The 72,089-nt window shown below is 27.5% G+C and overlaps 3 protein-coding genes across 5 annotated transcripts in view; all 3 read left to right on the forward strand.

Annotated features, from left to right (window-relative positions):
* The first annotated feature begins 13,530 nt into the window (after positions 1-13,530).
* LOC100198447 (uncharacterized) lies at positions 13,531-19,760 on the forward strand. Its single transcript, XM_065810325.1, has 3 exons — positions 13,531-14,277; positions 18,943-19,195; positions 19,516-19,760. Exons 1-3 carry the CDS (start codon positions 13,608-13,610, stop codon positions 19,682-19,684), a joined length of 1,092 nt encoding a protein of 363 aa, XP_065666397.1. The 5' UTR covers positions 13,531-13,607; the 3' UTR covers positions 19,685-19,760.
* An 18,158-nt stretch (positions 19,761-37,918) lies between these two features.
* On the forward strand, positions 37,919-49,233 carry LOC100209175 (uncharacterized). Its single transcript, XM_065810326.1, has 4 exons — positions 37,919-38,350; positions 38,430-38,489; positions 46,805-47,137; positions 48,882-49,233. The coding sequence occupies exons 1-4, from the start codon at positions 38,132-38,134 to the stop codon at positions 48,972-48,974; spliced, it is 705 nt and encodes a 234-aa protein (XP_065666398.1). The 5' UTR covers positions 37,919-38,131; the 3' UTR covers positions 48,975-49,233.
* Positions 49,234-61,417: 12,184 nt separating this feature from the next.
* LOC100206535 (serine/threonine-protein kinase dst1) overlaps positions 61,418-72,089 on the forward strand; it is a 34,004-nt gene continuing 23,332 nt past the window's right edge. The window contains exon 1 of one of the 3 annotated variants that reach the window (XM_065810332.1): positions 61,418-61,513. The gene's annotated coding sequence lies outside the window, so the exon portion shown is untranslated. Of the gene's footprint in view, positions 61,544-71,058; positions 71,183-72,089 lie in introns of those variants that run through there. The other 2 variants (XM_065810333.1, XM_065810331.1) reach the window with 2 other exon arrangements.

Below are 72,089 nucleotides of genomic sequence, written 5' to 3' on the forward strand. Positions count from 1 at the left end.
TTAAAATAGGAAAAAAGTTTATTCGAAAATCATATTGTCTCTGATTCTGATACAGAACCGATATATTTTGAGTCAAATTCATCTAATAAATCTTATTTTGATGAATTTAGTGAAGAAGATAAAAAATTGTGCCCTGTGCTATTAACAAGAAAAAATCTTCTGAGCTGCACCAGTCAATATCAGAGAACGGATTAAAAGTTGCCACAAGATTTCATCTTTGTGTAAGGTGTCATACAGTAATTATTTCTTCAATTCTAAACCATGCAGGACTTAATTTAACAGGTATTGTTTTGCCAAAACCAGAAACCCACAGAAAAAAATTTCATTTCATCAAAAACAAAGAGGGAGAAATTAGAAATAGCTATTAAAATGTTTTAATCGGTAAGGAAATTTTGCTTCCCTTTGATGGTAAACTGTGTTATGAATGGAATCTTAAAAATATTATTACTGTTAAAATGGAAAGGATTGCAGTAAGCGCCACGGCTCCTGATGATGGTAATAGTAGTGATATTCTGCTTGGAGTGTTCCATGCAAATTTATCTAAAGACAATGACCAAGCAAAACAAATAAAAAAGGTACAAGAAGATTTTAAAACTGAAAACAATGTTTTTCCTGTTAGTACTGACACAACTGCTCCAAACATTGGTGCACATAATTGAGAAATTGAACTTATAAATAGGTATGTTGTCGGGAAGCACATGATGCGGCTTTTATGTCGTCGACGCAAATATGAGAAACACATTAGTAATTTAGTGCAAGCGCTAACTGGACTAAGATAAAGACACCAAAAAAACAACTGTTTTAAGATTTTAAAAAACATTGGCTTGAAAATTTTTAGATATGCAATGAAGATGTTTACTCATTAGACAGATTTAGTTTCTACATTTTAAAAAAACAGTTCTTTACATGCAACAGATTGCACAAGAAGCTAAAGAATACTTAGCAAATGTCATTACCCTGAAAAAATTTTCCAAGAAAAGAACAGACTATATAAGATTATGTTAACTAGGTTCTTTTTATTTAGATAACAAATTACCAAACTTCTACATTCATCCCTGCTCCCTGCTTGTCATGAAGCTAGATTTATGGCAAATGGGAAGCTAGAGTTATGGCAAATGGGAAGCTAGATTTATGGCAAATGGGAAGCTAGATTTATGGCATATGGGAAGCTAAAGTTATGGCAAATGGGAAGCTAGATTTATTGCAAATGGGAAGCTAGATTTATGACAAATGGGATACATTTATTGGTGCTTCAACTGACTCATAAAAAACTGAAATTTATGTCAATAGAGGAAATAGAAGATGTCAAACAAAATTGCACCTTTTCTAGCAATATTTCACATTCCTTAGTTTCTGAAGTCATCTATCATAATCCAGGCACCATCTAATGACCTCAAAGCTAATAAAGCAGCCAAAAGCCTAGAGAAAGAATTCTTTCTCTAGAATTTCGTACTTCTAGTATTTCGTCTTGTAGAAGACGAAATACTAGGCAAAAGTCTGAAAAACTTGCTTCTTAGGCATTCATGGTACCTGTCTGAAGATATTGTTATTGTATCACCAGGAGATCTATGCGTAACTAATGAAGTGAAATTCCTAATGATGCAGAAAATTATCAATTATCTCTGTCTCTTAACAATATCTCTTATTGAAATAAAGAAACTAAAAATTAAAGATAATATAAATATCAACAAGAGACTCGTTTGCTGGAGTTAGTAGGGAAAAACTGCTGGTATACTCTTTTCATATTCAATCTTAATATACAAGATATATTGTTTTGGATTTCTGATAGAAAGTATATAGATCTTTATCCAAACCCTAATTTTTTGTAAATATGCAACAACAACGACAACAACAACAACAACAACAACAACAACAACAACAACAACAACAACAACAACAACAACAACAACAACAACAACAACAACATCAACAAGATATTTATTTTCCACAAAATTTACAGTATAATTACAATAATATATTTACAATAATAATAATAACAACAATAACAATAATAATAAAAATTTTTTACTTCATTTACGATTCCATTCACTGATGCACTGATGTGTAACTGAATACTTACCAAACCTCAAAGTTTTATAGGGAGGTACATTTAGTTTTCCATTATTGATGTTTCTAGTTAAATGTGAATGTATAAATCGAGTTTCAGTAAAGAAGGTTGCAATAGTATTATATAATATATATAATTCAGTGCACAAATGACTATTCTGAAAGAAATATTTGTCTAGTGCAAGATTTCCTGGCAGGCAGTCATAAAGAAAGTCAGAGACAAAACATCATGGTGATTTCGCTAGATTCATGATACTAGCATCTTCAGCTTTAATTACAAACTATTAAGTATATTTAATTACATACAAACGGTAACTTCACTTTTTAATGGCTTCTTTAAAGTTCACATTTTTACATATTGACCATCGTCTAAATTCGTACCTCCATTTTTAGGTCAGCATTTGTTTTACTGAATTTCAATTGATTCTTGAACTTTTCAAATTTTTTAGGTTCTATTTCCAATCTTTTTACTTGCTCATATTTTATATGATGTCAAATTGTAAGTCCCATTTTTTTTCTAATACATTTTTTTGGTGTTGTCTTGTACATAAGATTGTTATACTGTTTACTGAGAAACTTTTCTTGCTTTTACATTTGCAAAATCAATTACAACATCTTGAAAATTTATATTTTTTAACAGCGTTCTTTCAATTGTCATTTAACTTTTCTTTCAACGATCATTTAAAATTGAAGAAGGAGATTATTTTTAACTATTGCGATTTTTTTAAATGCTCTTTCTGCACTACAACTGGTTATGAGAAGTGTAAGAAAAATCCGATATGCGATGTCAACATAGGGACAAACTGGTTCTAACTTATTCCTACGAATTGCTTGTAAAGATTCAAGTGCTGATATATTTTTCTCATTTGCCATGAACTTGGAAAACTGGATAATTTAATCAGGGAATTGTGTATCTAAGTCTGAAGGGTAAATACTACATAAGAATTTGGCAGCAGCAACAATTACAGGAACGGTCATGGTCTAAAAACTAGTTAGAAATCTAAACATTCTCTCTGCAGACTCGTAAGCAAAAAGCCTTTCTTTCAAGCACATTTTCAACTTGTCTATGGTTGAGGAAATTAAAATTTATTTTAAATTCGTCACTGCCACTAAAAACCACTTCATTTTCGCTATTTTTACGAAACCCTAGTTTGCGCGTCTTCTTTCTTGAATTTTCATGTTTGTACTGATTAGGAATAATGTTTGAGAACCTTCTAGCACTTTCTTGAATGTCGAGAAAATTTTCACGAACTGGTGTCACATATTTCAAAAGAAATGTAAGCAATCGAACACCAAGAGCCAAATCTGCAATTTTATTATGAAGTTTCATACTAGTAGCATCAAATCGTAACATTCTGTGCTAAAGCTCCGTCATAAAAGCAGCATCCAAAGTTTTCATTTTTTTTTAAAGTGCAGTGGCTTCGTTTTGTGTCTGACGTTTTTCATCTTTATCCAGAATAATTGATTCTAATGTCTCAAGAATTTGGTTGTAATTTGAATGCACAACTTTAGTAGAAATGGTCTTGCTGACCACCTCAGTCTTTTAATAGTAACTTTCCTGTCCTTTCCAGAACCATTTACAAGACCAGAACAAACTATCTGCCATCTGTGAGTTAAAAAAGCACAGAAATTTTACTGGCATTGAAGAAACCCAAAGAAGATGCAGCCTCACAGCTGTCAACAGCATTTACGCCAACTAAATTTAGAGAATGTTCTGCACAAGGAATAAATTCAATGTTTGGGTACTCATTTTTCAGTAGTGCTTGCAAGCCTTTGTATTTTCCTGACATGCTAGAAGCATTGTCGTATGACAAACAACGAGCATCGTTAATGATTCGGCCAAGCTCATCTAATTTCTTCTTGACAGCATCTGCCATAGCTTTTCCGCTATGTCCACATGAAGATTCAAACCCAATAAATCTTTCTTCCACAACAGCTTTCTCGCTCACACATCAAATGATTATTGCAAGTTGGTCACAGTGTGCAGTGTCTGTTAATGAGTCAACAATAAGTGAAAAGTATTTAGCACAGTCAATTTTGCGACCTATGGAAGTCAGAACTTTTTTTGCCATTAAGAAGACGATTTCCTCATAACTTTTAGATGAAATGTATGAAACATTTCCTCTGCACTGTTTCTTCGGTTTTCTAAGTGTTTAACAAGGAATGGGTCAAATTTTTCTTACTCCAAGACCCCGAGAAAATTTCCATTACTGAAGTCACCTATTTCTTCTGAATTGCCTATAAGAGCTAGACCTTGGCTGCACAAAAACTTCAAGCATTCAACAGCTTCTTCTTAGAACTTCCCTATAGTAACGCTTTTCATCCTCCAACTGCTGTTTTAAATGAATATCAATTTTTCCTTTCATTATGACTTTTCAAAATTAGCACCGGACAGCATCAGAATGCTGCTTGCTTGCTACGTGTCTATGTATAGAACGCAGTCAATGTACCCAGTCGTTGAACCAAGTTCTGAAATTTTAGTCTGAATCTTGAAAAAGCAAGCAGAATAAACAAAATATTTTTCCTGTGGATGGTGAATAAATTAGCCAGTTTTGAACTTCACCATTTTTCAACTTAAAAGAAAAATAGGTAAGAGCACCTTATTTTGGTGTTTGTAAATTTTTGGGATTTTTCAAAATTTTTGTCTTCAACATTTTGATCAGGAATTTCTTTCATAGAAATCCAGTAGCGCAGTGCTTCTTTCAAATCCGTCAAATTGACATATTGACAAACTGGACTAAAACAAAAAAGAACGGTGCAGCTTAAGTATACAATTAAAAATAATAATACGTTTAACAATATTACTCATAACAGTAATAATAATAATAACAGGAAAAGTAATAATGATAGTAACAATAATAACAATAAATTGAATTATTTATTCCTTCCTCTAAATTCCACAGTATTCTTACATTGCCATACGACACATTTTCTTGCTGCGCTGTTGAATTGGATAACACCGATACATTGTTCATTGAAGAATTTTCTGTTACTTTCTGCAACTATGGACTTTCTGCAGTTGGGTTTGCTTCAATTGACACACATTGATTCTCCTCCCATGTTTTATTAGGAGATCGGAAAAAAGTAGTCAATTTTGGGATTTTTTTTAATGTTGCTTGCTGCAGGGGAGGATCTAGCATTTTTTGGACTTCGAGATATCTAAAGAGTTTAGAAGGGACTCTAGTATTAAATCACGTAGATAAGATTACTTTATCATATACTTCTTGAAGATACAACTCGTTATTTACAATAAAATCTTGGATCGAGCAAGAAAAAAGAGCGCTTTCTCTTTTATATATAATATCAAGAAACCTACTGGCTGCTGCGTTAGCTAACTAAAGCAACAATATCTAACTCCAGACATGGAGCTAACTCCAAGCATTTATATTTTTATACTTATGTCAAATAAAGATGTTTTGCAAAAAATTGCAGTTATTGGAGCCGGGGAACAAAAAAGCCCCAAAATCCTTCCCCCCCTCCCTTCTCCTGCCCCAAACGTTAGAGCAACAACTTGATGAAATATTTTTTGTACTATTTTTAACTAGACTTATATTTATAGAGAAATTTTCAAATTCATAGTAAAGTATTTTCAGCGTTCAAAAAAAAAGAACATATAAAGTTTAAAACTCCTTCAATTTAAGGGGGTTGCAAATTTTTTTTGCAGTTTGCGTTTTAAATTTTCGCTTAGATATTTTCCGTCCATTAATTCCAATTATTGCAAAAATATTATTGTAATTTTAATTTAAAGTTCATTAGTGGCAAAAAAAAAAAAGAAGTGGTAAAAAAAACAATATTTCAAAAAATATATAAAATATTTCAATACATATTTACCAATGAATGTAAGTAAATAAAAAAACAAACAACTATTAATTTAAGTGATATTTTTTGTTCTCAAATAAAAAAAAATTCGAATCAAAATGTAGCCAATTCGCATTTCTTAATAAATAATTAAACAGTTTTGTATTTAACTTGTTTATTCCACTTTCACAAGTAAGATAAAAGTTGTTCGAACTTTTTTCCGATGTTCGAAAGTGTTCAAGTTTGAACTTTTTTTATAAAAGTTTTGAGTTTTTATTTTTAATTACAGGGGAAATTCATTAAATTAATTTGATTAGAATTTATCGAAATTATTTTAACTAAAAATTAATGGAAATAATTTAGAATGTCAAGTCATATATAAAATAGAAAATAATACATACGTTAAAAATCGGGGGCCCCGTTGGTACCCTATTTTTTGGGGACCGAGCACCTAGGCTCCCAGGAGTGGTTGAGGGGAGTGGTTGTTTCCAAGCTTTAATCATTTAGAAAATCTAATTGGTTGCTGAAATCTAATTGGTTTGTTAAGTTTTGAAACTTAACAAACAAATTAGATTAACTTTTTATAAACGATTGGTAATTTACAATAGTAGCTTTATACAATGACTGAGATGTAGGAAGAATGGGGAGAAGTGGGACGACAAAAAGTGTTTCTGGAATAATTTAATATTATTTTTATATATGTATGTACTGCACCAAACAAGTCTTTACAAATAAAGCATTATTTCGGGCACTGATTCCATCCGCTAAGGTCGACAGCAAATTATAATAATTTTAAACTTTACAATATGATACTTTTAATTTTAGAGAAACTGTGTTACTGGGGTAAAGTGGGACAGCCATGAGGTGATATGAGACAAGCGAGTAATTAACAACATATTAACAAAAATTATTAACTAATTTGTTTAATAACTATTATGCTGTAAATAACTATTAAATTTGTAAACCACGTAATTCTCATCAAAATATTTTCCGCAAAGGTTTCCGCAAAATATTTACACAAAAGTGGTATGGGAGAAATAGAAGATTTATTAATTTTCTCTGTCGCACTTCACCTCTCAAAAAATCTTATAAAAAAAGGTGGGGTCAAAAAGGTGGTCTTGAACAAATTACGTTAAAAATAACCTTTACCTCTCATAATTGGAATTTTGGAAATGTACCACTTCTCCCGCGTCCCATTTCTCCCCACTCTTTCCAATACAGTTGACTCGTATAGTAAAATAGAAACTTTCAAGGTATTGTATCACATTATATTTATCATTAAATGTTTCAAATAGTATCGCAACATTATTTAATTAACTGTGTGGTATTGCTTCCGATTTTAAGTTCTCATCTGGTATTGTGACTTTAATTAAATCTCGCGCGGTATCGTAGTTCTTCTCTAGTCTTTCATTCTTTGTTCAACATATAACAACTAAACTAATCATCATTGATTATGCCTCTTTTAACATCATTAACAAAACATTATTAACTAAACCTCTAAAAGCAATCTTACCAGTATTTTTTTAATAATAAATTCAAAAAGTCACTTTTTTTTTTCTTTTCAATTGTGACTATGCAACCACTCGATACTATATCATTCTTTTTATTATCGGTATCGTGTGATATCGAACCGATACTGATGATACCGACATTAATATATAAGCGCTACAACACGAAACGAGACTAGCCTTCTCGGTATCGTGAGGTACCAAACCAATACTGATGGTATCGACATAATTATGCGGCCGTGGCGCAGTGGTTAGAGCGCTTTCTTTATAAGCAGGAGATCCAGGTTCGAAACGAGCTCTGGATGAATTTTCGCGTCACGGTAAGGAAGGAGGCGTGAACTTCCTGATTAAATGCACTTCCGCGGTGCTCTGTGACAAGACCGTTAGGACTTCTTGGGGAACCTAAAATAAAAATTGAAAAAAAAAAAAAAAAAAAAATATAAAAGCAATACCACACGATACAAAACCATCTTTCTCGGTATCGACTTACACGATACCGATTATCTAGTATGTAATAAGAAAAGTGCTAGAAAGTAGTTAGTTATCAAACCGACTTTAAAACAACATTAGATATAAAAAAGACACTAACTATTATAAAAAAGCAAAATGAAAAGATTAACATTTGATAATTCCAAAATATTAACGTAATGATGACTAAAACATGACAAAAAAAAAACATAAATGAAGTTATTTTGTTAGCTTTTAAAAACATTTATAAACGTTTCTAAAAGCTAACAAAATAACTTCATGCCATCTCTTCGTTAGACTCTTCGTTAAAGTTGTCAAGATTAAAAAAAACTCTTCGTTAAAGTTGTCAAGACTAAAAAAAACTCTTCGTTAAAGTTGTCGAAGAAGTTTTAATTATATTTAATAAAAGTTACATTTATAACAAAGTTACAAAACTAATTACCTTCTTTTGTTTATCTTTAATCACTCATTGAAAGTCTTTCACTAAAAGTTTTTACAAACCATTCAAAATTAGCGTAGTTTTAATATTTAAAAACTTACTTAAAAATCGGCCAAGTTTTACTAGTTCAGCTTCAACTTGAAAACATGAGCAGCACAATAAGTTTAGCCAACGTCAGAAAAACTTTGAATTCCATGGATCAACCTTTCCTCAACCTTGGTTAAACGCGTTGTGCTGCTAGGAAGACTTCTTTAAAAAGCAAAAACCATCTCCAAATGCAAGAAGCAAACTTGTAATTTTAAGTTATACTTCTAACATTAGACTAAAGTTTGTGTTTGCATTAGACTAAAGTTTGTGTTTGCTTCTAACATTAGACTAAAGTCTAATGTTAGAAGCAAACACAAACTAGATTCCCACTTTAAAAACGTTTTTTCTAGTCCTTTTTTTTAAAGATATTTTAATAAGCCTTTGATTTGGCTACCCAATAAAGACTGTCTTTTGTTTTGTTTTGTAAAAAAAGTTTAACAACTTAATTTACTTAACTACAACAAAAGTTCAAGTTATAGAATCTCTAACCCTTCAGGAGGAGGAACATTTAAAACATAATTTTTTTGTGAATATTATACGATTCAAATTTATTGACAGAATTCACATTTCATCAAAATATTTTTGATGAAATATATTGACGAATATATATGTATATATATATATATATATATATATATATATATATATATATATATATATATATATATATATATATATATATATATATATATATATATATATATATATATATATATATATATATATATATATATATTAAATGACAATCTTGTTTGAGAGTTAAATTAATTTTAATATAGAGGCAAACGCTCTACCATCACACCACTACCGCATTGAGTGTTTAAGTATATTATACTTATAATATACTATTTATTCCTTAATTAGTTTCAATATTAAAATTCTTTTATCATAATATTAGTTCTGATTTAAACAATTTGAAAACAGGTAGACACGGCTTGACCTTTTATAACGTCTTTGTCAACCTTTTATAACGTCTTTGTCGACTTTCTTGGCGCAAGTCTATTTTCTTTTCAGGTACTAATTTAAAACTCGTTTTTAAAACTGATAGCAATAAATTAAAAAATCTCAAAAACTGTACAGTGGTCTCTTTAGGGAAATTATTGGGCCAAAGCTCAAATTTTTGATTCTTTAATTGTATTATAATAGTTATTCATAATGAAAGTACACATACTGTTAAACTAATAAAGTCAAGTAGGTAGTTAAAAATACCAGCAATATAATAAATATATTTTAAAGTCTAAAGTCCAAAATTGATCATTATTTTGAATGGTGTGTTTTTGATGCTTTATACTTTATATGCAAACTTTTAACGAGACAAAAAAATGATGATGTTAGCTACTTTTGCATAATGTTATTAGTTTTTGCATAATATTATTAGTTTTTAACAAATTATTAACATTGGCTGCATCTTCTTGAGTTTTAAAAAGATATCTTTTATTTATTTGGACATACATCGCTTTGTGAGACAAACAAACATTTATAATTAAACTTTAGCAAAATTTAATCATATTGCGATTATATTAAAAGGAATAAAATATTAAAAAGAGGAAACATTAAAAGAAAAGATTTGCGTTATTTTTTGTAAAAATAAAGTAGTAAAATGTACGTAGAACCTTTAATAACTTTAAATCAAAGCATTCTAATTGGTTACAGATAAAACTGTTTTAATTGGTTACAGGTAAAACTGTTTTTGATCATTTGGACGCTGACGCAGATATTGTTTTATAACGAGAATCATAATATCAGGTCATCCATGTTTTTCTTGTAAAAAAAATTTTTAGACCACACGCTCTCACACATTGTCCACAAGGCAGTATTGGTTGAAAAGTACTGTATAAGTGCTGTACGTGGTATATATGTGGTATATAGTAGGAATATATGTGGTATATATCAGTAATATGTGTGACAGAAAGGCGCACATTTACCAATAGCGGCGGAACTTATAGTTAAAAAAAAAAAACTTTGCACATCTCCAATATAATAAAAAAGTTAAATTTTGCATAAATATTTATATTTAATCAAAAAAGTAAATAATATCAATATAGCTTTAGCAACAGTCATTTAAAAATGGCATTTAAAACTGGCAACTCTGTTAAATATCAAAATAAGAGCAAAATAAACAAGTAAAAAACTAAGAATAAAGGAACTCGATTTTTATTTCATGAAAATCTAGAAAATTATTTATCTAATTTTAAAATTTCATTTTTTATTACAAACTTAAAGGAATTTAACGATTTTACCGTATTTAAATTTTTCGTTTTTTGAAAAGTATTCCATAGTTTTGGTCCGCGGTATGATATTCCATATTTAGAATACTTACAACTAATTCTTGTAAATATTGATTTCACATATATTCATCATTCGCATGTCTTCCACGACATGTTACTATTTTTTCTGGTATATAAGTCTGCATTCATGTTTTTGTAGAGAAAATATTTTTTAAGTTTTGTTGGTCGCCCATGCAATATTCGAATAGTATATGAGACAATCCATTAGGCCAAAATATACAAGTTTCAGACTTTCTGATGTTTCATATGGACAAATTTGGTACATCAAACCAATTGTTTTACTAATTTTTTATTGAATTTAATTTATATGGGGAAGCCATGATAAACTTTCATCAATAAGAATTCCTAAGAAATTTTTTGAATCATTTTTACTAATTAATGTATCATTTAAAATCAAATCAGCTAATTTTAAAGGAAGTTTTTTATCTTGTGATTTTATATGAAATAAAGTATATTTTGTTTTGTCTACATTGAGTGAAACATTATTTGCCTTAAACTATTCATCAACATTCTTTAATTCAAATTTTATGTTAGAATAGAGTTGATTAATGTCACAGAGATTTGTGTCGTCAGTGAACATTATTGAGTTAAGCTTTGCTGATGTATTATTTAAATCATTTACAAAAATCAAGAAAAGCAATAAACCAAGAATTGACCCTTGTGGAACTCCACATAAAATTTTAAGTTGTTCTGATTCCTTACTAATAATATGTTTTCTTTCAGTGAGATAGCTTTTTAACCAATCATAGGTTTTATTTATTACTCCGTAGTGTTTTATTTTTTCTAAAAAAATGAGGTGATCAACCATATCAAATGCTTTTGGCAGGTCGATAAATAGTCCTAGAGTGAAGTTATTATTCTCAAATCCTTTAGTAATTTGGTCCACAATTAAAATTATTGCATGTTCTGTTGAATGGTTTTTCCGAAATCCAAACTTTTGTGTAAAATAAGTTATTAATTAATGAATTAAAATGGTTATACATTCTATTATAAATTGCACGTTTAAATACTTTTGCAAATCCAGAAAGTACTGATACAGGTCTACAATTAAGTACTGATATCATAGTTCTATCAGAAAGTACTGATACAGGTCCATATTTAGAGATTATTTTTGTAAATTGGATATACTTTTGCCAACTTTAATGCTTTAGGGAAAATCCCTTCTTTTATTGAAAGAACAACTTTAGTGCTTCAGGGAAAATCACTTTTTTTTATTGAAAGTTTTATAATATGGAACAAAGGTCTGTAAATGTAGTTTTTATTTGAAATAACTATATTATTAGAAACGTCATCGAAGCCAGGTGATTTATTCCTTTTTAAAAAAGAAAAAGCAATTTCATACTCTTTATGAGAAAAGTCGCAATCTTGCTGTATCGCGCTATTTAAAGATTTAAAATATTTTTGAAATGAGTTTGGTGTAGTTATGATTTTTTTTATGGGCTTTTTACGGCCAATATTTGTAAAGTATTTATTTAACTCATCCAAGATTTGTAATGGGCAGTAAATATCTGTTTTATTGATATTTATTTTTTGAGGTAGTATAGCCGTATTTATTTTCTTTCTTCCCATAATATCGTTAATTACATCCCATACTTTTTTCACATTGAATTTGTATTTTGTAATTTCTTTACTATAACAGTTTTTTTAGTTTTTCTGAGAAGATTTTCGTAAACTTAAGACTTTCGTAAAATTATGACCTCGTAATTATTGTAATCATCCTCGTAATCAGTAGTCTTATTTATCATCCTCTATGACCATTTATCATCATATATGATTTCATTTATCATCCTCCTAATCGTAGTCTATGACCTCGTAATCATCGTAATTAACCTTATGACTTTCGTAAACTTATGATCTTATAACTTTTATAAACTTATGACCTCTTATGCATCTTTGTTTTTATTGCTAACTATGTTTTTAAATACATAAAAGTTAGGAAAAATTGTGAGTGTGCGCTTTGCCTTCCATTAATCAATAACGTTGTTGAATCCAGAAAAAATTGTAAAGTACTCTAATTATTCAATATTTTTAAGTACAATTTTACAGTTTTCATTAACTTGTGTAACTTGTAACTTATTTAATAGACATTGAAAAATGTCCCTCCTATTTTAGCGGTGGGGCGTAAATTATGCTCAGCTTCGAGCGAAAATTAAAAAATTAACTTAATGTCTTTAATCGCTCTCTACGTAATAGTTTTTATATACAATTGTTTAAACGATTTTTACTTAATATATATTAATCCTATAGACCTAACATTTATAATAAAAAAATAGACATTATATTTAATTTAATCCTATAGGAATGAAATAAATACTACGCAGATATTGCTGACGAAATCTTTAAATAGATATGTTACTTTGTGCAACAAAAATAACTCAACTATAATTTTTATCTCAAACGCATAAAAATGCAAATATCTCGATAAGAAGAAGTGCTTATATATTGGTTACATGTATTTGGAACGAGACTAACACTTTGAATCCGAGAAAATCGAAAATATGTTTTTAAACTTATTTTTTCTCTCAGAAATATACGTATTTTGTAAATAAAAAATGTTCTTGTACAAAACGTCAGATGAAACAAATGTTAAAGATTGATGAGGTATTTCTAGATAAGATTTGCTTTTTGGGCTGGATTAGATAACACCTAAATAATAACAAAAAAATAAGTTTTAATTTCTTCTTGCGCCGCCAAAGTATATGTTTAAAATTGAGAAAATTTTATAAAAGTAGGAGAGAAAATAATAAATGCGAAAAACGCAAGTAATCTTAACTTTTAAAAATGATTTTGTTGACAAACAAGACTGTTTGTTTAAAGTATGAGTTATTTAATCTTTGGTAAATAAAACTTAAGAAAGTTTTATTTACCAAAGATTAAATTACGAAGTAAAAAAAAATGCATCAAGTTATAAAAAAATAAAATTTTTTGAAAGTTTTAAACTTAATTTTAGAAATGCCGAATAACCGTAAAAAAAAATCTAAAAAAATTAAAGATGAAGAGCAGGTACCTACTTGTATACAACTCAAATGGTTTTATTATTGTTTAATTGGATTAGTTGCTTTCGCCATGTCGCGTTTTTTTATTTCGAATAATTCAGGATTGGTGCATAATCAAGCAAGTAGCGTGACAAATAATAGTACACCAAGAAGTTCAAGTTTACTTGAACAAATCCAAATGCGATCCTTAGAGGTTGATGGAAGAAATTTGACTCCCAGAGAGGTCCAAAGTAATAGCAAAAAAGTCAAAGTGTTTATTGTTGACAATTTTTTGTCTAACTTGGAGTGCGATGGCATTTCAAGTATTCATCTTAAAGTAATTAAAAGCGCTGAAGCATTTTCGCCTATCTTTTGTTTTTCCGGAATAAGTTCTTTTAGAAAATATTTGCATGATTCTGGATATATAGCACATGTTTCAGAGAATGATTTTACTGAAGGCACCACATGCATCAATGAAACATTTTCAGAGAATATTCGAAGAAAATTTAAATACAGTTATAGTACTTCTTTCTATAATGGTGAAAGTGAATTTTCACACACGCTTCAGAAAAGATTAGAAAGTGTTTCAAATTTGCTGCAAACCCACGGTGGAAAATATCAGGTGACGTCGTATCCAGAAGGAGTTGGTAGTTAATTAGTTTTTTTATTATTATTATAATTATAATAATTATTATTACTATTATTATTGATCCGTAGTTGTAACCGTTATGAAGCAAATCGCACTTTAAAATTCTTCGCTGTTGTCTATAAAAAGGCACCAATCATTAGGTCGGTAGTTTTCAAAACCCATCTGTTGCAAAATACCACCAACATTGTTATAATAGACTAAATCCTTTTTTTGAGAAAAATACTGTAACAGATTCTTTTTTGGGGTACAATTAAAAGTGATGTTGGTTTCCAGAATTAGCAAAATTTCTCTTTTAAACAAGATACTAAAGTTTAAAAGTCATTTTTTGGTAAGTTAAGGTCTCTTACTATGTCATTTAGTTCTTTCGGATTAAATGGTTGAGGTTTTGAAAAGCTACATTTGTAGTCTGGATTAGAGTCTTCACTTGGCGTATTATTTTCAGGTTCACAAAGATTTGGGTTATCAGAGGATTTAGTTGTGATGGATTGTACCTTACTTGATTTTGATTTAGCAAAAGATAAGTTAGTATATTCTGTTGAGCAGAAGATAAGTTAGTATACGACCACTTAAATTCAATTACCAGGGTTAATTCCGTTTATTTTAACAACGCAGAAATAACGATTGTCATGGTAATTTCTCGCCAAATCATGGGTTTTACGAACTGTATTGTATCCCTTTTTCCACTAGAACATAAATTAAGTATTAACAGTACGCAATTTTTACAAAGTCTTATATTGGTTTTCGATATTTTTCAAATATATACTCGCCACGTATATAGCAAAAACAACCTGGACTAAGCATACAGCATCTTCTTGACAAACTCATATTTAAAACAACAAGAAAATATATGTTAATGTCCTAAAAAAAATAGAAGTTGAAGGTAAAAAAATAGTAGTTAAAATAACCAGGCAAAAAAGTTACTGACCGAAATGTCTATTTAAGGCAGTAGCTCTTGTTTTCGAGTTTATATTTGTTATTTTTTGTATACAAAGTAAAAGATTTTAGGGTTGCATCGAGATACGAAGCTATGAACTTTTATAGATTTATGCTAATAAAACTAACTTTCACAAACAAATGTACACTAATTTGCCTTTGGATATTTTTTAAATAAATTTCTGAAAATTTATGCACATAATCATAGTTTTTTCAAAAAATCAAAACAATTAATAAATCTCAAAGGGTGAGGGTGAACAAGTTTTTGTTTTTTTTTATTTAAGTTTAGGCTAAAAAAAGTGACAAAGTACTGAATTAACAAGGCATTTAGGTACTGAAAAACTAGTTATTTCAAGAACATTTTTTATTTCAACACAATCAAATATACAATTTGTACAATTATTTATGCTCATTTTGTTGAAAAAATGTGATTTCGAAACTATATTTTGCTATGGCGCTATTTTAAAGTTATAAAAAAATATATTTTGCAATAGCTATCCTATATTTAAACTGTATTTTTTATTTTGCTGGAATGTAGAACTTTATTCATTGAAATGTATGTAAATTACCTAGTGTTACGCAATTGTAAAAGTGAAATGTCTTTTAGTATATAAAAAGTTTCAAATTGTAAAACTTATGATTCAAACTCATAAGTAAACAGCTTTAAAATGGTATTCAATTGATTTCATTAGCATCAGAGAAAAAAGAGCTTTAATCAATTTATAAAATTCATATTGTTGTATTTTCATTAAAATTAATTTTGGTACATTTTTTTTTGAAAGAAGTGTATAATTAATAACAACTCGGAAACTGTTATGCAACTTAATTATAATAATGATTTATAATATTGATAATATTTTAGCTTTTTTACATAGTTTATCACCTTCTGATGATACTCTCCAACCCCCATACCTTTTATGAGAAAAGACCCCCCTCATATTTGTAGAATAGCTTCTGGATGTGGTCCATAAATTACATCACGCTCTAGGGGTTTTTTAACAGAGTAATTAAAGTATTTTTAAAATGTCTAAATTATATAAATCTAGTTCACTAAAAACAAAATAGAAAAAAACATAAATATTTACTGCCGGATGGTCACAAGCAGATGAAATTGCTATTCGTAGAAGCACCTATGGTGTCACATGATAATAGTATTGCAGACAGTCACAGTCAATGTGAAAGTAAAACAGTTACATCAATATCATGTTATCATAGTGTTACAAAAATAAAGGATTAGTGATTACAAAAACTTTTGATTACAAAACAAAAAAAAGGGTTGGTGTAGTTGTACACTAATCCTAGGATATTCACTGAGATTCAGTCTGATTCATTTGCAAAAATTATTATTATAATTTATTATTGTTTCAATATTATTTTGAGTATTTTTTGCCAGTTTTAACTGTTAATTATGGGACCTTTTAGCTCAGTAGACTTTAGACATGTTTATATATAGTTTCATTTTTATTTTTATTATTTCATTTTATTTTTATTTTTATTATTCTAAGTTTTGATTTTAGAATTCAGATTCTGTATAACAGACTTATCAAAACATGAAACGTCATTGAACAATACCAATTTAGTTTAAGTGTTTTTCCGTTGTTCCGTTCGTAGTGGCCTGGAAACATTACTTGATGATTAGCGGCAGAAACAAATTATAAGAAGTTGATAAATATTGAAACTATTGATTTTATTACGTGGTCGGTAAACAAAATTTGGTATTATGGGGACATTAAAACGAGGCTACATAAAACTGGTCTAAACGAGGCTAATCTGTTCCAGAGTAACTTTTTGGAAATGGTTAAGCTTGTTGCTAAACATGCCTCAACACTTTTTAACCATTTACAGTATTGTAAACAGGCAAGTTTTAAAAAAAAATTGCAATGAGGAAACAAAAGCAGCAGAACTATGACACGACTGGAGTGGTTATGGTCGAGGCATTATGGTGACAATGGGTTCGAAAATAACAATAAACAAAACAATGAAAATAGTTGGTGTATTAATATAAACCAAAAAAGCAGGTATTATTAAAAGAGCTAGAGTGGTTTTATTAGAATTGGATTCTTTTTTAGATCAATTGTGTAACTGTGCACAATATATTCTCGATGGAGGCATTTTACAGTTAACTTCACAGTATCAGGCAATGATAAACTCCGTCGTCTTAAAAAATAGATTCAACAAGATAAAGTAAAAAAATTACAGTACTGAAAGTAGTGGTGTGACAAAATAGATTTACTCCGTTACAATACTTCGTTACTTTTTGCAGTACTTCTACGTGTAACGAGTTACATTTACAACGTAGTACTTTTACTTTTACTTTCGTTACTTTTCAGACTTGCTTACCTTATAACAAGTTAATTTTAGAAAAATAGTACAAAAGCACTTTTACAAAAATACTTTGAACTTTATTTGTTCGAATGAATTGAACAATAGGCACAATACCACAAAACCAGTACCTGTACCGATTGACGTTAGAGTCCACCCATGCGTCAAGACGTAACGCTACATTTTGAATACATTAGAAACGCAACCTAAATACACTACGCAAAAAGCAAACTTATTGTGTGTTTGGAAAATTATTCAAAAACGTTTACAACAAAACATAGCGATGCTCTTTCTGTTATGAAGATTCCTGCTCAATCTTTAAATATCGTGCAGTGTCAAACAAAGGTCTACATGGAGTATCTGCTGCTAGTTATAATAACTTTGAAAGAGAAAATACAGTTCCTTCTTTGCAACAGATCAATTAGTTGTTGCAAGCGAATAGTGATAAAAAATGGTTGCTCCTATAGCAGATTTAATCAGTAAAATATGAATGCAGAATTAATAGCAACAATTTACCATCAAAAAATTATGACAGTTTGGATGAAAGACCACAAACAAAAAAGAATTGATCTAGAATTTCCGAAGAATAAAGTTTTAACAGCAATTGCAGCTCGCTAAAAACAGTGGTAATGCAAGTACAAACTCAGCATATGAAGCAGCCATGTCAAAATTGAAGATTTTTTTTTTTCAATTTAAATTGCCACATGACATTTGTACTGATGCTGATAGCTTACAAATTAAGACATATATGTAATATACATATATATTTTACGTATATGTACATTACATATACATATAATGTATATGTAATATTCAATATCACAAATAGTGTAATAATATAAAAACTAATAAATAAAACATAATAAAATAATTTTTTTTTTAAAAGCCAGATTTAGATTGTAATACATATATGTATATGTATACATATATGTAATATAAATACAAACAGTGTCAGGTTCCAAATACATTAGCACAATCATAAGTCATGTTAACAGTTTCCAAAATTATAAAATTAAAACTGCTAAGGTGTCAATAACGATTTTATAGTTAGGAAGCATGTCTGTTTCAGTACTTACCAGAAGTAATGAATTGAGCAGGTATTGGCTCATGATATTTAAATTGATATTTAACTTTGAAAATGCTTGTTCACCATTAACTATGAATTTATATATGATTGCTAGATGTAATTTGTAAGTTAAATTTGTGCAGCAAACTAAATATAGATTACAAATTTTTCCAACATTTATATCATCTTCTGCTAACTTTATTACTGGATTTTGACAAAGTTCTTTATTTTTTCATATTTATTTTTTAATGACATATTAGCAAAAAAAGGCGATTATTTAATTTATTTTTAAGAAAAATGAACTCCTGAATATTCAGAATGTTCTATTAAATTTTTTTTTAGGTTATAAAAGTCATACTGATTGCAGCCTAGATTCTAAAATTTTAAATGATCGGTATGCAACCATTTTAATATACTTGCAAGATGTTAAAGAAGGGGGTGAAACAGTTTTTTCAAAACTAGGAATAAGGATAAAACCAAAAAAAGGAAGTTTAGTTATTTGGAACAATATGGATGCCTCAGGATATTGCTTGCTGTTATCTACCCATGAAGCTGCCAAAGTTATAAAAGGAAAAAAGTATATCCTTCAAAGATGGTATGTATACTAACAAATAATTTTCGCCATATTTAATGCAAGAATATCCTTAAATATACTCTCTAGTTTTCTTAAAAGAGTTAAATCCCTTTAAATTCAATATATTACTTTTGAAATAGTTCAGAAATATATCTAAGGTTTTTTATAAAAAATTTTGAAAATGTTTTTATTATGCAGTTTATCATTCTTTAGAAAATAAACTGACTATTTGACATTCTAAACGATATTTAGCGATGAAGCCATTTATGTCTTCTTGTTGTTTCGGCTCTAAATGTAGAAAGGTTTTCTGTTTATATAAGTATACTTAATTTTTGATGTAGGTATTACTACAAAAGATTTGAATCTCTTGGATTAAGATTACCTGAACCAAAGCTACCTAATCGCAAAATTGGCCAGCCTCGCATAACATGTGACCATTATGAAGAAGGATCGTGTAGATGGTACGACGAATGGGACTACCAGCATTTAATTCAGCACACCAAAACTTAGCTTCCTATAAGCAGTTGTTTGATAAGCTAAAATCTTTTGTAATAATATAGTGAACCATAAAACTTCCTATAAGTTAGTTAAGTTTTTTCTATAGCACTCATGCATACATGTAGGTGTTTACAAAATCTACCAAATCGGTAAAATAAAATTATACTATAAAAAACTTTTCTGAATTTAAATTTTTTTAGCTTTCTCATTGTGAACGAAATCAGGGTGTATGAAATTTTTGATAAATAAATGGACTGAACTATTAACTTTGGTAATGCTACTATGTTAGTTTTTTTCTTTTTATTCATATATTTTTACAACTACATAGTTTTAACAATAGGGTAGATTATGGTAATATGAGCACATTGGTAATATGAGTATACTTAAAAATTTCTTAGATGCAAGCAGTGAAGCTAAAGTTGCTTTGTATTTTTTGAATTGACTTTACGTGGTGATAACAGGAATCAGTACAATTAGCGTAAATTTATTTGCAGTAATTTGCGGCTATCATCTATTTAAAATGCTGTTAAGTTTTTTGCGTTGTTAAAATAATATCATCACCATGAATAAACCTGTGGCGCGAAATTTTGATGCTAAAGTTATAAAATTAATATTTTTTTATAAAGAAAAATATGTTAGCTAAAAATCTAATCCATTTTTATTTAAAAAAAAATGCATAGAAACATTTAGTTTCGACTTTATTTAAAGATGCCATATTTGTGTAATATGAGCATGCTCAAATTACTCAGCAGTAATTAATTTATTAGCAGTGATTTTAATTGCTTTTTGAAGAAAAAAAAAAACATAGTAAAAAATTTTGATATTTTAAAAATAGTAAATACTTTTCTGCAATTTAAATTCAAAAAAGTTGAAATATTGTTGTTTAAAGGTTTGAGCTTATAAAATTAAATTAATAACAAACTAATTTTTTGTTGTTGTTGTTGTTGGGGAAAACATAGCAGTTTTGTTTCAACAGAAAGTGGCTTAAAGTCTTTTAATGATAAGTTTTGTTAATAACGAATCATTATATTCCAAAAATTAGTTCTAATTATCAGGTTGGTATTTTTTTACTTAACTAATGTTGTTTTTTTACTTGGCTAATGTTATTTTTTGAGTTGATTTAAAGTGCTCATATTACCCATTGGCCTGGGTAATATGAGTACTTTTGCTACTTTTTAAAACCTTTGTGCTTTTAATAAAAAATTTTGTGTGCCCAAATATCTAATTGAATCATAGGTTGGGACCCCTAAAAATTGTTTTTTCGCAAAAATTTTGGATCTAGCATAATTATTTTTTAAAATATTCCAATTTTATATGCTTTTATTACAAATACAATCAAAAAGCTTCAAAAATAACGAAAATAATATTAAAATATATTTGGTGTACAAAGTAACATAAAGTAATATAGTATTAGAGTTTATATTTTGAAAAGAGAAGATAAGTAAAAAAAAATGGAAAAATTAACCCTTAGTTATGTAGTCAAGGGAAAGTCGTAAAAAACTGTGTGAAGTCTTGTCATTGAGAACTTTCATGAGTGCTGTTTCATGAAATTCTTTTTTCAAAGAATTTCATGAAACACTCACAGCTATTTAATTCATTACTTATTATATTTTTCAATATAATTAGTTGTGTTATTAGGCATGAAGCATAACACAAACATAACATATATATATATGTATGTATTATATACATCCTTGCTTATATGTATATACATCCTTGCTTATATGTATATACATCCTTGCTTATATATTTAAGTTTTGGATTTTTTCGGGACATATTTTTGATATTTTAATTACTCATAAGAAATTAGAAAATTTCCATATATTTAAGATGAGGTTTTTAAGATTGCTTTTTATGAAATATAAAATTTTCAGGAGAAATATTGAGGAAGTTTTGGTACCTATTTGTGATACAAATAGGTAAGGACCACGATATGCTATATAGAATTGGGATAATTGCCTTTTTTTCAAGGGTACTATATAGTTTCTAGTTGCTCTAGTAGGGTAAAGGAAGGTATGTTCGTGATAAATTAACTAGATGTGTAATTACAAAGTCAATTTCAGTAATTTTACTTAATTACTTTAATTGTTTGATGTACATAGAGTAAAGTTACTAGAATCTATGCAGTTTTGGGATTTTAAGTCCTTTGATAAGTTTTTATAAAAGCTCAAAAGTCATTGAGAAAAGTTAGGTAATTTTGTAATATGATATTTAATTTCGTGATAGTGGTTTGGTAATTTCGTGAATACACAATAATATTTAAATTTTTCTTTATTAATTAAGTATAACATCTGGTATAATATAACAAAAAATATCAACACTTGTTTTGAATTCATAACTATTCAATCAGACTTTAAGTTCATAAAATATAAATATAGTCAGGCTTATAAGTTAACAAAATTATAATAATACTTTCATTACTTTATATTTATATATAAAAAAAATATACTTTTAATATAGGTAGCTTAGAAAATAAAATAACAGACCTACAAAAAACTCTTAATATAATAACTATAATATTAACCATACTTATATCTGATTAACTTATTTTTCTAAATCACATTCTTGTTGACAACATGTATCACACATAAATACTTCACCAATGTCCTCATATGTTTGACAACTCTCATGATAAGGTACTAAACAATAGGAACACTGCACCCATTTTTTTCCATTTTTTTTTTTTACATCACTGTTGTAACTTTTTTTACAAACACCGCACTCCCAATCATCATCTTTTGAAGCATTTTTATTTTTTTTACTTTTTTTAGAACATACAGGAATAGAATCCTTTGAAGTTAATGGAATAGGTTGATCAGGAGGAGTCAATTTCGTGATAGTAATTTCGTGATAGTAGGTTATTTCGTGATAGGCTTTACTGCAAAAATATTTGCAGATTCGTATAGAGAAAGATATTATTATCATTTAACTATATAGTTATATCGTGCTTAAAACAATTTTTAATGTCATTATATTTAATAAAAGAAACATGATTAAAAATGTAAATTCATTTGAGGTGAAAACGTTAAGAAAATGTGTAACTGCGATAAGGAATCATAAGTTATAGGAAGTTAATAAAAAAACAAAAGTTTTACCATTAAATCAAGCATCTTTTCTAGTTTAATATTTAATAAAAATAATTTACTTACCTTAAAACACAAGTCTGGAAATAAAAATGTTGGACAAGTACTCCAAACAAATGTGCTGAACGCACGTTAAATAATGCTAAAGAATGTACAAACTGATAGTAAACAATTGACGTATCACACGCACCCAACGACTATTTGTGAATCGACAGTAGTACCCCGGGGTACCATTTGACGCAATTTCGATGTTTTTGACTAATAGGTATGTTCGCTACAAATGCCGAGCGAAATATCACGAAATTACATATATCACGAACATACCTTCCTTTACCCTACTAAATTTATTTACAATAGCTTTAAAAAAGTTATTTTATAAATCGACTTAAAACAGTTCCCATTTTAAGTTTGATCATAATAAAAATATGTTGATATGTATTGACTTGGTAAATGTTTAAAGCATTCATGTGGCTTAGTAACGGGTTTGTATGAGTAAGCTTGTCTTTATAAAGTATAATTCTTGAAAATAGTTTCCGCCGTCTACTTAATTTAGTTTTATGGGTACTTGCCCATGCTATATTGGCGTATGATAGATATCTGTGTATAAAGAAAAAAAATGTTTTAAGTTTTTAAACGATAAATAAGGTCTAGCTTTTGTATAGATGGCATTATTTGAGAGTTCCTTAATAAATTTTCGTCAAGAAATTTAGATAACGAGTTCGTTCAATAATTGTGTTGTATTAAGAGTTGGTAAAATTGATGGAATAGCTCTTTCCTATTCTTTCAAAATAGTTTAGAAAATACTGGGAGAATTGAGATTGATCTATAATTGTTTATTGCAAATGTATCTCCACCTTTATATATAGGTACAATTTTTGCTATTTTTAATTTGTCTGGGACAGATCCTTTTTCAATTGAAGAGTTGAAGATGTTAAAAATAAGCCTTTATATTGCAGAAAAAACATAAATTACAAGAATGTCGTTAATACCCTTCAAGGGTCGTATACCTTTTGATTGATTTGATTGCTGTTTCATCAAAGTATAGATCACTATCTGGCAATGAACTCTAAAAGTTACTAAAATAATTTTGAAAGATTTTTCTGAGCCTTTTGTTTTTGATGCCAGGTTTAGACCAGTGTTTACAAAGATTGAATATTTCTGATATATATATTTTTGTTTTTGTACTCAATATCGTTATCCGTTATTCTAGATGGTAAAATTTCAGAAACTATTTTATTTTTACAAATGATTTCTTTCGTAACTTCCCTCGTTTTCTTTATGTTTCCATTTTAATGTTTTAATTGTTCAGAAAAATATTTTTTTGATTAATTTTTTTATTTTTTCAAACAGATTTTTAAATTCTATATAAATATTATAATTAGCTTGGTTTCTGTTTTTTAAATACTTAATGTACAATTTTTTTTTTGAAGATTTAGTTATTCCGCATGTAATCCAAGGGCATTTTAAATAATTTGTCTTAATTTCTATTTCTCCTATTGGGAAATGTTTGTTCAAGAAATATTCAAGAAATATTCAAAAAAGATGTTGAAAAAACAAAAAAGTAACTAACATTACATGCCAATACAAATAAAAATAAAAAAAACAAGAACAATTAAACGATGAGGTAATTAGTAATAACTAAGATAATGTAAATTCGAATTTAAAGCAAAAATTATCACTGATCTGGAAAATTTTGAAAATGAACTATTCCATTTAATTAAAACAGTTAAGATTCGGTATTTAAGTTACAAAAAGAATTAAAGTTAGGTATTAAAAAGTAAATCAAACCTTAAAGTTTATATAAATTTGTAGTCATTTATATTTACAATTTTTAAAGAAAACGTTTCATGGGCAGCTCACATTAACGCTATCAACACTAAAATTTAGTTCCGTGCAAAAGCAAAAGAAACGTCAACTTTTTTTCTGTTTTTTAACGTATAGATTTTCATAAGCTTTCTAAAATCAGTGGCGTTACTTCAAATTCTGGGCTTCTCTGCAAGATTTTCAAAATGGCTAAGTCCTTGCAACGACAATTTATCTCTGCAAATTGGTCAATGAGCTGATCAACATCCATGACCTTGATATTAATGCTCAACAAGGCTAAACCATTAAGAGGTTCTTGACCAGTCAAATTACAAACCGAATTACGAAGACAATTTTTTGTGAACTTAGAAAAATAAAAATAATTTTCAGGCTTGAAAATGAGCTTATATTTTTACTGAAACTTACAAATTTTTACTATAAAATAGTTTTAATAATATTGAAACTAATTTATGGAAAATTTTTTGATGCTGTTTTAAAGCAAAATAGATATGCTACCAAATACTGTCTTAAAGACAGTATTTGGTAGCATATCCATTTGGCTTTAAAACAGCATCACATAGACGCAGTGGCAAATTGTGATGCTGTTTTAAAACATCACAATTCACAAATACAGTGAGGGGCTAGGGCTATTTGAAAACAGAAGGCCTTTTTCCATGTCATTAATCAAAGAATTTTTTTTTCCTTTAAAAGTACTTTTTTATTAAACCTTGACCCCAAAATTGCGGGGCCTGAGTTATAGCCCCCCTCCTTTTTAGCTTCACCTTAATCCAGCGCTGCAGAAACGAGGCATCGAATCAACTAAATTTATAAAGTTATCCTTAGTAATATTATGCTAACATTTTTTACTCAAAACAAATTGTCTTAAATGATTGATTTTTTGCCAACAAATTGCTGGTAGATGTACTTTTAAACGTGCTCAGTAAGATTAAGATCTGGGCTCAATAAAGGTCATTAAAAACTTTGTGATTTTTTGTGATTTAAAATATTTTTTAACAGATTAATGGTTTGGATTATTATCTTTTTGTAAGATTCATTTGCAAGTCATTTTTGAGATTATTCTTTTTTTGTGACATTCTTTGCTTACATGTCTTATCGCTAAATCGGTTTTTTATTTAAGGTCGATGTTTTTAGCAACTGGGTTTTTAAACTGTTTTCCAAATCTTTAGGGCTTTCACACAGTAATTAACAATATCATTGATTATACAAATTGTTTGTTCGTGTGGTAATGATAGTATTTAAATTAACTATTAATAAGTTTTATATTAACATTTAAAATAATAACTGTCATAATATTAACATTTTTTATGTTAATATTTTTTATGTGCAACTATCTATATTAAGAACAAGACTTTTGAATTTTATCTTTAAAAAAATTATATGGTCTCGAAGAGTAACTAAAGTGTGTTTTGCAATTAATTTGTTTTATATATAAAAACGGCGATAAGAAATAGAGAATTAAGTTCATTGGTAAGTGTAATGTTTTCTGTAAACCGTGTAAAAACGAAACTTTTGTGTTTTAGCATAAATAACATGTTAGCATAGATATTTTAACTTGGTAAATATTTAGTATTTATTTTTTCAAAAATGGGTTTAGTATGGATGAGTTTGTTTTAATGATGTATTACACTAGAGGCATGTTTTTGTCGTCAATAACGCCTACAAAAGACAAAAAATTATAAATTATTTTAGTCTTTTGTGTGCTTCTCCCTACAATGTTAACGTATGTAAAATAGCAATGTAAAAAAGAAAAATTAGGTTCAAAATTTTTTGTAATAATATTGGTTTAGCTGTAAAAGTATACCGAAGTTTATAGATAAAAAGTATACCGAGGTTTATATATACAGTAGCGTACAAAAGTTTAGAAACGTCAACTTTTTTTTCAGTTTTTAACGCATAACTTTTCACAAACTTTCCTAAATAAGTTGATATTTTTTTCGAAATGTGGTTTATATTAGATTATATTAAATTTTTCAGAACAGTGATACATGTTCTAAAGGTCATGCAGGTCCATAAAATATGAAGGACTCTGAATTAATTTTAAAGCTCTTGATATTTTTGGCATTAACGACGTCAGACGGCAAGTTATTTCGAATATTAACCACCCTGAGTGAGAAAGAATATTTACGGACATCGTGCGTATATTTTAGTTTGCGTAATTTGAATTTGTAACCTCGAGTGTAAATATAGTTGTTTATTAAAAAGAAACTTTATATATATAGGCAAACTAAATTATTCAGAATTTTGTAACATGTAACCATGTCTTGCTTAAGGCAAAGAACTTCTAGCAGTTCCAAACCAAAAATTTTAAATCTGTTAAAATATAAAAGAAGTTAATAGGTTAGCCATTCTCATGGTAAAACGTCTTTGCACTCTCTCCACTGCTTTGTTCATTTCAGTGCGGTTTGGCAACCGAACCGAAAAGCATTATTCTAAAATCGGTCTTATTTAGTGTAGGCTTTTACAATAACACGTTGATCACAACTTTTATTGTTTTAATTCAAAAAACAAATCACTAAAAATGATTATATAACAATTAGTTAAAGTTTAATTATTTTTCTAAAAAGATTTCCGTGCAAATGTTTAAAAATAGGTTTTTGCATTTAATCTGGTGGTTTTTTGCATGAATCTCATTCGTCAAAGTCTGGTTTGTTTGCCGCGTATATCTAAATGTGGTTTGTTTGCCGCGTTTGATCTGTACAATGTCAACGATTGGTTACCGACAACTTTTTTTACCCATATATAAAGTCACGTCATTTGATTAAACGTTTATGATTAGTAAATTGTTTTAAACACGCGAGTTTAAAACACTTCGTGTCATAAAACGCAGGAAGGGTCACCAACAGCACTACTATTAACACTATTAAGTAGCGTATTATTATATAGAGATCGGTATAGCAATTTATAATATAAGTTAGATCAAATTTCGCAGGTCATGTCTGTTCATTACAGGTAAGACCCGCAGACACCCCTATGATATATATATATATATATATATATATATATATATATATATATATATATATATATATATATATATATATATATATATATATATATATATATATATATATATATGATATTATATATTATATAAATATATATATATAACTAATGGATCTTAAAATTTTATATGTATAATTCAATTTTTTTAACCATCGCCAATGTAGAGACATTGAAATCAATTCCCAACTCTACCTTTATCTCCTGTAGATTATAGTTTCTGTTATCACCAATTAACTCATTAAGCTTATTCTTATTTCCTCAATACAACCTGACTGTCGAAAACCACCTCTAATACCAGGATTGATATTACCTGTTGATATATATCGATTGACCAGGCGTTGTATTGAAGTCTCACTTCTATGCACGAGATACTTCTTTTACACTTTCCGCTTCGTTAATTACAGGATTAATGATCAATTTTTTACTTCAACATTAATTTCTGAGCATTGTCTTTGTGCGTTATTCATTTTAGAGTTTTAAAAAATTAAAGAGAAAACTTAAATTGTATAAAAGGAAGTAATATTAAATAAAGCAATGAAAAGCAAAACTATTTATCATGATAACGAAAAACCGCCAGATTGAATGAAAAAAACCACCAGATTAAATGCAAAAAACCGCTAGATTAAATGAAAAAAGCCACCAGGTTTGTGCATAAAACCACCAGATTAAATGCAAATACTAGTATGAATCTCCTCAAATAAATCAAGGTTTTGTAAAACAAAGAAAAAATAAGTGCCAGATAATTTCTAAAATTTAACAACTCACTTTTTTTAAGATGTTAAAAATATTTGTAAAATTTTATAATTCAGTTACTAAATCATATTTTAAAAGCAAGGGAAAAGCTGAGGAAATTTCAAATGAAATAAAGAATTAGTTATAAAAGCTAAATGAAAATTAAATGGGAAACTAAATGACTTACAGAAAGATTTTTAAACGTTGCAATATTTTTTAAGCAGGAATAAATTACATTATGAAAAGATTTGTCAGCATAAAACTGTTAAAAACAAGCGTCGCTCTGGAAGACTTTAAGTTACAACTGAAACGGTTAATGGTTTGTTAGTAATATACCCCAAGAATAATCTTTGCAAAACTGCTGTCGAACATAATTCAAATATACATTAGTTTCATGGTACAAACTGTAGCCCCAATACAACTAAACATCGATTACGGGAAAAAAATCTGTCGATAGAAGTCCAATAGAAGATAATAAACTCCAATATATCAGTTAACTTTTGATATAAATGAAATCTCATGGCTTAAGTGTGTTTTAGTCGTGACAATGTGAGTCCTATTCATTGCATAGAAGGTATTATAGGCTAGAAAATTTATTTAGACTTTTTTGAAGAATTTATGGAGAATGTAATGGTAATTACATTCTTCTTAATGTCTTGAAGAGATGTCTTGAAGAATTTTATTGCGAGTCATTTTAATAAGATAGTAAATGTAAGCAAAATATTGCGAGTCATTTTAATGAGATAGTAAATGTAAGCAAAATATTGCGAGTCATTTTAATGAGATAGTAAATGTAAGCAAAATATTGCGAGCCAATTTAATGAGATGGTAAATGTAAGCAAAATATTGCGAGTCATTTTAATGAGATAGTAAATGTAAGCAAAATATTGCGAGCCATTTTAATGAGATGGTAAATGTAAGCAAAATATTGCGAGTCATTTTAATGAGATAGTAAATGTAAGCAAAATATTGCGAGTCATTTTAATGAGATAGTAAATGTAAGCAAAGTATTGCGAGTCATTTTAATGAGATAGTAAATGTAAGCAAAATATTGCGCGTCATTTTAATGAGATAGTAAATGTAAGCAAAATAAAACCTGAAATAATTAGTAGCATTGTTAAAATTTACACCAGTGGAAATAATGCTGATGTTTTAAAATGGTTCTTGATAATTGAAAATACAAAAGATTAATTATTTTGATTTGATATTAATGATTTTTACCCCTCAATGATGGCAGATACTTTATTTAAAGCAACTGAGTTTGCCAAAATCCATAATACAAAAAATGTATTATGGATATGTATTATATGTATTATGTATTTCAAAAAATTGCAAAAAAGACCTTAGTTTATTTTATTAAGAAAACGTGGATAAAGAAAAATATACATGACTGCTTTGATGTAACAGTTGGCAGTTATGACGGAGCAAAGCATAAGAGATTTGTTGGACTGTATATTTTAGATTTTTAAGTAAAACAACCAATATTAACGAATTTGGTCTTTACACCGATAATGGTTTAATATTATTGTCTAAAAAATATTGTCCGCAGCTTCATGAAATTAAAAAAGATTTGAAATTTATTAAAATGAGTGGCTTCCAAAAGGAAATAAGCATAAATTTAAAAATTGTAAAATTTCTTGATGTCACTCAAGAAATATTATTTTAGAAAGCTTATATGAATGAAAGTCTTTCAAAAAAAACCGTATTACAAACTATCGTATATTAACTCAAACTACTCAACCCAAATCTCAAAACAAATTTTTTTTAATATTGAATTGGTGAAACAGATTAAACGTATAATAATAATATTTCCTAAAGATATATATTAAACCTACAAGAAAAACTATTTTATGCAAAACATGCAAATACATCTCAATAACTTTTTCGGAAAATTTCTTTAAAAACTAACAATGCAACTGAAAATACAAAAGGTTATGTAAGAATTTGTTGACAAAACTTTAGTTGAAACCTATACAAAAGGAAAGTAAAAGCATTGAACAATTATATTGAACAATGTACAAGCATGTAAAAATTTTTAAAGTTTCGCTAAAATTAATTATGATACATGAACTCGAATCAAGATTGGTTCCACCAATTTGGAAAATAAAAAACTTGCTTTTTTTCCAATCCAATAATCAAGGAGATAAAATAACAATTTAAAACTGAATGGATGAAATTTAGCGATAAAAAAAAGAGTTACAAGTTGCAACCTGTTCACATAATACTCGGTGCTACTGATTATCAACAAGTAAAGATTACGTAATCTGCGGTTTACGGAAATGATCCGAATAAAAATCCTGGAGCTGAATTAACTAAATTAGGATCGGCTCTTTCTGGAAAAGAAAAATAACAAACAGGTATAATGCGTTGAACATATATTAAGTTAATAAATTGTTATATTGGCATTGAAATACTCTTATATTGGAGTTATAATTAGCGTTGTTTTTAAGCTAGATTTGCTAAAAGAAATATACTGCCGTTATATAAAAAAATAAACTTTGCTAACCTTATATTTAAAAGTATAATATTAAAAAAAACAAAAAATATTTACAATTAGTTAAATAATTACAAGTCTAAAAGTTTTGTACTTAAACTGTTAATAAAAGTAAATGCATCTAATATGGCAGAAGAAAACATATACCTAAACTTTTTATTCCTGTAATAGGTATAAGCGTTCTCAAACCCCTGTGTTTCTTAAATATATAATCTTTTGATCTTTCAAACAATATTGAACAGGCTTGGATAAGAGGTGACTCCGCAAAACTTTTGCCTTTGGAGAATAAACCAAAATACTAATAAAGTTAACCCGAATGATGTTCTGAATCAAGTATGATACTTGTATAACTAGTTGTAGACATTAAATTGCAAATCAAGGCTATTAATGTCAAATATTTTCATCAATTGGGTGTGACACATCAGGTATAATAATTATTTAAAGTAATACTCTTTAGAATTGATGAAATCCTGCATCTTTAAGTTTTTATTCCTTCCTTAGGCTTGAAATAAAAAGCCTGAAAGTCAAAGATTAAAACATAATCCATTTGTTTATCATTACACAAAGTTTTTAAATTTAGCTCATACATACTTGTGTAATACTTATGTAAAATTACATACATTTTTAACTTTGTATAAAAAACTGCTATTCCATTAGGGTGTATTGAGTTTCCCTTAATTTTTGAAATTGTAAAAAGAGTAGTTTTTTATTTGTGGGAAACAGTATTTAAACTTGGAAAAATTTTTGAAACAAAAAACATTTTAGATCGGTAATTTTGTCTTTGAAAAATTAATTACCCCCTAATATTAGCATAAAAAATCATTTCCAATTAAGTCAACCTGGGTATCAAAAAAAGCGTAATTAAAAGGATTTTAAAATTATTATTTGTTTTTTTAAAAAAATGAAGATTTTAGATTTTATTATAAAAAAATTACCAGGAGCATTTTCTAAGATAAGTTTTCTGAAAAAAAATCCTAATTTTTACAAAAACAAATATTATTTTAAAAATACTTATTTAATGACGCTTCTTTTGATAACCAGGTTATACTCTTTTTTTTCCCGGAAATGAGAAAAAGAAGCAGCATTATGACGATGTGATAAAGAAAAGTCCAACTATGTTTACGATGCGTTTTTGCACATTGTTTAAAAGAAAAAAGACATCATTGGAAGATCCGCCCCAGATATGGCAACAGTATTCTATACAAGGATGGACTTGAGATTTATAAAAATACAGAATAAAATCCTGAGAAAAAAACCTTAGGAGATGCTAATTTTGCAATTGATTTGATATATGGTTTCTAAGAAAGATCGGAAGTAAAATTTAATCCTAGAAGATGAAGGTTAATTCTAGAGTAGGATTAATTCTAGAATAAAAAGAGTTAATCCTAGAAGATAACTCATCGAGTACATTACTGCTCATAAATATGGAAAGATCTAGATTATTGCGATAACAATTAGCTAAAAAAAAATTGAGTTAAAGTTAAACCAGCAATCAACTTTAACACACAATCAAACAATGCAACTTATGCCTATATGAACAGTATGTAATAATATCTTACACCATTGATAACTTATTAAATTAGTAAGAATAAGTTTGTATTCTAGACATGCGTTCTCATTGCAGACATAAAAACAAATTTCCTCTTTCAAAATACGGATGATTAGGCAGCTATTTTCAGATTTTTATTTTCTAATTTTTTTTGCATTGAGGGTCGTTTTTTAGATTTTACCATAAAATGTCAGTTGTAGGTTGTTTATTTTTTTAATTATGAGTTAAAGTTAACCAGCCACTGAGAGCCCCATGCTGTAGTAGAAGTGAGATTCTTTTCAAGCTTAAATGCCTCCTCCAAGCAATCATAGAGTGTTAGCTTCTTATCAAGGTAAGAATAAGTGGTAGTGTCATCAGCGAACATGAATGCCACCTTGGATGTGAGAATTTCTGGAAGAAATTCTCACATCCAAGGTGGCATTAATATAAATTAAAAAAAGGTGGCGTTAATGTAAATTAAAAAAAGTAGAAGGCCAAGGATAGAACCTTGAGGAACCCCTAAAGTTACAGGGTATGAAGAAGAGTGCTGTTTATCAAGGACGACTTTTATACTATGATTGGTAATGAAGGATTATACTATGATTACTATGCGGTAGTGGTGTAGTGGTAAGAGCGCTCGCTTTGTAAGCGAGAGGTTCGGAGTTCGACTCCCACCACGTCCCTGGAAGTACCGCGCTCAACTTAGTTTCTCCGCGCAGCGGCCTTGCTCGGCAAGGTTCGTGTTTCGGAGTTAAAGAGTTGAGAGAGGGTTGCACCACGAATAATGACTAAAAAAAAAAAAAAAAAAAATTAGTATCCTCCTCGACTGTAGTGGCCCCCCTCGGGCCTTGGGGAGGTGAATAATCTAAAAAAAAAAAAAAAAAAAAAAAAGATTGGTAATGAACTTTTATACTATGATTGGTAATGATCTTACAGATGTTATCTGATACACAGTAAGAAAAGGTTTATGGAGGAGACCAGCATGCCAAACTTTATCAAAGGCTTTAGAAATGTCGAGAGCAATAGTCTTAACCACAATTTTTTTTATGCAGACATGTTTTTTTTTGTTATGTATTCGACATATTTTTTCAAACAAATAAGTTTTTAATACTTTATGTATTAATTTTTAATTGTTAGGAGATCAAATTAACTTATGTTAATTTGATCTCCAGACTTTGTGCTGTTTTAATCTAAATATCTGAAATGGAGTATCAGAAATATTTTTTCAGGTACCCAGCCCCCTAAAATGATGGAGTTGGAGAAAAACGCTTTAAAACTTTTTGTAGTTTGATTACTACTATACTTTTACTATGCTTTTAATATTAATACCTTTATTAAGTTCTTTAAACATTGATAGTAATCTATTATAAAACACTTTCTGGCACAATAGTAACTCAAATAAAAATCTAAACATTTTGTTAATATTTTAAAATTTTCTTACCAAAAAGCAATATAACATACACATAAATTATTATTTAAATATAGAAAACGCTCATATAACGTAGGTGTTGTATGGTGGTGTAATAAAAACAAAATCGTGTTAGTTTTAATAACAAGCCGTATAGAATTATTAATTGTAAAAAGCATATTTTTTGGATTTGATTCTAAATTGAATGTAGTAACCAGACTAGTCTATGGATAGACTTACAACACAGACATAGACAATTCTGTATGTTGTAATGGACACAACAAATGTTTAATTTTTTGTCCTTGTTGTGTCTATCAAATTTTTGATGGTGTCCTAAGATTGCTCAGTTAAAAAATAATTTTCACTTCATAAGTCTACAAAGCATAATTTTTTGTCTATTTGGTGTCTATGATTTTGTCTAAATTTACTTGATTTCATAAAACCAGAAATCTTTCATTACCGAATTATTTGAAGATTGTTATGTAGTAAATTTATAATATTAAAAAAATATTGAAATGACATCAAAACTCCAAATGACGATCATTGCCCATGATTAATTATTGTTTAAAACTTGCGTACATATTCATCAATAAAATGAAAGTAAAAAACATTTTTCTTTTTCACTATTGTTTTATTCACAAACCTAAATAAATTTTAACACCTATTGGAACTTTTTTGAAGTAATCCCAAACTGGAGAGGGCATTTTAAAAATAAATTTTCACGCACATTCACTGAGAATTGAAAAACAACTGAACTGAGTAATTAATGAACTTCAATTGAGCACAAAATAGTCCATTTTGAGGCTTTTAAATAGACATTAACTTTTTAATCAACAGCACACGCTGGACAAAAAATTAAAAAATGAACTTCTGTTAGAAAAATTGTATTTTTAATTTTGTGCTCGTTTTCAGTTTTTGAAACGATGCTGCAGTGAAAATTCAATTACTCGTTATAAGTCCAAATTATATATTAAATAGATCTTCTATACCTCATTAAAAAATCGAGATTGTTCATTTAGTGTCCGTTTTTAAAATGATTGTCTAGAAAGACAAACATTTTTTATAGACAATTCATTTTTGATAGTTGTAATTAAAATTGTTGCAATTAGTGCTTTGTCGAAGTCTATTTTTGTCCTTTTATAATAAGGCCATTAGAGATTGTCTGGTTGCTAATTGAATGACGCGCTGACCTACAAATGTGACAATTGATAGTTAAATATTTTTATCGTCCACCTGTGCTTATATATATAGTAGAGTTACAGAAAATTAAAGCATACAAATACAATATTTTATTGGATTAGAAAAATATGTATAATAATTTATTGCATCATAAAAACATACCTTATCTACACAGTATCACACGTTCTTCAAAACTAATGATACAACTTATATTTCTATTTAAATTTATTATTACTTTGAAATAAATATAAATATAAGTTCTATTGTAATTATATGGCAATTAATTAACCATTTAACTAATTAACTATTTATTAAAAAATATATAAAAGTAAATAAGTCTTCTTCTTGCTCCGCCAATATTTATTTTTATTTATTCGCCTCGAAACTGTATATATTATTAAACGGCATTAAAAAAAAAAAATGTAATGTAAATGTAACTAACTGATTTACTAATGAGATTCTTGAGAAAAATACTACAAATATTTAATATCTGATGCTATTTTTGTAAGAAGTATGCAAAGGTATCCTCTTACAGAAACATTTTGGCGGTTTACAGTTGATTAACAGCACTTAAACCTGATTTTTTATCATTTTGTTGACAGATGTTCTCGCAATCTACTTGGCTTTATTGCCAAATTGGACTATGTTTATTTATAATGCTTTTAATAAAACCCATCTTTGAATATATACCGTTGAATAGCCAAAATCGTTTTTCTTTATTTGTAACATCGCAGAAAGTTGTTTCAATTTTCCTTTAAAATAAGTATTAATATAACTTTACTTGTTAATTATTCAGAAATGTAACTATGCACTAACAAAAGATAACAAACTACAAATATTTTCTAAATATCAATGATTCGGTATTGAATAGGGGTGTCCCGGATAAACTTTTTTTTATATACGTTCGGATATTTTATATACGTTCGGAATGAAAGCTGTAATTTCACAGCAACTCACATTCCATGTGGAAAGCAGATAAGTAGGGATTTAATAAATCTGGTCATAAGAAAAAAGTTTTGCCGAATAATACTCTTATCCGGCAAAAATTGCAAACATTTAAAACAGGAAGTATCTTCCTACCCAGTGGGCACGGTACGTATTTAAAACGTTTTTAAAACGTTTATTTAACACGTTTAGACGTTTTTATAAGGTTTAAACCTAATAAAAACGTCCAAAGAACGTTTTAAAAACGTACTGTGCCCACTGGGTATGTACGTAAGTGTGTACGTAAAGTGTACGTAGTGTGTACGTAAAGGTACAGCATGCTAAATGTATGTGCCTTGTTTTTATCTATTTATTTTTTCCGTCAATATGCACACACTTTACAATTTTATCTTATTTTAGATTTATAGATTGAGAGAAATCTTTAAAAAAATTTTTTTAGAATTATTCCTTTTTGTAGTTTAAACACAAATAGCAAGTTATGGTAGATATTTAGTTCATAAATATTGAGAGCAGGTGGTAAACCACAATTAAATTACTTATTTTAAAATAAAATAATAAATTTCTAAGCATAATTTTAGCCATTTCCTATATCATATATATTTTTTAATACATGGATGAACAAGAGTTTTTATTTGGAAATGCAAACTCCAATTATTATTATAATACAAATACTATTGCAGCAGTGGCGCAATAGCTAAAGTTTGGCTCAGAACTAAGTGGTCCGAGTTTCGACGCCGGCTTCCGCCCAATAAGCGACATTGGCGAGAAAGGAGGCGTTGTTAAATGCTCGTAAGGACTTTTCGGAGCACCTTAATAAACACAACAAAAAATAAATAAAATCTAAATAAACAACATTTTTTTATCTTAGTAATGCCATAGCAACCACAAACATATCTTTTGTTTATTACATGAAAAATTTACTAAAAAGAAAGATGTATAAAATCATTTTCATTTAGATTTTTGAAAATTAGAAATTTGCCGAGAAGTTTTGAAGTTATCTCATAGCTGCAGTTTGAATTATATTTATATATTTTATATTATATATATTTTAGGGAAATATAAGAATATATTTTATTAATCCACAAACATAAAAAAATCAAAAAAGATTTTAAAAATCATGTTTCCAAAGTTTCTGTGGAATGCCAACGTATGACAACGTAACTGTAACACTTTTCTCTTTTGTTATGGGAAAGAGAACAATATTTTGCTTATATATCTTTTTATATATTTACTTTTTATATAACTATTCAGATTTCGACGAAATATTACATTTACATAAACAGTTTATATTGTCTTAAACTGTTTCTTGTTCTCTTTCGTAACATCTCATGTTGAGTTTAGCGCTAAAATTTTATATATGCTCACGCGAGAGTTCATACGTTAGGAAATCTTACATACATTAAAATAGATAAGTCGTCATGCTTATTTAAGAGTTATTATTATTATTATTATTATTATTATATGGGGGTTATTTATTTATTTACTCTGCATATTTTATAACGCTCTTTTATTTGACGTTTAAGTTTTAGTGTAATTTAAGCGGTAAAAATGTTTTTTCGTTGTGTTTCCTACACATTTTAAGAATAAATGCATGATTTAAAACAAATTTGAAAATTTTTGAAATAAATTTTTGTAAGACTTTCGAAATTATATAACTTAATATATAAATTTCTATTCAGAACGAAAGCACTTAGTAAAACGTACAAAATAGTAATCAATACTAAATTATTTATACAATTGCTTTGAATATTTTTCAACAAATCTTAAAAGAATCGAAAATCTTGTTACGCTTGTCTCTTTTAATTATAGCTGTTAAACATCTTAGTAATAAACTAATTTATTATAACTAAATTATATTATTTATTTTTATGTTATCTAATAGCAATGCAACTTCAATTAAACTTTCATTAAATTATATAGAATGTTTTAATTAATTATGCAACTAATTCAAGTAATTAATTATGCAAATAGAATAATTTAGATACGAATTCGTTATCAAATAATCGTTATAAAACGCTCTGCGATGGAGAAAATAAAATTTTAATAGTTTTACTGATTTTATTGCAACGATTGCTCAAAGTTTTAAAAGAAGTTAACGAAAAAAAATATATTCGCGGCAAAGTAAAAATACTTCAAAACAAACTTGTTATTATTGTAAACCATTTTCAAAGCAAAAAAGACAAAAATTTTAACTTAGAAGAGACATTTTAAAAATGTTAAATCATAATCATGTTCTTAATTAAAAAAAAAGGTCTAGTCGATCATGATTTATTGTGGTTTCATTACAACTGTGCGTATTATTAAAATTATTGGTGTGTTACAAATAATACTTGCAACTGTTGCCACTTCAATTGGGATTGCTATAACATTCAAGTTCAGACAAGTTAATCAAGACACAGGTAACGCATACCAAATACCTATTGGTTATGTCGAAACGCCATGGACCACCAAATATTGTGCAGGAGTTTGGATTGGTTTAGTGGTAAACTTTGAAAAATGTGATTTTATATTTAAAATTCTTTTATTTTTCTCTTTACTTTTACAAAAACCTGTTTATTTAGATGCTAGTTGCAGGTGGATTTAATTCTATGTCTGACGTAAAGCCAGAAAAATCAAAATACGTAAGTTAATGTTTTTGAAAACAAAAGTAGTATTAAAACGCTCCGTGAAAACGAAGCTGTGGTTGTTAGAGTAAAATGTAGGGGAGAGCGGGGTAGGTTGTCACGCGGGTTGGTTGTCACAAAGTTTATTACAGGAAATGTAAATAAGATATAGAAATTTCAAATCATACAATAGAAATGTTATATAAAAAAAACATTTTTACAGTAATTTTTATCTTTTTTTAGTGTGTAGAAGAAAAGTTATTCGTTTTTATAGGTTTTTGATATGAAAAAGTTAAATTTCGCCTACTCAGAAATTTTCTTTTACCAAACGAAAATTATTTTATTGTGTTTTGAATGTAGATTTATAAAGTACTTTATTCATTTGAGTAACTTAATCCATAAAAAATTATCATGAAATTCTCATGCTTTTAGGTAAATGTACAGGTGTCCAGCAACTTACTCAGAAGGGGTTGCTTGTCACAAAATATATGGGGATGGTTGTCACAATTGCCTCGACTCCATGCGCTGCAAATTAAACGCCGCTTGCAGATTATTTAGTGGCTTTATTTATTTGTCCGCATTATTTTAATGTTTAAGATATTATTTAAAAATCTAAAGTCAAAGTGTTATATTTGTTTGACTAAATATCTGTAATCTAAATTATTTTTATTTCAACGTGCATAACTTTAGATTGCGATCCAATGTTTAGTATAATTATAGAAAAAGGATTACAGAAGTTCAACTGTTTATTGTTTTGTTTACAAACTAAACAACTAGCTGTTGTTTAGTTTGTAAAACTGTCTGTTGTTTTGTTTGTGCATTGTTTATATTTAGTGGGTTTATATATATATATATATATATATATATATATATATATATATATATATATATATATATATATATATTAATGTTTTGTTTACATTATTTGCAAATATTTTTCTTTGATTAGTAATAAACATGGTACGAAATTTTAAAAGAAAAACTAATAGAGGTTATACTTCTGGAGATGTCATAATGTGTGCTGTTAAAGATGTAAAGATTAATAACATTTCTATTAGATCAGCAGCAAAAAACCATGGCATTAATTACAGAACATTAGCACATTATTGTAAAAAAATTATTATTATTACTAACCCATCACATGGTTCTATAGCAGATCTAATTGACAAAAATGAAACCCCACCTCCCTGAATGTTATAGGATACAAAAGTCGATTGATATTGCCAGAAAAAGTAGAAAAAGAACTGGTCACCTACCTGTTGCGAGCAGCAGATATATATTTTGGTTTAACTCCTACCGAAGTAAAAAAACTTGCTTTCCAGCTAGCAATTAAAAATAATATGAAGGTTCCCAATTCTTGGGTTGTAAAGGAACAAGCTGGTAAGGATTGGTGTACAGGATTTATAAAGCGCCATTCAAATATTTCCATTAGGCAACCTGAAGCTACTAGTTTAAGTCGAGCGACAAGTTTCAATAAGCAGAATGTTGCATCATTTTTTAGCAATTTGCAGTACTGTATGCAAAAATACTCGTTCTCACCAAATTACATTTGGAACATGGACGAAACTGCTGTAACTACTGTACAGCAACCTAAAAAGGTTATTGCGAAAAAAGGATTAAAACAAGTAGGAGCCATCACGTCAGCTGAAAGAGGAACTCTTGTAAAATTAGCATGCACAATAAATGCTATTGGAAATAGCATTCCACCTTTTTTTATTTTTCCTCGTAAAAACTTTAAAGATCATTTCCTAATCAGTGCACCAACAGGAAGTGCAGGAGATGCAAATCCAAGTGGCTGGATGAAAGAAGAAAACTTTGTAAAATATCTAAAACATTTTGTAGGCAATACAAAATGTACTAAAGAAAAGCCTTGTTTATTGTTGCTTGACAATCACGAAACCCATCTTAGTATTGAAGGATTAGATTTGGCAAAAAATAATGGAATAGTAATTCTTACCTTCCCACCACATTGCACACATAAGTTGCAGCCCTTGGATAAGGCAGTTTATGGTCCTCTCAAAAACTATATAAATACTGCTATGACATCATGGTTAGTAATGAATCCTGGAAAAACTGTTACAATATATGATATTCCAAAAATAGTAAACATTGCATTTCCAAAGGCTGTATCTCCCCACAATATTTTAATTGGTTTTACTGCAACAGGTATTTACCCGTTAAATCCTGATATTTTTACTGAAATTGATTACTGTCCTAAGTATGTAACTGATCGCCCTGACCCACCTTGTTGCTGATTCAAATAAAAAAGACTGTGAATCTTATTCAATGCAACCAGAACCAGCAAATAAAAGATTTAAAGAATCTATTCAGATACCAGATAATCAGGTAGACATAACAATAGAAGATCCAGTTGTATCAAATAAAACCTCTAATCAGAACCCAATCACTACATTAGGTTTTAACAATTCAATCATACCACCTGAGAGTATTAGGCCTCTGCCTAAAGCAGGCCCGAGGTTAGCATCAAAAAGAGGTAGGAAAAAGCGGTCAACTATAATTCTTACTAACACGCCTGTCAAAGCATGGCTTGCTAATTATAAAAAGAAGAAAACTAATAAAAAAATTTTTATTAGGAATTGTAAATCATTTACGAATGGAAGTAAAAAAGAATTAATAAAAGCAAATCTTGCTACGAAAAAACCTTCTATAGTCTTAAATTCATCTGAAGATGAAGAGTATCTATGCATCTATTGTTTTGAATCATTTTCTAATAGCAGATCAAGAGAACAGTGGATTCAATGTCAGGTTTGCCAAAAATGGGCTCATGAAGAATGCACACCAGGCTTACAACAGTTTATTTGTGAATTGTGTTCTTTATCCAATAATTTTTAAAAAACCAAATTTAAAAACATTTATAGTGATAAACTAAATTTGTTAAATGTGTTATATTTAAAAAATATATATTTCAGTTTATAGTATTTTATTTTTATTTTTTTTAGTAAAACATAAACGAAATTAATTTGTACTCGTTTTACATTAAATTCTTATCTAAACTTGTCAAAATCCAAATGTGACAATCAACCCCGCACCATGTGACAACCTACCCCGTGAGCGGGGCTAGTTGTCACACAGAAGTGGTCTTTGAAAAATGATTTTACAGCAATAAATATTTGACTCAATGTCATAAAAATATTATAATAGTTACTAGAAATAGTTAAACTAGCTTTGTGCAAAGTTTGGCATTGATTGGATGAAAATTAAAAGCTGAGCAGCCTAAAATGTAAAATGTGTGACAACCAACCCCGCTCTCCCCTACGTATTTATATGAATTTTATGTAAAATATAATTGCATGATCGCGACAAGTGAGCTGGGGGGGGGAGCTGTGGTTTTCTCTCCCCCACTTTTTGTTTTTGTTGCACCTCTATTTAAACATATTTTTTAATATTTAAAAAAATTTACAAAAACTTTGTTCTTTAAATGTGTAATAATAAAAATATATTAAATAATAAACTAATAATAAAAATTAAAATGGCGCAAATTATTGTAAACGCATCGGTTCTACGTTTTCTAAACATATCTTGAATTTGCTATAATGTTTTATAAAGGTCTCATACTATATAAAACTTGTTTTTCAAAAGTAAGCTTTGTTTATCGTTTTTTCTTTTCTTTAACTTTCCACATCACGTACGCATTTAATAATATTGTATTTGAAGTCCATATTTTAAAAAACATTTTTAAATAGTAAAGTTTTACAGAAAACATATGGAAATTACGAGAAATTACGTGAAACAAAAATAAATTGAATGAATTGTTATATTGTAAGTATGAAATTATATTTAAAATATATAAAAATATTTAAAATATATATACAACTATTCTAAAAACAACCAAATACTAAGTTAACAAAAAAAAAAAAAAAAAAAAAGTAAACAAAAAGTCTCTTTGAATCTTCTAAGATTTAAGCTAAAACGCTTACTTTTGATTGTTATAACCACAGCCTCGCTTTATAAGCACAGCCTCGTTTTAAAGAATTTATAAAAATCTCTGTCGGAGATATTGATGAAAGGTTCCATTAAATAAATAATAATGCCGCAATTGTGGACGCTTACACGCGGGTACCCAAGCATATACATAAATTGACAGACAAAATGAGAATGATTACCAGTATTACAAGTATTAATAAATTCTAACATTTAGAACCGAAAAAAAAAATTTACCTTTAGTTTGTTCCAGCTACCACTTAAGGTTTGTTTTATTCGAAGTTTTTAAACCTTCTACCTTTCCTTATAGATAAGTACAATGATTAGAAATTTTTTTTTTAGAAATTTAAAAGAGCATTTTATTTGTGGTTATATTGTTTTTTTACTTTATCTTATTCCCATGGAGGCTACATTGTTCTTAAGTGCAAACAAAGTTTTTTTTCTTCCAAATTGAAAAGCGTTTTTCTAAAAGAGGAAGCAAAGTTCATTATTCCAAAATAGAGTTTTTTCAACATACGTATTCTTTATGGATAAAGGAACAAATCTAACTATGTTAGTTTAATGTAGATCAGATGTATAACTTGTTACATGTTAGTTTGAATAAAAAAGTTCTTTATCATATTTATTTACGATTACAAAATTATTGATATTCAAAAAATATTTCGATAGTTAAATTATTTGAAAAATAATGATAATAATAATAACTAAAATATTGAAAAAAAAAACGCTCTTCAGTTTGCTTTATTATTTTTATTATGCAAAATCTTTATACTGAATAGGTTCTTAGTCGTAAATATTATATAAATATACTAAAAATTACATAAAACACTGCTCTCCTAGATGTCTAGTTAAAATGCTTGAAGTAAGAACAAAGAAAACAAAAAGTAAAAATAAATTGTAAAAATTAAAAGCCAAAGTAAAAATTAACTTGCATGGCCGACGACACAGTTTTCGAAGTGGAGGGGCACAATTGCAAATTTCAAAAAAAAGTCCTCTATATCTAGAAAAAAAGTGGGGGAGCACGTCCCCCCCCCCCCCCGGTGTCGTCAGCCTTGGCTTGAGAAAGTGATCAAATAAATATATTGCAAAGGGTCGTCTATAAATTACGTCACACAATTTTGACAGTTATGGCCCCTCCACCCTTACCTTAGGAGGCTCATTAAAACGTGATGATTTGTTTCTACAAATCGTTACGTTTTACTCAGCCAGTTTTACTAATTTTTTTTTACTTCTATAATATAACGGCGTTTATATAAAGTTATAAAGTTTTGTTGGCGTTTATATAAAGTTGTAAGGTTTTGTTGGCATTTATATAAAGTTGTTAAAATTTTGAGGCGCAGGTAGCACATTATCTGAGAAAGTGTTTCTTTTGAATTTTTGATGTTTTATTATGAAGTACTTTTATGTGTTTTAACTATTGCTATTGTTTATTAATAGTTATACTTATTTATGGTTTTTATTTTTCAAAGTTTCACAGAATAAGTGACTGACTGATAAAGGAAATGGAGTGTACTTACATCGACTGACTTATAGGGATAGGCACAATGAAGTTTATTAACAATATAATTTTTTAAGTTTATTAACTGTTACTGTTGTTTAATAATAATTATATTTTTAATATTTATATTACTAATAGCTACTTTTCCATTGATGATATATTAACTAAACCATTGAGTGATAAAGTTGAAGACGCAGCGGTTTCTACATCTACTAAAATTAAAGTCAACTTTAAAATTCAATTTAACTTAAAGTTAAATTGAAATAGCCGCAGTCGAGCGTCATTCATCAACTGAGAGTTTATGTTTTAATAGAAGCACTCTTTTAGTCAAAATGAAGGTTTTTCTAACTTTAAAATTAAAAAAAAAAAAAAAAATTGGCGTAACAAAATCAAAATGCTCCTCCCAATTGGCTTTCCTCCAAAACCTATATAACATACTAAATGCTGCATAAATAAAAAACCCATAACAGCATACACAAGGCATGTAAACAAAGACTCGATTGAGATCTTTAGACAGCTTTTGCATGAAATCAATTGGGAATTATTAAATGATTGCAATGACACGCGTAGCGCATTCGATTTCTTTATCCGCGTCTTTACAAGGCAATATGATAAAGTTTTTCCTAAAATTCAGAAAATTATAAAATCCAAAAGTGTGCATAGCCTGTGGATGACTAAAGGTCTTTTAAAATCATAAAAAAAATAGCTATACGAAAAATTTTAAAAGAACAAGGCTATGAAAACAAAACTAAATATAAAAAATACAAAAATTATTTCGAAAAAATAAAAAAGCAATCTAAAAATAACTTCTATTCTGGTCTTCTCCAGAAATCATTTGGAAACGCTAAAAAAAACTTGGACTATAATATAAGAAATAACATGGAAAACAAAAATTACATTTAGCAACCTGCCTAATCGACTGAAAACCGATAAAGGTGAAATTTTTAATTAATAAAAATTGCTGAGAGACTGAATAATTTTTTTTATAAATGTTAGGGAAAATTTAGCCAAAGAAATCTCTCCAAGTAGCAAAACATTTCAGTCTTTTTTGAAAAAATCAGATTTTATTATGGACAATTCGGAACTTTTGATTGAAGAACTTCGTTCAGCTTTTGACTTGCTTCAGACAGATAAAAGTTCAGGTCTTGATGAAATTAATGCAAATGTTTTGAAAAGTGTCTTTGATGTTATTGAATTGCCTCTTTTCATTATTTTTAAAACTTTCATTAAAAAACGGGGACTTTCCCGATCCATTAAAACTTGCTAAAATAACTCCAATTTATAAAAACGGCGATAATTCTTTAGAATCAAACTACAGACCCATTTCAATTCTTTCCTGTTTTTCAAAGGTTCTCGAACGTATTATGTACAATAGAATATATAACTTCATTGATAAAAACAATATTTTATACACTAAACAGTTTGGGTTTTGGAGAAATCATTGCACTGAGCATGCAGTGATGGATTTAGCTAGCAATATTTTGAAAGGATTTGATGACAATAATTATACACTTGGAGTTTTTGTTGATTTGTTGAAGGCATTCGACACTGTCGATCACGAAATCCTCCTCTATAAATTAAAAAATTATGGAATTCAAAATTCTAATATAAAATGACTACAGTCTTATCTACAAAATCGTAAACAATGTGTGACGTATGATTTAACTTGTACGCAGTTTGAAGTTATTAGCTGTGGTGTCCCTCAGTGTTAAATACTTGGTCTTCTGCTGTTTCTCTTATACATTAATGACATCTACTTATCCTCTAAATTCCTTAATTTCGTTCTTTTTGCTGATGATACTACTATGTTTTTTTCGGGGTCTAATTTAAAGTTTGTTTTTTCTACTGTAAACACAGAGCTAATAAATCTTAATGACTGGTTTAAAGCCAATAAACTGGCCGTAAACATTGATAAAACTAAATACATTCTGTTAATAAAACCTTCGAAAACTGATAACATACCCCTGAAACTTCCTGATTTATTTATAAACAACATTAAAATATAAAGAGCTCATTCAAACAAAAGCAAGCGAGCCGGTTAATTATAAATGCAGGTAGATATGCATGCGCTGAGCCTTTACTTAAAAAACTTGATGTTTTAAACATTTATGAACTAAACATTTATCAAAGTCTGATATTTATGTTTAAAATTCATAACAACATGCTTCCAACATATTTTCAGCCTCATTTCACCTTAATTAATCACAAATACTCTACAAGACATTCCATTGGGAATTTTTTTATCCCTACAACATCCCTTAAAAAATCAGACTTCTCAATTACATGTCGAGGACCACGTTTGTGGAACTATATCTTGAATAAAGACATAAAAAATATAATTTCAATTGAATTATTTAAAAGAACAGTTAAACGATATTTACTAAGTTTAAATAATAAAAACATTTTTTTGTATTTTTAAAAACACTTATATATTGATTTGTTAACACGTATATATGCATCTTATAACTTATGTATATTTTATGAACTGTAATATGTTATAATATGTATAAAACTTGAAATATGTACAAAATTTGTAGAATGTATATAAATTATATATTTTAGGAACTTAATACGTAAAACTTTATTGAAATTTTCACGAACATAGGAGCAGGGTGATTAGGCGCATTGTCTTCTACTTGCTCCTGATAGAATATAAAGATTTAATTTTTAATTTTTACAAAAAACAATGTAAAATGATTGTTTATTGACGAAATATATATATATATATAGTATAACCAATCGTCATTAAATTGCAAGCCCCTCTCCCCCACTCCCTATTGCGTGACGTAATTTGCGGGTGACCTCCAAGCAAAACCTTTTGTAATCAGGTTCATATTGCAGCTCATTGGTATATGCTTTTGAAGCCGTTGTTATATGTGAACGTTTTTATTAGATATATGCTTCCTTGGTGTTGAATTTTGTTGTGGCAGTATTTTCTATTATAATAATTACTTATATTGGCAAAGCATTAATCTGGTTCAAATCGTGCTCCTATACTTATCACGATGGAGAAACGATTGGCACAAATAGCTGCAGCGAACAAGATAAAACAACTGGTGCAAGTTATTATTACACATTTCTTGTAACTCTTATTTTAGTTATCCCACTTGTGATAATAAATAACTACTTAATTTTCGTTGCCAATTCGGTATTATTTGAAGGTTTGTGTAGCGGACTCTGCTTCAGAAAGATTGTGTACAAATACAAAGACTCCAAAAATCGGGCGGTAAGTCAAATCAAATATGTTACTTTACTTTATTTTTTGCTTTATCTGTTATTATTTTTTTGTTTTTAGTATTTTTATTTATTACATCTTATCTTAAAAAAATATTTTAAAAGTGACAAGTAACCAAAAAGTAATTTAAATTAGTTTTTTTGTGTGTTATTTGTTTAATCTATTATATCAATTTACGAATAATATTTAGCTATTATATCAATTTACGAATAATCTATATATGAAAGATCTGTGTATGTGCCTAAATATATGATTTTAATATTGCGGTAATTCAAATAAAGAAAATGTATGTCTATATAATATTTAAATTAAAATATAATCATTTGATAACGCTTTGAAAGAGACTGCCAGGTCTTATGTCGTGTCATGTACGTTTTTATCCAAGAGTATTTGTCTTTTAACAATAGAAAAGAGCTTCTTTTTTTTTCAAACTCAAACAAATTGCTTAGAGTCTCTACTGTTCCGACAAAGCCTTTGGATTTTTTTTACGATTTTCTATTTTTATTGAGCAAATTCTTTTGAATAAAAAAGTTTTTTTTGTAACGTCCATTTAAAATGCTTAAAAGGCCTCCTAAATGTTACCATTTTGCACCATTTTTGACTCTTAGCAATTTGTTCGCATTTTCAAAAAGTTCTTTTCTATTGTTATATAATATACTTTTCTATTGTAAACACTTTTGAACAAAAAACGTTTCATTTGAGTGACAAGCCATAAAACCTGGCGGTTTCTTTGGCACACACCGCTAATTGGCCTCACACACGAAACGATGTGTTCATCTTTTGAGATTTTATTATAATTTTTATGTATCTGTCTATTACGGTATCGATTTTAGAGTTAAGATCTGCGACATGTTTTGCAAAGCGTTTGTTTTGTAAAGATATATTTGTTGCGGCGCCCACGACACCGGGAGGTAGGGGGGCGGGGGCACGTGGCCCCCACTTTTTTTGTGAAGGACCTTCTTTTTTTTTGTATGAAATTCTAGATATAGAATACCTTTTTAAAAAATTGGCAATTGCGCCCCCTCCTCCCACTTTAAAACCCGTGTCGTCGGCTATGATTTGTTTTCTCTTTTAGAAATTTCATATAAACTTTTTAATAATATTTTTAAAATTTTGTTTTGAAAGTAGAACAGTTTAAGTTTAATATGTTCAGTTTGTTTTTTGTTGTAGTTATTGTTTTTATTTACTTTATTGGTATTCAAAACTTTGTTCCCTTAAAAAAACAGATGAGTGGAAACTCACCTTTAACATCGAAGATATATTGAATTAAATATAATTAAAGCATTAAAGATATTTAATTTTCTACATCCATTTTCTAAATTGAAAAGTTTTCGCGATCTCATGCCTTTCACGCAGTGAAAGAATCTCTTTTTCATTTTGATGACTTAATTAAAAACAACTCCAAAGTAACATTCTGAAACGTTTATCGAACGTAAAATTTCAAAGTTTGTCATAATTTTCTTTAAAAATCCGCGTAATCTAATATATTACTAAAATAATCATAACTTCCTGTTAATTAATCAGACTTACATGAATGAAGTTTTGCCATTGTATTATTTATTTTAAGCACTTTCTAGTTATTATCATTGTGCATTTACTAAAAATTAGAAATTATGACAAGCAGCTAATTATAATATATTCTACTACTATTATTATTATATAAAAGAAAATGCAGTAATCATTATTTGAAAGTCGGTTACTTTTTTTAATAATATTTTAATACCAATTTTTTTAGATCAGCTTTAAAACTAAAAATACTCGAGTGTTTGACCAGGAAATGCAAAACTTTCCGCAACAAGAGATTTTGAAAGATTCATTTGTTGTATGAAATAAACTCGTGTAATTTTCAATTTTCCAGCTTAATTATTAAATATAATTAATTAATTATACAGATAATGAGTTCATAAAATAGTTATAAAATTTTAAATAAGATTTTATAAATATTATCTTTATGACGCATTTTTTACTAATTTTTTTTAAATTGTTTTTTGTACTTGATTTGAATTGTAACTTTAACGAAAGTATTTTTATATAATGTATTTATTTAGCATTTATCAAGATTATATTTGTGTAAGTTACTTTTATTACCTATAAAACTATTGAATTCAATGGGTTTGTAGTTTTCTACAGTAATATGATACTAATCTGAAACTGTTATGATAAAATGAAACATTTATATTGGGACTGATGAGGATAATAATTTTTCTGTCCCTCAGTGGACCAAAGAGATTGCCAGATTCCGCGCAATCAAACGAAACATTTTTTAATTTGAAGTATTTGTTTTAAAATAATAAAAAAGATTATTTTAAAAATTTAATGGGAGCAAAAGGTTAGATTGAGGGCTACATACCCATTTAAGGAATTTTTATTATTTTTTATTTGCTTTTCACTCCCTTAATCATTTATTGAAATTTAGATTTCGAAAAATAATATTATATTAAAACACGTTTAAGACATTAGTGATGGTATAAGGCCCCCAAGATCCAATAAAAAATATATAACTTTTTATTTTATTTTTATTTCTCTATCGTATTTAAATGAACAGAACAAAATTAAAAACATTAATAAATATGTATAAAATACATTTATAACCAATATGTAACTGAGCAATACTAACACTTCTTCAGATAAAATCACAGAAGTCTTTTAAACTTATTCCCAGTGACAAATCCAAGGAAGGGGAAGGGATATGCATCAACCCCACCCCTCACTAGAATTTCAAAAATAAGTTTTTTTCAAATTTAGAGACCTTTTTGTCAATTTAATGAGCTTTTTTTTTTTTTTTACTTTATTTAGCTTTGGTATCAAAATCCCCCTCCCTACCCAAAAACAAAATTTCTTAGTCCGTCACTGCTTGTTACATGTTGGTTTGAATTTAGAATAAATTAATTCTCTGCATTGCTCACTAAGCAAACTTAGATGAGCCACAATTGCATTATTCAACAAAAAGTTGCATGTAACGCGTTAATGTATCTTCCAATTTGTTGTAAGTCTCAGAATAATTGCTATTTCTTGAGCAGATAGAAATCAATTTTTAATTTTTGATATGTCCTGTTGATGCATAAACTCAAGAGTTCAAAAACAATAAAAACGTTTACAACCTTAAAGTGTTTCAAACATTGATTAATTGGAATAAAGTTGGGAAACTCAGATAAAACAATTATTTCTAGCTCATAAACACACTTGAGTATCAGGTTTAAACTGTTTTCATCTAACCTCTTCCTTGATATCCTCTCTGTAGTTCACCATTATATTTAAAAAAAAATATCTGCCGAAAGATCCATAAACAAATATTTATATAACTTGAGCTACTTTCACGCCAAAAGCAAGTTTTTTTTAACTGCTTGATAAAAAATTGTGGTTGAAATTTCAAAAATTGCATTAGGACACTTCATATCAAAGCCGCTGAAAATTTAATACCTTTTAAATTGAGTTTTTCCGTTCTTAAATTAAATTTCGATTTTTGCACATTGTCAACAATGTAAAAAATTCAGAGCGCTGTACACCACTATTTTAGTATAAATCTGAAGTAATATTTTCATTACCATCAAAAAAATTTACATTACCTTCATAAAATAATCTCCTTTGTTCAAAGAATTCGAACAAAAGTGGACTGGGGATTAAAACAACACTGATTTTTTAGATCTTAAATGAAACTAATGTGTCTCAAACAAAAACAAGGTCTAAAAGTTGTGCCATTAGTACTGTCAAAAAAGTCGATTTGGAAAATAGCTATAATATTAAAGAAAAATTTTCAATGTCATACTAAATTTTAATTACTAAAAGATATAATTGCTACCTTTTCTACTTGATAAAAATGCAATTTATCCTCTTCTAGAGAATATCCTAAACACAAACAGCTTTATCGGATCATTCGCATGTGGTAAGATGTATGGCTGGATATGTGAATATCTGGATAATGTGGCCAGCATAACTATTCTTTGTTTAACTAGGCAGCCAAGATTTTTTTCAATAAAAATAACTACATTTAAAGTTTTAGTCTGTTTTTTATTGTTAATTTATATTCAAATATTAAAAATATTTGCTTCTAAATTTTTATAGTTAATTAGTCAAACAAATATCCTCAATTAGAAATTGATGTTAATAGAAAAAAGTTAAATAAATCGCAAATACGATTTATAAAAAGTTGTTTGTATTATAATATCTATTTTTTTACTTTCAAATGTAAAATAGACCAATCAAATGTAAAATAGACCAATCAAATGTAAAATAAACCAACTAAATGTAAAATAGACCAATTAAATGTAAAATAGACCAATTATCATTAATTTTTAACGAAAAAGTAGTTCTTAATTATAACCAATCATTAAAATAAGTGGGAGGATATTATCATTTTTGGCTCTTAGCATCTTATTCAAGTTTCAAACTTTTTCCTATAAGCAAACTACAAATACTCTTTACAAAGACTCTTTAAATGGCTATCGGGTTCACTATCGTCTCTATGCCACTCCTTTATATGTTTAAGAGCTATCTAGCGATTGATATAATTTTGTGATAAATAAAAAAAAAGTTCGTTAAAATGATATTCTGTAGTTTTTGAGCTCTTTACAATTCTTTGAAAAGATATAATTTTTTTTTAATTTACAATTTCTGGATGATTTTATTTTTAAAGTATCAAACTGCAGTTCAAAAGAATATGAATTCGTTAACCATGTTCAAGAACCTTATAAAAACATTATAAGAACATTATAAAAAACAAACAAACAAACAAAAATTTGCTACCAACTTACCCCAAGAAAAGCTGAGCTGGCACACCTTTTATAAATCTGCGAGATTTCAACGCGCTAAGTCCGAGTAAACTGATTTTGAGAAAACAACAATTTTTAGGACAAAAAATTTTTAGTTGGTCCAATATTTAAGTAGATGATAGATTTATGTATATAAAACGTGGAAATAGAATTAACTTAAAATTTTTATTTTTGTGACTTGGCGCGTTTTGCAGATGTGCTCCTCATATAATCTTGGCGTAAGTTTGCACTTTTGATAAAAAACAACAAGCAAAATTAATCTTATCCGAGTCAATTTTTTTTTTTGTGTGTGTTGACGATTTTTATCTAAAAATATTTTTTCAATTAACCTGTTTATCTTTAAGCCAATATAATATTTAGAATGAAAAAGCAAATATATAGAAAAAATGAAAAAATAAAAAGTTATACATTTTAATGACGGTATTTTAATAATGTAAAAATATTTGCAAATGGATTACTGATCATCATCCTGACAAGCATCATTATAAACTAACCATCCTCATTGCAAGGTTCATCATAAACAAATCATCAACATTACAAGTATCATTAATGATCATTTGAAGCCGTGGAGCAGTGGTTAGAGTTCTGACTCAGAACCCAGAGATTCAAGGTTTGACGCTGGTTCAAGCCCAACATGCAATATTTGCAAGGAAGAATGCCATGAACTTCCTAATTAAATGCTTTTCCGCGGTGTTCTGTGATAAGACCTTCTGGAAGCACCTTAATTTCCACACAAAAAATTAAAAAGCAATAAAGTTGGTTATACTAATGTTCTTTACATCAGAATTACAACGTTGTAATAACACTGGTTACGCTAACGTTATTTTTTTATCAGTAAATTTTATTATATTTAAATTTTATTTTTAAAAATGGTAGTATAAATAGGAAATTATTTCCTAAACCAGTGTAATGGTGTGTGCCCACTGGGCATAGACAATGTCGAAACAAGTGTTTTAGAAACATTATAACAAAATACAGTTTAATAATAAATTATTTGTACCCGGCCTCACTATCCATTTCAGAATTATCAGACTGTTCATAGTCACTTGCATTCTCTAACATTGTCAGTAGATATGTTTCCTGCTAGTGCAAAGTAGTTGGTTTTCACAAATACAAGCTACTCTCGAGTTTTTTGACTCGATGAAATCCTAAGCTTTGAATCTATAAATCCAACTGTGAAAATCTTTCCTTCTGATGCAGCACTAAATGTTGACATTGTGAAAATCTTTAATGCAAGATCAGACCATGCTGTACCGTTTGATTGCCAAAATCGCTGAGGAGTTTCCCTGTTCATCTGGAGCATTTTAAACCTTACACTGTTCTCTTTCTTCTCTTTTAATTCTGTATTACTTAATGAGTAAACCGGTCATACTCCTTCATGTTTCGCTTTTAAATGGAAGGATATTTGTTATCTTAGGGTGTTAAAAATAATAGATCCTCTACCCATCGTCGAATTTCAGCAGATAGACTTCCACCGACAAAACATGGATCCAGCATGGGATGAGGTATTCATAGAAATTAATAAATTGATCATTGTTGAAATTTGTTGAAATTAATAATTTGTTTAATAATAAATTAATTAATAAATTTGTTGAAAGTAATAAATTATTCATTCAATTTTTATTATTTAGTAGAAAGCGGTAGAAAAAGCACATCCAACTATATTACATGTTAAAAAGCACATCCAAAAAATGATTTCATTTTAAAGTTTTAAAGTTTATAATTACTTCTCTTTATATAAAAAAGAATTTTAAATGAGAAATAAATACTTTGCGCATAGTTGCGCGAGTTCATGTCTTTCCTACTGTATGATACATTGGGTTCCCAGCAAACATGCTATAACGGAATTTCAGTGAACCTGTATAGATATTTTGAGCTGTCCACCGTATTTTTACTCATAGGTTACTATGAGTATTACTATAGTGGACTACTAGTGGCAGCTGCTAAAAATGGCTAGCCGAAGGCTAGCCACTATATTACGTGTTGAAAAGTTATCGGCTTGCCACTTACAGCGAATTCCACTAGTGGTCCACTAAATAACTGCGCTTATTTAGTGGACCACTAGTGGCATCCGCTATAAGTGGCCAGCTGATAACTTTTTAACATGTAATGTAGTGGCTAGTATTGGTTCGCCACTTTTAGCAGCTGCCTTTAATGGTCCACATAGTAACCGATAAGCAAAATTCCAATGAACCGCTAAAAATCCCTATATAGGTCTCCTGCAAATCTACTAAAACAATGTTTGGTGGGTTGGTTAAAATCTAAGCAATTTTTCTAAAAATTCAAAGAAAGTTCTGGAAGTTTCAAGAAGTTCTGGGATTTAAGAACCTATGGGCGTGAGACGGTCTATCAAGGCATTTAAAACTTTCTACCTGCAACTTCTATATATTCCGTATAATGGGCAACATTGAAGACCATCTACGGTGCTGCTTGCTTTATGAGATTCAATAAGGCGGGTGTCGCTGTTCAAAAATTTACTTAGTAATCAATAACTTATTTAAAAAGCCATACAACTTTATAGGCCCAATATTCTTTTCAAATATAATTGTATCATTAATATACTTTTACAATATATTACAAACATTTTTTTTTTCTTTGTTCTTAACTTTAAAGTATATTTTTTTCTAACCCTCTTAGTTAAAAGCAAATTAAAAATAGCTGTTAATCCACAAAATCTTTGCATCTGTGACCGGGATTGCATCTGTGACCGGATTGCATCAGCGACCGGAATTGCATCTGTGACCGGGATTGCAATATTTTGAAATTTTTGCGTTTTTGAAATTGTTCTCGATTCATATCAGGCTTTCACAGTACCAATTTTAAAGTAAAAATCTGTGATTCTTTTTTAAAACGTGATTGGCGTCGGTGTTGTAAAGATGTACTTGTGTATTTATTTATTATTAAATATCAACTTAAATTTTTTAAAAGTAGAATAGCTTAAGTTTATTATGCATTTTTGTTGTTGTTGTTGATACTAACGTTAAAATTACCTTTATCGGTATTAAAAACTTCTGTTCTGGAAGTGCATTGGTATTGAAGATACGTTGAATTGAACACATTCATTTAATTTTCTACATCTGTTTTTATGAACTTGCGAAATTTTATAGAAAAATAGCAACGCTCTCATCCTCTATTTTCTCATGTAGTGGAAGTACCTAACTTTTTTGGGTTTGGGAAAAAACTTCCGTAACGAAACTACTGCATGTCGGTTGTTAATTTTCAACGTCGATCACAAGTATCTTAAGAAATCCGTGTAATAAAATTTATTATTTAAATAAACATAACTTTTTGTAAAAGTATCAGATTTCTATGAAGTTTTCGGTACCCAATTATTAATTTTAAGCTCCTCCCAATTATGTACAACAATATAACATTTATATAATTTGAAGTTGTTGCACACATACCAAATTTACCAAGAACTGCAAGAATTGTTCAGAAGAAATAAAAACTTTCTAAAATATTCTAAACTCTCAAAAAACCTTCCAGAAACTTTTACAACTTTTAAACAACTTCCAGAAAGTAAAAACTGCCCCAGAGTAGTCATACAAGTATACAAGCAAGAGTAGTCATACAAGTTATATAATACAATGTCCAAGAGTTATATAATACAATATCCAGCTCTCTAACCAGTGCGGCCGTGGCGCACTGGTTAGAGAGCTTGCTTTATAAGCAAGATATCCTAGTTAAATGCTCTTCCGCGGTGCTCTGTGACAAGACGGTTCTTCTTGATCGGTCTTTTTGGGGACCTAAAACAAAAATTAAAAAAAAAGTATAAAAGCACAGATAATCAATTAGTTTAAATGATATCAAAAAGGTGCATCCAGAAGATGCATATTGCATAATTTAAAAGGTATTCTGTGGTAAGCAAGTTATAAAATGTGTGAGGCCTACAAAGCATACTTTGGCATGCCTCTCGGCAATTAGAACCAAACCTGGGCAGCTAATTTACATGAGAGTATTGCAAAAGAATTTTTAAAGTTCAATAATTGGTTCGTGCTTTATTTTGTAGAGTTTAATAGTTGTGTGTGTATGTGTGTGAAAATACCCTGTATTGAGTATATGTTAACTTTCCTAGATTCAAATTAAAATATTATAGTTATAATATATAAAGTTGAAGGCAGGAGAGTTTGCACATTACCCAATACAGGATATTTTCACACGCAAACTCACACACACATATATTTGTGTGTGTGTGTGCAGTAGCGTAGCAAAAAAAAAAGGGCTCCCCGCAAAACTTTACTTAGGGCCTAAATTTCTGGCACCCCTTTCTCTCCCCTTCACCTCCTTTTTACCACCAGCCACCTTCTCCCCCCTCCCCTCTTTCCCTTCTTAACCAAATTATTTTGGCATAAAAACCAGTATTAAACCGTAAAAAAGTATGTAAATGTAACATAATAAAAATCTTATGAAAGTAATTTTTATTGCTTTTACAGCTGCAAATTGGTCTATATTATCTTTGAAATTTAACTAAGCTGCTAATTCTGCCTCAATAGCAAAAAGCTTAGCGCAAAAATAACTTTACGCCATTGCTGTCCATAAAATCTTTTAATAAACTGAAAGATCGTTTTTCTCGTTGCCTCGCTAACGAGTAATGTCAAATGTACCATAAGTATAGCAATTATATTAGTGAATTATCAAATTATATCACAACATGTTGTTGTGGATACTTATAAAATGGGTAATGCAGAGATTTTTAATGTGTAAAATGCGGGCATATAGTGTAAGAAATATCTCATTACTTAAACCTTATCGGTGCCCCAATCCAAACCCTCAGTCAATGTAAAACATTCTTTTAATGATAACCCTAAACTAGTCAGTGAATAAAAAATAAAAACTTGGTTACTATTTAAGATGCTAGTCAAAATTACTATTTAAGATATAATTATATAGTTTGATATTTTTTAAATTTGTTTTAAAAATAGTCTAAAATAGAGTTACCATTTCTTAGTTACATTATAATAGTAAAAATTGTTAATGTTGATAAGTTTATATACATGCATATTAATTTTTACAATATTAAATTTTTTAAAAATTAAAAAAAAATTAGGTTATCTTGGGTCCCCAGCAACTCTGGGCCCTGCCGCAGCTGCGAGCCCTGCGGGTCCATCGCTACGCTGCTGTGTGTGTGTGTGTGTGTGTGTGTGTGTGTGTGTGTGTGTGTGTGTGTGTGTGTGTGTGTGTGTGTATGTGTGTGTAAAAAGACCTTGTATTGAGTAATGTGTGAACTCTCCTGCTTTCAACTTTATATATTATAACTTTATTTATATGTTAACAATGATTACAACTTATAAATTACAACTCTGCAGGCCGTGGGAAAGAGCGCTTTGAAATGAGAGCCGGTGATAAAACCTCAGAGTAGTACTATATAGAGTTTGGCACCATCTGTCAATTTTTAACGGCTCTTAAAAAGGAGTCTGTTCAGTTTAAGTACCCTAAAAGATCTTTTTTTTTGTTGATAAAAGTAGTCTTGATGAAAAAATTTGTTTCTTTAAGTGCTAATAATTTATGCTAAGTTGTGTTAATAATCTTAAAATGTCTTTATAAAATTATGAATCATAAATAAAAAAAAATATAAGTCTTTATATAGCACAAAATCTATATATTTATCTATAATTTATAGGATTTTATAGCTCCAACGTTATAGCAAAAGTTTTTACATAAAATCTTAATATATATATTTTTTTTAGACTTTATAAATATTAAGGATAAAAAAAATTATCCTGTGATAACTTTATGAAAAATCTTTTTATTAATTTTTAAAACTAATTACAACTATATATATAAATAAATATATATAAATAAATATATATATATATATATATATATATATATATATATATATATATATATATATATATATATATATATATATATATATATATATGTATATATATAAATATTTAAACATGGATTTTATTCTAACTCGTAATAATTGTAATACGTTCACTTAGTTGCATTACAAATAGAGAAATATTTTTCTTTGATATATTTAAAATTTTTAAGAAATATATTTTTTGTTTTAAAAAATGTTTCCCACCCCACAATTTATTGTACAAAACAAGAAATACATTTCTCGATTTAAGAAACAAATTTCATAGAATTTACGATTTTGCTGCGAATCATTACTATGATAATTTTCGACACATTTTTTTGAATTCTTTCCAAACTTGACACGTTTTAAAACATATTATTATAGAGGTATATTTTTTAAAAAGTGCCAAGTTTTAACTTGTCAAGTTTTAACAACATACTGTTATAGTACTTTGCTTTACAAAAACTTGATTGTAGTGTGGGAAACGGTAAAAAATACGATGGGAGCCTGGAAATAAAATTTTCTGAATTCAGATTTGCGGCAGATATGCGGTCAATGTTGATATTTTAAAAATCACTTCGTTAAACAAAACATACGTTCATTGGCACATCTCAAATTACATTTACTAATCTCTTTGTGTTTGATTGAACCATTAAAAACGATTTCATTTACCTAGTCGTAAAGTTTACGACTATGTAAAATTTAAGGGGTCGTCAACTATTAAATTTAAAACAATAAAAGAATGAAGAATGAAGTTTGTCGAAATTATAAATTTAATTAAAAGTAGTTTTAAAAAATAAAACTTTTGATTTCACATTTAGGGCAAAAGTGTTTTAGAATTTTAAGTTTTGGTTTTGCCATATATCTGAAAGTTACTTAAAAGTTAAATGAACAAAAAATTTAGCGAAACCACTTTTATAAATATTCGTGATAGTAACCATTTCTTTCTGTATAATATTATTTGATTATAGTTGTAGTTGTTTACAATTAAGTTATTGATATTTTTATTATAAACATAATATTTCCTTATAACCAAGTACCTCCTTAACAAAAAATAACATAAAACTTCTTAACTTTAGTTCTATATTAGCTTTCTATCTATCTATGTTTTGGTAATACATGTACCATTGAAAAAGAGTATAGAAAATTATTTGCTTTTAAAAAGATAATAAGTTTTTGAAACTATAAAAGTATTTTAGGAATAAAATGATGGACGGAAGAGGGGGGGAGGGGGCGAATCCTTTAAATTTGCCGATGCTTTCTAATAATAAAAAAAGGCCTTAAAGCTAAAAATCTGCCGACTGAAGGTTTGTCAAAGGCCTATTTTATTTCTTAAAAAATTGACTATAAGTTGAAAATACCCTTCTTAGGGTGTCACAACCCGACAAAAAAATGCTGCATCCATTATATGTGTGTATATATATATGTATATATATATATATATATATATATATATATATATATATATATATATATATATATATATATATATATATATATACATACGTAAATTATGTTAGTGTATTTTACAAATAGATTGTTCAATGTTCTTAAAGAACAGAACAATAATAAATTAGTAAAAAACTAATTTATATATACATATATATATATATATATATATATATATATATATATATATATATATATATATATATATATATATATATATATATATATATATATATATATATATATACATATAATGGATGCAGCATTTTTTTGATGTTAAAGATAGCTAACATTCAGACATGGAACAAACTCCAATAATTTATACGTTTTTTTATGTCAAATAAGGATGTTTTGCAAAAAATTACGATGATTACGATGAGCCTCGGAACAAAAAAGCCCTAAAATATTGGCCTTAACTGCCATAAACGTGTGAGCGAAAAGTTGATAAAATATATATTTTTAATATTTTAAACTAAATTTATTTCATCAATAAATTTTAAACTTTATTCAATAATCTCTTAGAGTTCAAAATTATGGCCATATAAAATTTGTAATCCTCTCAGATTGAGGGGGTTCAATTTTTATATAGTTATTTTTGAACGTTAAAAGATTATTTTATGAAATTTAAAATTTATTGTTAATAGGGACAAACTTTTTAAAGTTTAATTGGTATATAGTATTTAAGTATTACAAATAAAACTCATAAAAGTGAGACTCACATAAACTTAAGCAATCAAATTAAAGCATTAAACTTAAGTAATCATACACGCGAAGACCTTTAGCAAGCTTTTTGAATTTTAGTAATTTATTTTATTGTTTGCTGGTGCAATCAAAACCATTTTTTTTTTACTTTATCCAATAATTTTAAATAACAGTTTTTAAGGATTTACGAACCTTTTTAAACATGTATTCGTAGTCCTTATATATTTACTCTTATGTTTTAGCTTTTTAAACATTTTTTAACTTTGGAAGATTTACTAAATCTGTTTGTAATCGAAGTAGTATTTAAAATTTTAATTTTCATTGTTAATAAAAAACGAGAAATTAGCGTTTTATATGCTGCAAATGAATTTACAAAAAATAAGCAATATTAATATATGTTACGGATGACTTTAAATATAATTTTTCTATGAATAAATGCCTATAACGTAGCCTGCAAATAATGTTCATTACATAATTCAATATATAAGTTTAATGTTCACAAGTTTCTCTGTCTTACCACTTTTCCTAATATAACAAACAGTAACGCCATGTTGATCGTATTGACTAATTTCAGATAAATCTGGCATTATTCTAAAGTCGATACAAATTTCAAAAAGAATTGTTTATTAATATTTAGCTGAAACAATTTTCTGAACTAATGTAATTAAAAAAATTTTTTTTTTTAATATATGCAGTAACAGTAGATTTATTTTTATGAATAATAGTTTATAATAATACAATATATTTTACTATTATCGAAATATTGCGACGAAAAAATTTAGTTTGTACGCACTATTGTAAAAATTTAGTGTATATATATATATATATATATATATATATATATATATATATATATATATATATATATATATATATATACATATATTCACGTACAACAAGAAATGCCATTGAAACACTATGCTATTATATATAATTTTTCATTTTACTTATAAGAGAAAAACGTCAATCAAACTGAAGTACAATAAAAATCATTAACTAAACAATGTCCAGTAAATCCAGCTCCAATATAAGCACCCGTTAAGGTAGAAGATCACATTATGCTATCAAAATGCTTTATACCACTACAGCACCATGTAGATAATTGCACGTAGCAAAATAAATATATGTGGTCAATCAAAGAACCTGGCTAATAATTTCTATACTTCGGCAAGCAGTTGGTTTGACGCCTGAGTAATCCTATCAGTATCCAGTTTGAATAAAAAGTTGTTAGTTTTATATGTGCATTATTTTCTACACTTTTTACACTGCTAAAAAGCTGGCGCTTAAGGCATCTGCTCATTTAAATTCAACTAAACGCGATGGTTTTGCTGGTATTCCATCCTTTGACTCTTAATAACAAAGTTAACCTTTTCTATATACTTTATATTATAGCAAGAGAAGCACTAAACTGATAAAATAAATTTAAATGTTTTTTAAACATTTATGTTATATGAAAGTAAAGTCAACGTTGTTTATAAAAATCAAAGTTATTTTATTTGCGTACAACTTTGTATTTATTTGCGACTTACGGATAACGGTAGAATACATCATCTCCCTAATATTTTTGACAAAATAATCTTTAATATCATAATTGCTCCGATGGGATGGACTGTCAACACCACTAAAGTACCGAAAGTACGCATTTTGAACATCATTAAAGTTAAAGTACACTTGTTTATGTTCTTTACATATACTAAATCTAACTTTTGTTAATTTTTTTAATTATGATTTTAAGTAATAGAATTCCGGTTTTAACTAGACCTTAATAATACATTCGGCCACACATAATACCGGTTCATTTTATCATAATAGAGAAATAAAAAAGAGTCTTCAACTGTGTTGTTAGCTAAAACTTATGCTGGATATACATAAATGTGTATATTTGTAAACTTTGAAGTTTTTAATTATTCATTTGTCTTTTCTATTGTATTAGTAAAAAAAAAAAAGATATAATTTATATTGTATGTATTTTTGTTTTTTTGTCCTTGCATTTTTAATACACAATATTGCTGACAATATTTAATAATATTACTATTAAATATATTAAATTAATTATAAATTATTATTATTAAATATATTAAATTAATTATATATGTTTTTTATGTACTCATTATTAATAAGTACAAAAAAAAACATTTATAATTAATTTTATCTTATGTATTTACAGGTGGATCTATAGAAGGGTTCCTATTGCATTTTTAGTCAGTTTTTGATAATTTTTCCATAAAAACATTTGTTGATGATTGTGATGATTTAAGTTTTTAATTGTGTCAAGCCTTTTTTATTTAAAAAGAAGTTTTTTTTCTTTTTATCAAAAATTTATTAAAATTTAAAGGGGTTTAATTTAGATGTATCTTTTAGATAAATGTAAATTTAAAAAACTATATGAATAAAAATGATTATTTATAGGTAATAAGAATTTTTTTTTTAATGAAAACACATTTCTATTAATTTTAATCTTCAAATAATTTTTTGAAAATGATTTATAAATAAAAATAATAAGAATTTTTTATTTCCTTAAACAACGTTGATCTACTTTTCATAAATACTTTAAGAATAAATCTCCTAAGATATAAAATTCATGTTAAGAGAAAATTTAAAAAAAATTTTATTTTTAATGATTAATGTTTTTGAAATTTTTATATAATTTCATTCATTTGAGTACAGGTTGACCTATTTTTAAAGAACTTTTTTTTGGCTATACTACGATCCAATAAATGTTCAAGGGTCTTGATGGACCTCTTTAAATATTTTTTATTCAAAAAATTTTAATTCTAGTGATATTTTTTTGTATAGTACACTTTGAGTGAGTGGGACTTTTATTAAAAATTATTGAAGGGCTACTTTAATATATGTATGTATCTATGAATGTATGTATGTATATATATGTATATATATATATATATATGTGTGTGTGTGTGTGTGTATATATATATATATATATATACATATATATATATATATATATATATATATATATATATATATATATATATATATATATATATATATATATATATATATATATATATACATATATATTCTATGAATGTAATTTGGACAGTGGTGCCCTCCCATCCTGATGATATTTAGCGTAAATTTTGCCAAATGTAGTTGTTTTGCAAAAAGAACAATATTTGCCTTAAAAAAAGGCTCTTAATTTCGAATTTGGACAGCGCTTAAATCAGCATCTTTTTCTAATTCTGAAGGCTGCTTTATAGCAGCCTTCAGAATAAGAAAAAATGAGATCAACAATATTTTGCCTCATTATATACTTTTTTACATAGACTTTTTATATAAAGAGAAAAAAAAAAAAAAAAATAAAGGAAAGATTGCTGCCCTATGCCAAACTCTCAGTCGATATACTGGCACTCCATTGTGGCAGCAGGCTATAAGATAGTCAATATATGTACTGAAGCCCCTGGCAGCAGGCTATTTCAGTGCGGCCTCACAGTGCTTATTAGATTATCTAATGAGATAATCAGAGTTTAAAGAATAGAAAAATTTTATGTAAATAAAATGTTAATTTATTTATTGCTCCCAATCCATGATCTTCTCAAAACCTATACTTGATTTAATTTTATTTCTTATAAAATTTATCTAGTTTTTCTTTGTATGATATTGCTAGTGTTACTGTTAGTCTTATACTGAGTGGATAGCACTTTTTTTTTAATATCTTCACTTCCAACAAAGCTGTAAACAACCACTATTAGTGTTGGAAGTTACTGAAAAAGAAAAAATGAAGTTTATAAATTAAGATAACAATTTACAGGCGACTTAAAAAGTTGCAAATTATATGAATCAGGAAAACAAGATAAAGGGAGTGAATTCCAAAGAACAGATGTTCAAAGAAAAAAACCAGACAAATAAGAATTTTTAGAGCACTTAGGAAAAGTCACAGCAAAAGAGTAAACGAGTAACACGAGAATGAATTGTAGTAGATGGCACAAAAGACTCTAGCTCTTTAGAACAGTGCCCATTATAGTATTTTTAGAAAAGAGAAATAAAAGAATGATTACAACGATGTACGAGCCTTCCCAGACAAGGCGTGTAGTTTTACATCTTGTATATCCAGGCATGAGTATTTTAATTTAGACAACTTGGTCACAGCCATTTACAAGTTTTATTATATTAGATAATGTGGAAAAAACTAAGTTGCAAAAACAAAGAAAAAACTAACAAAATAGGAAAGTAAAATGAATTTAAGAAGAAAAAAAAAAATTAATAGTTTAAATAATTTGTGCACTGTTTTTATTTTTTTTTTGGTTTAGGATGGTTGTTATTTTCAGAAACGTAATTGGATAAGGAAAATTAAAAAAAAACAGTTTTAAATCAACATAAAAAAAAAGATTTTCCTATATTTTATTTGTTTTTTTATTAAAGAGGAAAGCAAAAATATAAATTGCTATCTGTTTATAAAATATATTTGTATAGCTTTCATGTAACAAGTATATATTGTCCCATTATAAATATGTCTATGTATGTAATGCATATATTGTCCCATTATGAATATGTCTAGGTATGTAATGCACGTAATGCATGCGTATACTTTTATGTATAACTTTTTTTATTATATATCTATATTTATTTTATCATGCATACGCTTAGCTTATTTGGATAAGGCGTTTACTTCATTGATTTTACATAAGCAGTAAGCAATTTTGATTAAACGGCTTTTTATCATTTTTAATATTTAAATTATTCAATAATTGATAAGATAAAAGAAGTAATTGATTTTAAAAAAATCACATTAACTTTTGAATGACATTTATGTAAAAACATTTGATACAATAGTTTTAATGACAATTATGTTAGATATAAGCGCCATTTACTAATGAAAAAAACTCAAATAAAATTAAAAATTTATTTTTATTTTGTTTTTAGTTTATTGTAATGATTGATTCTTTCTCTTGAAAAATGGTTTTATTTAAGTTTAAGGCAAAGATCATATAATTTAATTTGATAAAAAACATGATTTAATTTAAAATTAATTTAATAAAAATATATAATTTAAATTTTATTTGTTCTTATAAAAAAAATTAGCTCATTTTTATCGCAATTGTTTTTTCGTTTTTCCTTCCTAAACATTTTTTTTTTTTTTTTACTCATGACTAAATCTTAAATAGACAGCTGCATCAAAAGTTTCCACAAAATGTAAGTTAAACTTTTTTTTATATAATGCAAATTATATCGCAGGGATTATTTTTAATAAACGATATTTACAGCGATATAATTTTAATAAATGATGTTTAGATAAATAATCTTTGCTTTTACAACAAAATCATTAATGAAATAATAAATTTTTAATAAATGAAGTAAATAAATTAACGAAATTTTTCTTATTTGTTACACGCTATTTTTTGTTAAATAAAAATTAATTTGTAGTTACAAAGCCGCAATGAGAAATTTAAGAAATTAAATATTCATTTAAAAATTCAAAACTTTAACATATTATTCATTTATGCAAATGTCTAGAAAAGAAAGAAAATTTGTTGATATCAAACGTTTAAAAAAATGTAATATTAAATTTTTTTTTTAATTATTTAATATTAAAAAAAAATAAAATAAAATAAACATTCCCTTAAAGTAATAATAAAAATAAGTTAAATAATATTTAACTCGTTTTGCAGTAATTGATAGTATTGCAGTAATTTAAAAAAGTTAATGTCTTAAAAAATAAAATAAAAATAATATAAAATAAATAAAAAGAATTTTATGAAATCAAATTTACATTAGGCTATTGCGTTAAGTATTTTTTATTTAAAACACGGCCTGTACTTCATACACATGTCCGGTTTTTTTTTTTTTTACCTGCTCCCTCCCATTTTACCTACAATGTTATTGGTGAAATATATATATAAACTGATAAATAGCTGCAAAGCAAATATTTGGCCAGCTGTATTTTAAAAGAAAAAACAAAAGGTGGTGGAGCTAGAACCACCGACATTCCATCTATTAAGTAAACACTTAATTTAATTAGCTAAATATGTGTATACTAATGATGAAATAAATATAGTTATATAAAAAAAGTTATAATAGTTATATAAAAAAAAGGCTAGTGGTGGAGTTAGAACCACTGACATTCCATCTATGAAGTAAACACCTAATCTTAATTAGCTAAATAAGTGTATGCTCATGATCAAATAAATATAGTTACATAATAAAAAGTTATACATAAAAGTATACACATACATACATACATTAGATAGACATTCATAGGGACAATATATAATTGTTACATTAAAATTACGCAAATATATTTTACAAACAGATAGCTATTTATATTTTCGCTTTCCTTTTTAAAAAAACAGAAAAAAATATAGGAAAGTCATTCTTTTTAATGTTGATTAAAAACTGTTTTATTTTGCTTTGCCTTTTCCAATTTCGTTGCTGAGTAACAACCGCCCTAAAGAAGAGTAACAACCACCCTAATGAGCTTAGTCAATTTGATCAGTTACAAAAACTTAAAATAATAGTTTCTCTACAAATAGGTGAATTCTTATGAATGTAAATTAGGAGATAAAAAATGAGTTGCCTAGTCATAAAAACTGAGACACAAGCAAAACCCATACATTGAGTCAAGAAGGTCCAGCATTCAACATCCTAAACTATAAACAATGTATTATAAATACATCTACTCCAGCCTAATAGATGAAGGAAGGGTGCGAGGCTTGTCAAGAGGTAGAGTCTGTTTACCCCTTAAGTCTTAAATTTACGAGTCTTAAGATTTTACAAGACTTTTAAGTGACAATGCAATAAATGAGCAATTGATTAGAGCACTGGTTTATAACAATGACAAGAAACCAGGGTTTAAAAGCCATATATGCAATATCGATAAGAAAGACCATGTGAACTTTTTTGTTGAATGCTCTTCTGCAGTGCTCTTTAATAAGATCGTTAAGTCTTCTTGAAGCACCTTAATAATAAAAAAAAAGATCAAAATTGGATCTAGCAAATTTTATGAAAGTTCATATGATGCATCACAGATGACAGTGATGCCATTCGGTTTGTTTATGTTTTTATCATTAAAACACTAAGTTATACATACTGCTCAAATTGCAAAGAATTGATTAAAGTACGTGTTTATAATAAAAATAGTTTAAGCTGAATCCTTTATCTATGTTCCAACTTCCCTAGTAAATTAAATTTGAAGGCTTGGAATATGTGTTATACCAGACAGTTCAATTTTTTCCTACAAATGGAAATATTCCTTATGGTAAAAAATTAACTACAGTCACTCAATAAAGTGAAATGATGCTGCAGCTTAAAGTGAAAGTGATGATACACAGTACAAAAGTTACTGTTTCAGACCTAACATATTAGGTCTGAGACAGTAACAGACCTGACATTACATGTTATTATTCTCAGACCTTACCTGAAAGTTTAAAAAATAAATGCTGAGCATCAATTATTTGCAACATCCCACAATAAAAGTTCATGTGGTGGAATAGGAGGAACTATATAAAGAGAAATAGTAAATGCTAGTTTGCAAACAATTGTAAATCAAATTCTCACACTATACAAGTTGTTTACATGGGTTAAAAAAAACATGAAAGGTGTTCACATATTTTATCTTTTAATTGATGATATCAATAACAATGAAATTTATTTTAATCTCAAAAAATGTTAGAATTGTTATTTTAATCTCCAGTAATGTTAGAAAAGGGGAACAGTCTTGAGCATGAGCTGCTATCACTGTTTTATAACAGTGATAGCAGCTCATGCTCACTGAGCTGCTATCACTGTTATAAAACAGTGATAGCAGCTCAGTGAGCATGAGCTGCTATTAGCAACAATTTCATTAAAAAACTGCTATCACTGTTTTTTAATGAAATTGTTTTTACTGAGAATCTCTAGTAAAAAAAAAAAGTTTAATCTCTTGTGATTTTATGATACATATAAACTGAGTAATGTTAACGTAGTAAAAAAAGATCCAAATCATATTTCATGCTTTTGTGCAGGGCTTGTGCTGGAGAATTGTGGTTAAAATCAAGCTGCTAATGTGAAGCTCATGTATAGAAACAAATTAAATTTGAAATAATCCATAATTAAGTTAGTGTTGAGCACATTTTAACAATAGAGAGACTTAGCAATGAGACACAAACATCATTTGGCAGTGACATTGTGTTACTAACACAACACTCTGTTGTCAAATAATGAAATTCAATGATAGAAAAAATATGATGCTACTATTTTCTTTGAGTTAAAGTTGTCAAGTCATAAACGATGCTTGATTCGGTAGACAACCTTTGTGTATATGTGGTGACCCAGCCTATTCATTAGTTCAACATAAGCAAGCACCATTTTGAAATGTACACAAGACACTAGACCAGCATACTTATAACTATGAAATTGTTGACATTTGTGTTTTAATTAAATGGCTAGTTGAGCTTGTTGCTTATTTACATTTGGACTTGTTGCTACTATACTTTTCATAAGTATAGATACAGCTAGTAGTACCACTCTCAACTTGTTTAACTGTGCAACAGCTTTGTTTGTAAAGGTTTAAATCTATATGGCTGCGAGGAAATAATGTAGTCTTATCAGCTGTTATGGCCCAATTAGCCTTGAGGAGGTGAATACAGTAGTATATATACATACATACACACATACATACATATATGTATATATATATATATATATATATATATATATATATATATATATATATATATATATATATATATATATATATATATATATACATACATCTACAAATAGAGTGCTCAATGTTCTTAAAGAACAGAGCAATAATAAATTAGTAAAAACACTTATCTATCTTTTGTCTTCAACATAATGTTTCACCATCAGTAGGTTCATCAGGAAGAATTCCTGATTCTTCCTGATGAACCTACTGATGGTGAAACATTATGTTGAAGATAAAAGATAGATAAGTGTTTTTACTAATTTATATTTATATATATATATATATTAATTATAAATTAGGTTAGTGTATTTCACAAATAGAGTGCTCAATGTTCTAAAAGAACAGAGCAATAATAAATTAGTAAAAACACTTATCTAATTTTTGATTACTTCAACACTGTGTTTATTAACTACTGATGGTGAAACACACTGTTGAAGTAATCAAAAATTAGATAAGTGTTTTTACTAATTTATATATGTATATATATGTATATATATATATATATATATATATATATATATATATATATATATATATATATATATATATATATATATATATATATATATATATATATATATATATATATATATATATATATATATATGTATATATATTATTTAAAATAATAAAATAATTTGTTCTTTTGAAATAATATATTATAAAAATTTGGAGTATTGAGTTATTAGATTCATAACATTAGATTCATCACTATTTAAAAGAAAAACACAGCATGTCTTTATCTAATTGGGTTAGATAAGTTAGACATAACACTTTGTTACTTCATAGTTTAGACAATAAGCTTTTCAATTTTTTTTTTTTAAATAAATGACATTGCTGTTTAATGATTACAAAAAAAGTCATTTAGAATGATAAATGTTTAACCAAAATACAGCTTTTTACTGTATTCAAGTAATAAATTTTCTTTAAATTATTTTATATCATGAAGTTTAACCATCTTATTTTAAACTAGACACCATGTTTTCTAGAACTAGACATGAAATGTTTACACCATTATTTACTTCAAACTCAATGCAACAATTTAATTATCTCAATTAAATTATGTTTTATATTGAATATATTTACTATTTATAAATATTTTTTGCAAGGTTGTGCAAGGCAAATTTATTTTTCATATACATTTATATATATATATATATATATATATATATATATATATATATATATATATATATATATATATATATATATATATATATATATATATATATATATATATATATATAAAGAGAGAGAGAGAGAGAGACTGAAAATTTTATGCATGTATAGTTTTTAACCAAGTTTATTAAACACAATGTAAACAAATATCGGAGTATGCAAATTTTTGAAACATAAATGAGACGCTATTGTTAAGTAATTTTGACCACCACTAGTGATTTCATGCCATTAAAGTCTATAAAAAAAATTAAATCATTGATTGGATGATGGAAAATAGCTATTTTATTGCGGTATTTGTAACCAAGCAACTATTTAATAAGATCATTTGTTTGATAATTTTAAATAAGTTTGTTGTATGCAGTTATGATAGCTCTCCATGATCCATATACATATATATTTAAAATGTTTTCATGTCATGTTTTATAAATGCATCTTTCATTTTTTAAATACTAACATATTCAGTCTAGTTGTTTTTTTACAGTCTAACAGTTTTTTCTAATTGCTCTGTTTAAGTCTAAAAATGTTTATTGATTACTTAAAAATTTAATAGTTAATTGCTTTTTGTTATTAAGCATATATAAGCATATTTTTGTTATTAACAAATTATAAAGATTGTTAAAAGAATATTGTGTCTACTTTTGTGTCATAATTATCTGTCTAATAATATGTAACAGTGATATAGTAATATAATGTAAACATTTCTTATCAATTTAAATGTATTTTGTTGCTAAGCTGTACATGAACTTATGTTACTTTGCTGAAAAATTTACTTAAAACTATTATTTAAGTATTTATGGATGCTAAGCTACAAAAGGGCTTTTGATACTTTGCTAAAAAATTACTTAATAGCATTATTTAGATGTGTTTTGTTTTGCTTCATATGGGATAAAAAAGGTGATAATAGTTAATGCACCAGAACTAAATTTATATTTGTTTGTTTGCAAAAGTTTTATAAGTGTTTCATTAACAGTTTACAATTTTTTATGTGTTTTAGCTGCTAATAGGTTGAATATATTTCTTTATTATTTATTATTATTTGGTATTTAGTTTAAAAATGTTAAAAATTATTGTATAGTTTATATATATGTATATATATATATATATATATATATATATATATATATATATATATATATATATATATATATATATATATATATATATATATATATATATATATATATATATATATATGTATATATATATATATATATATATATATATATATATATATATATGTATATATATATATATATATATATATATATAAATATATATATATATATATATGTTTATATATATATATATATATATATATATATATATATATATATATATATATATATATATATATATATATATAAACAGCATGTAAATTATGTCAACACCCTTTTTTATTGAGCTTTAATTGTAAAATCATTGTTCTGATTGGCCAAAAGATTTATTAAGAAGATTACTACGTATTTGGGAATTCCATGGTAATTTTGTTTTGAAATTTTGTTTGAACAGTTTTTTGAATTTAAGAAAGTTAAATGTTGTTTTATAATCTTTTAAACAAAATTTCTGAAATATGAAACTTTTAAAACAAAATTTGAATGAAACCTTAAACCAATAACATGTAGGAGTTTTATATCAGTGGGTCTCTTTATACTGTTAAACAGTGATATTTAACAATGGTAAAATAAAGTTTATTTTAAAAACATTGTTTCAAATACTTTGTTTACTGACAACTTCATCTGAGTTTTATTTTGTTTATATTTTAGCTTGTATTATTTTTAGTTTGTTTTATAATTAGTTAGTCTTAAATTACTAGGATATTATAAACTTTTAGATAACTTTTTTTAAAAGTTAATTGTAGTAAAACTGCACATCAATTTTTGGCACTTATTATCTTGTCATTCTTTCATGATAAGCTTATCTTTATCAAGTGAAGCAATAAGCTTTGAGATTAAGAATGTGTAAATTAAGTCTTAAGATATTTTTGTAATAGAACAACAGACTTTTTTACAATCAACAAGCAACACATTCCTATGTCCATGATTTTAAATAATAGAGATTAATATGGAGTTAAAATTTTGGATTATATCCTGTTTTATGTTTTGCTCGAATAAAACTTGAAACGATTTAACACTTTATTATATATATATATATATATATATATATATATATATATATATATATATATATATATATATATATATATATATATGTATGCATTCATACATACATACATACATACATACATACATACATACATACATACATACATACATACATACATACATACATACATACATACATGCATACATACATACATACATATATATATATATATATATATATATATATATATATATATATATATATATATACACATTTACATAC

The sequence above is a fragment of the Hydra vulgaris genome, chromosome 11 (genome assembly GCF_038396675.1).
Source record: "Hydra vulgaris chromosome 11, alternate assembly HydraT2T_AEP".
NCBI lineage: Eukaryota > Metazoa > Cnidaria > Hydrozoa > Anthoathecata > Hydridae > Hydra > Hydra vulgaris.

Coding starts and splice junctions, on each gene's coding strand:
- LOC100198447 (XM_065810325.1), top strand. CDS start 13,608: ATGCCGAATAACCGTAAAAAAAAATCTAAAAAAATTAAAGATGAAGAG. Junction 14,278..18,942: donor GTCGTATCCAGAAGGAGTTG/GTAGTTAATTAG, acceptor ATTTTTTTTTAG/GTTATAAAAGTCATACTGAT. Junction 19,196..19,515: donor AAGTATATCCTTCAAAGATG/GTATGTATACTA, acceptor TTTTTGATGTAG/GTATTACTACAAAAGATTTG.
- LOC100209175 (XM_065810326.1), top strand. CDS start 38,132: ATGATTTATTGTGGTTTCATTACAACTGTGCGTATTATTAAAATTATT. Junction 38,490..46,804: donor AGCCAGAAAAATCAAAATAC/GTAAGTTAATGT, acceptor CGTTTTTATTAG/ATATATGCTTCCTTGGTGTT. Junction 47,138..48,881: donor AAGACTCCAAAAATCGGGCG/GTAAGTCAAATC, acceptor CAATTTTTTTAG/ATCAGCTTTAAAACTAAAAA.